The following is a 54,234-nucleotide window of genomic DNA, read 5'->3' on the forward strand; positions in this document are numbered from 1 at the left end:
CTTGCTATGAAGTTCATACAATCAAGGAACTTCATACATCGACTAAAATGACAATGGAATGGCTTGGTTAAAAGTTATTATTCAAAAGAAAGAAAGAACAGTAAAGTTAGTTGGTTTCATTTGTTTGCAAAAGCCACTTGGTTTGATATTTTATATAATGTAAAGACACTTACTCATACTCTCTGCTTTTACAATTTCATGTTAAAAAATTCAGGCTAAAAGCTCATTCACACCAAGAATGATAACTATACACATAACGATAACAATATTCAATGTTGGGTGGATTCTGATTGGCTGTCAATGTGTTTATCATTCATCAATTGGAAAACAATTGTTCTGAACGTGATTCAAATATTGTTTCTCTGTGTAGCTATCATTATAGCTTCAGAATGAATTAAAACATCATAGCTGTCATTATTGTTATAGTTATCATTTTTGGTGTGACCGGGGCTTAAACGGATAGTTCAACCATAAATTAAAATTTTGTTATTAATTACTCACCCTCATGTCCTTCCAAACCCGAACATAAATGAAAATATTGACTGACACAGAAACAGAAGAAATTGTTGAACAAAGTTGTTATTTTTGTTTTCTTTGCGCACAAAAAGTTACTTCATAACATTATGGTTCAACCATTGATGTCACATGGACTATTTTAATTATGTCCTTACTACCTTTCTGAGCCATAAAATGTTTCAGTTGCATTGCTGTCTATGCAGGCTCAGAAAGCTCTCGGATTTCATAAAAAAAATCTTAATTTGTGTTCCGAAGATAAACAAAGGTTTTACGGGTTTGGGGCAACATGAGGGTGAATAATTAATGACAGAATTGTAATTTTTTGGTAAACTATGCCTTTAACAAGCACTAGTTTTCTGAAGTGTTAAAGTCAGCATGGAACAAAAGTTGAAATCGCCTTTTCTTCCTTATTTTGACGTACATCTGAGTGAAATGGCTTCTCAAAGAAGAATAAATGTAGAGCAGGACTTGTTGTCCATTAGGATTTGATTGGATTGTTGTTGTCTGCTAATTACTGTGATGTCAGGTTGCTGGTCAGGATAGATTATTGGCCAGCTCTTGCGCCGTCGATGCACACGTCATCAGAGAAGAGATATTGTTGCAGGGGGAAAGAGGAAGTTATTGTTTTTGATTGAAGATTATGAGGGCACATTGATGTGCACAGATACAGTGCCTTGCGAAAATATTCATACCCCTTTGGGTTTTTTTCACATTTTGTTGTTGCTGTCTTATGTTAAACTGCTTTAAATTAATTTTTCCCCACATCAATCTACACTCCGTACACCACAGTGACAAAGCAAACATAAAATCGTCACATCTTTGTAAATGTATTAAAAATAAAAAACTGAAATAAGTGCATTGCATAAGTATTCATACCCTTAACTCAGTACTCAGTTAAAGCACCTTTACAACCTCAAATCTTTTTAGAATCAGAATCAGAATCAGAATCAGAATGAGCTTTATTGCCAGGTATGTTTGCACATACTAGGAATTTGTTTTTGTGACAGAGCTCCACAGTGCTACAGAAAGACAGTGACAAGACGATACATATTATAAAAAGAACAATATAGAGGTATACAAGACAGACAATGTGCAAAAATAGCAAAGACATTTGAATGGAGTAAGTATGTGCTTTAAATAAATAACGGAAAAATGAATAAAGAATGTATAGTGTTGTATGTTCCACGATCAAGTGTTCATGAGATGGATTGCCTGAGGAAAGAAACTGTTTCGGTGTCTGGTCGTTCTAGTGCTCAGTGCTCTGTAGCGCCGACCGGATGGTAACAGTTCAAAAAGTGAGTGTGCTGGATGTGAGGGGTCCAGAGTAATTTTGGCAGCCCTTTTTCGTACTCTGGATAAGTACAGATCTTGAAGGGTAGGGAGGGTTGTACCAATGATTCGCTCAGCAGTCCGGACTATCCGACGTAGTCTTCTGAGATCAGAATTTGTAGCTGAGCTGAACCAGATGGTAATTGAAGTGCAGAGGACGGATTCAATGATGGCAGAGTAAAACTGTTTCAGCAGTTCCTGTGGCAGGTTGAGTTTCCTCAGCTGGCGGAGGAAGTACAGCCTCTGCTGGGCCTTTTTCACAATGGAGTCTATGTGAATGTCCCACTTCAGGTCCTGAGAGATGGTATTTCCAAGGAACCTGAATGACTCCACTGTGTTTACAGTGCTGTTCATGATGGTGAGTGGGGGGAGAGCAGGGGGGGTTTTCCTGAAGTCTATGATCATCTCCACAGTTTTGAGCGTGTTGAGCTCCAGGTTGTTATGACTGCACCAGACAGCCAGCTCTTTTACCTCCTGTCTGTAAGCAGACTCGTCACCGTCCTGAATGAGGCCGATAAGTGTGGTGTCGTCTGCAAACTTCAGGAGCTTGACAGAGGGGTCTTTGGAGGTACAGTCATTTGTATACAGGGAGAAGAGCAGTGGGGAGAGGACACAACCCTGAGGGGCGCCAGTGCTGATAGTACGGGTGCTGGATGAGAATTTTCCCAGATAAAGCTGGGATGATTTTTTAGGTATGATGCGACAAGCTTTTGGCAATTATTTGCCATTCTTCTTCTGCTCTTCACCTCTCAAGCTCTATCAGGCTGGATGGGGCAGACACACATTTTCAGGTTTCTCCAGAAATGTTTGATTGGGTTCAGGCCCAGGCTCTGGCTGAGTCACTCAAGGACATTCACAGAGTTGTCTATAAGCCACTTTTGCTGTGTGCTTAGGGTCATTGTACTGGAAGGTGAGCCGTTTGCCCAGTCTGAGGTTCTGAATGCTCTGGGCTGGGTTTTCAGTCTTGAGTCTTGCCACACTGCCATAAAGCCAAGATCGGTGGAGTGTTGCAGTGATGTTTGTCCTTCTCTAGGATTCTTCTATCTCCGCATATGATCATGGAGCTCAACTAGAGTGACCATTAGCTTCTTGGTCACCAGTCTAACCAAAGCCCTTCTCCATCAATTGCTCAGCTCTAGGAAGAGTCCTGGTTGTTTTTTAGACTTCTTCCATCAAGGGTAACAGAGACCACATCTTTCTGTAAACCTTCAGTGCAGCAGAATGTTTTCTGTACTCTTCCCCAGATCTGTGGCTTGATGTAATCCTGTTTCTGAGCTCTACAGGCAGTTTTTTTTTTTTTTTTTTTTTTACCTCAGGGCTTGTTGTTTTTCTGATATGCATTATATAAGTGGTTAAACCTTTTTTATTAAGACGTGTGGCTTTCCAAATCATACACATTAAACTGAATTAGCCACAGGTTATCTTCACTCAAAGTTTAGTAACGTCTACAAGCAATACAAATGCTCCTGAGCTAAATTTCAACTGTCCTGGATAAGGGTATGAATACTTATGCAATGGAATCATTTGAAAAAAAAAATTAAGTACATTTGCAAAGATGTTAAAAAACTGGTTTCTGCTTTGCCATTATGGTGTATGGAGTGTAGAATGATGTGGGGAAAAAAGTAATTTAAAGTAGTTTAACATAAGGCAGCAACATAACAAAATATGAAAATAATTAAGGGGTATGAATACTTTTGCAAGACACTGTGAGTAATTTAAAATAAATTATGAAATGTTCTATAAAAATAAAAATTGTTTTGATTTTTTTTTTATTTGATATTAATGTTTGATGTTGATTTTAACTCTGTGGATAAACAGCAGAAATAGTATTTTGAAAATGGAGATTTCAGAAGCACGTACAAGTGAGCCTGCGTCACTTGGATTATTTCTATGCCTGTAGTGTGTAAACAACAGGATGATGTCACGCTATGATGCTGTACACAGTAATGTGCATGAAACTGAGTAGTAGATATTTCTCAATTATCTCAAAACAGATGTCTATGGACTTTCCATGTAACTCATATAACTAAAACCTAAGCATTTTACGTATATTTGGCTTATATTAACCTGGCAGATGTCTACATTTAGCCCAGATAAAACCATTCAGAATGGCAGCTGTCACCGGTCTCCCATATGATTGGCTGTAAGGATGTGATGGCGTTCCTTCTAAGCTCCTCCCACATGAGGTGACAGGATTAGAGGAATAAGTAGGGCCTGATTAGTTTTTAGCAGACTTGTGCAAAATGTCTCTGGAGAGACAAACAAAAACGCATGGAGTCTGACATACTACTGTGAGTAATATTTATTTATTTTTTGTTTTTTGACTATACATAAACTCTTTATATGTGATATAATGTGCTGGATTATGCCTCTGCATATGGCTGTATACTCATTAATGCCGTTTATGATCACATGCGATCGTACAGAGGAATACACTGAATATCATAGTGGTCTCCAAACATCTAAAACTTAGTTTTTTGGTCTTATAATCAGTGAACAGTCTGTATTTATAATTCACACTAACATGTTGATGTCCTGTATCAGAGAGTAACTGTAACTTACAGTTTTGGCATTGTTAATTATATGTAATGCATCAGTCGGAAAGTTTTATGATGTAGGAAAAAGTTATTTTACATTTTCAAACATTGAGAATACTGTTTGGAAATGAAGGGTCGGCTGCACCAGCGCATGCTGCTTGGATAAAGGGGTCAGGTGTTCAAAACGAGAACAGCGTAATTGATTTAGACTACTCTTTAAAGGCTTACAGGGCTGAACAGATGTACAGTGATGGACCAAGCACTAAGATTACAAACCTACATCTCAGACACCTGTAAATGTAATTAGACTACAGTGTGTCTGCACTGAATATGACCAGGTTATCTTCCCACTCAAAAGCTTATTCTGTTTGGTGGCTCAAAAACAAAGCCTAATCAGCTCTTTTGCAGTGTTTTGATCTCTTAAAGCAAAGAAAATAAAGGCTAAATGCTGAATAATGTTTGCTAATGCTGATTCTTAAATATGAAAAAAGGCTAGAGGTTTTGGTATATAACCTTTTTTATTTTTCACTAAAATACATTTTTAAAATGTGACCCTGGACCAAAAAAACATGGGTATATTTGTAGCAATAGCCAAAAATGCATTGTATAGGTCTTCATTTTTGAGTAGTAATATGCATGGCTAAGAACTTCATTTGGACAACTTTAAAGGCGATTTCTCAGTATTTTTTTTTTTCTTTTGTACCCTCTGATTCTTGTTTTTCAAGTAGTTGCATCTCAGCCAAATATTGTATTAATTAACAAACCAATGGAAAAGCTTATTTATTTATCTCAATTTCAAAAAATTGAGCCTTATGACTGGTTTTGTGGTCCAGGGTCACAAATATAAATAAAAAAAAAAAAAAAACAGCAAAGAAAAACTAAAATACATTTTTAAAATGTGACCCTGAACCAAAAAAAACAGTCTTAAGAAGCATGGTATATTTGTAGCAATAGCCAAAAATGCATTGTATCGGACAAATTTATTGATTTTTCTTAAAAATCATGTTCCATGAAGATATTTTGTACATTTCCTACCGTAAATATATCAACACTTAATTTATGATTAGCAATATGCATAGCTAAGAACTTCATTTGGACAACATTATAGGCGATTTCCCAATATTTAGATTTTTTTGTACTTTCAGATTCCTGATTTTCAAGTAGTTGTATCTCGGCCAAAATTATTATTTATTTAGCTTTCAGATGATGTATAAATCTCAATTTCAAAAAATTGACCCTTATGACTGGTTTTGTGATCCAGGGTCATGAATATAAATAAAATTACTAAAAAAAACAAAAAAAAAACAGATTCTATAATTTACCATACTGTTTAGTATTTCATTTTCAAGCACTGCAGGTATTATGAGGTGGGTGTGGGTGTCAGAAATTCAAGTAACTAACTAATGAATCCTTAATTCTAGGTTAATACCTGTGTGAGACACAACAGCTAAGGTTTACATGTATTCTAAGGCCAAGAGTACAAATGATGGAGTATCCCTGTTATCTGCTCTCAGGTACGAGTTAAGGAGACGATGGTGCTCTCCCTGGTGCTCTCCTCATCAGGTCAACATGTTCAACCTCATGAGCAATTGCTGCAGCTGGGTGTCCAAACTCCAGCAACCACTGAGGTACCTGTCAGCCAAGCAAATCCTGTTATTGCTGATCAAAAGAGGCCAGCCTATTATCAAATCATTACCACTGAAGTAACCTTGTTTTAAAATTTTCTAGGAAGATCACTGTTCTGGTGGTTGGTTTGGACAAGGCTGGAAAAACATCTTGTGTCAGAGGGATGTTGAGAGGTAATTTAGGTAATTTTAAGTAAAGATCATGTTCAATGAAGATATTTTGTAAATTTCCTACTGTAAATATATCAAAACGTAATTTTTTTTAAGAACTTCATTTAGACAACTTTAAAGGCGATTTTCTCAGTATTTTGATTTTTTGCACCCTCAGATTTCAGTTTTACAAATAGTTGTGTCTATTATTGATATTGTCATATCCTAACAAACTATACATCAATGGAGAGCTTATTTATCAGCTTTCAGAGAAATGGACCCTTATGAATAGTTTTGTGGTTCAGGGTTACATTTGTTAAACTGACTGCAGTCTGTTGAGTTTTAATGTTATGTCATTTTGTTCAGTGCCCCCTGGAGATGTAGGTCCCACTCATGGATGTGTCCGCACTGAACTAAGGCTGGAGAACTACTTGGTTAACATACTGGATATAGGAGGGGCTCCAGAGGTTCGGGGGTCCTGGAGAGAGCATTATGGTGAAGCTCACGGCATCATCTTTGTAGTGGATTCCAGTGACAGACAACGAATGAAAGAGGTCAAAGAAGCTCTGGTGGACTTACTGAAGCATCCAAGAGTAGCAGGAAAACCTCTTCTTGTGTAAGATACCCTGCTAAAAATAATAAATAATCTTTCTGATGAAATTATATCAGTTTATTATTACAAATCATATAATATTTGAAATATTTGTGACCCTGGACCACAAAACCTGTCTTAAGTAGCACAGGTATTTTTGTAGCAATAGGCAAAAAATACATTGATGGGTCAAATTTATAGATTTTTCTATTATGCCAAAAATCATTAGTATATTAAGTAAAGATTATGTTCCATGAAGATATTTTGTACATTTTCTACCGTAAATATATCAAAAACTAATTTTTCATTAGTAATATGCATTGCTAAGAACTTCATTTGGACAACTTTAAAGGCAATTTTCTCAATATTTAGATTTTTTTGCACACTCAGATTCCTGATTCTCAAATAGTTGTATAGAAAGCTTATTTATTCAGTTTTTCAATTGTGTAGAAATCTAAATAAAAAAAATACCTTTATGACTGGTTTTGTGGTCCAGTTTTAAATCAGTATTATAAAGGTACTGTACAAATAGCAGTACTAAACCATCTTCTGTGTGTTTAATAGGTGATAAGTAGAATTTTGCCTGCAATCTGTCTTATTTTGTCCATCTCAACAGGCTGGCAAATAAACAGGACAAAATGAATGCTCTTCTGGGAAATGAACTCATTGAAATTCTCTCCCTAGAGAGGCTGGTCAACCAAAGCCGGTCGCTTTGCCACATTGTGAGTACTGTGAAACAATAAACATTCTGACATATTCAAAACATATGATAAACCTCCAGGGCGTAGTAAGAGAACTGACAATATGTCCTATGTATTTTAAGCAGTTTGTTCTTAATCTACAGGAGCCATGTTCTGCCTCCATGGACCTGCGTCGCTGGTCAGACAGAAAGACCCTGCGAGGTCTCAGATGGCTACTGCGAGCCGTGTGCCTGGACTACCCTGACCTCTGTGCCCGTGTGATGAGAGATGGGAGGCGAGCATTAGGGCCAGAAGAAAAAGAAAGGAGAGGAAAAATAGAAAAGGGCCGGAACAAATCAAAAGAGGAAAAGTAAGGGCTGCATTTATATAAGATAATATGTATTTACACTACAGTTCAAATGTTTGGGGTCTGTGATATTTTTAAATGTTTATAAAAGTATTTTTTCTTACCAAGGCTGCATTTATTTGGTCAAAAATACAGTAAAACAGTAATATAATGAAATATTATTACAATTTATATATTAATATATATTTAAAATGTCATTTTTATGATGGCAAAGCTGAACTGTCAGCAGCCATACTTTACTGCAGTGCTCAAGACATTTCTTATTTTTAAAATGTTGAAAACAGTTGTGCTGCTTTTTACATTTTATATAAACTATTCTAAATGTTTTCAGGATTCTTTGATAAATATAAAGTTCCAAACAAAGTAGAGCATCTACACTACCAGTCAAAAGTTTTTGAACAGTAAGATTTTTAAAGTTTTTTAAAGAAGTCTCTTCTGCTCACCAAGCCTGCATTTATTTGAGTCAAAGTAAAAACAGTAAAATTTTAAAATATTTTTAATATTTAAACTGTTTTCTATTTGAATATATTTTAAAATGTAATTTATTCCTGTGATTTCAAAGCTGAATTTTTTGCATTATTACTCCAGTCTTCAGTCTCATGATCCTTAAAAGAATATTCTAATATGCAGATTTGCTGCTCAAAAACATTTATTATTATTATTATTATGTTGAAAACAGAATTGTTTCAGGTTTCTTCGATGAACAGAAGAATAAAAATCTTTTGTAACATTATAAATCATCACTTTTGATCAATTTAAAGCATCCTTTTGAATGGTGTAGTGTACAAAAGCTTTTTATTTCAGATAAATCCTCATCTTTTTATTCATCAAAGAATCCTGATAAAATTTACTGTTTCAAATATTGTTAATACTAATAATAAAAATGTTTCTTGAGAAACATATCAGCATATTAGAATGATTTCTGAAGGATCATGTGACACCAAAGACTAGAGTAATGATGTTAATTTAGCGTTGATCACAGGAATAAATTATATTTTAAAATATATTCAGATAGAGAACAGCTATTTTAAATAGTGAAACATTTTCACAATGTTACTGCTTTTACTGTATTTTGGATCAAATAAATGCAGGCTTGGTGAGCAGAGGAGACTTCTTTAAAAAACATAACAAATCTTACTGTTCAAAAACCTTTGACTGGTAGTGTATGTGAACTTGTGACATGTTTCCTGAATATCTGCAAATGTATTATGGTGTTTTCATGCTTTTATACTGCACCTTTAACAAATTATTATTCATTCTTTCTAAATAATAAGAAAAAAAAAATCGAACTGACCCAAACTGTTGAACAGTGTCAAATATATGCTAATTTGTGTACATATACGAGAATAAGATGTATGCAACTCATCTTGTCTTGCAGAACACGTACAAGCAAAACCGATATCCGTCAAGAACATCATAATGAAACTGTGAGGGAAAACGGGACTCTGCAACCAATCAAAAATATTCTAAATAAGGTTAAATATCTTCTTTATCATCAAATTTTTAACAAATACTGTTGTTTAATTGACTTCGCTTACTGATTTACCCTTTGGCATTGTAGGAACACTCTTTAAAAAAGAAATTAAGCAAAAAGAAGAAGGTGAAGGTTAAAATTAAGAAGGAAAGTACAAGCAGAGGAGTAAATGAAGAGGAGGTGGAGGAGACAGAAGGAAATGAAGCAGAACATGACCACAACAGCCAGAAAGATAAAGCAAGCAGTGCATTACTGCCTCCCAAACAAAGGAAATTGAAACGCAAAGTCAAAGTAAAAGAAGAGAACTCGGGTCTACCAGAGTCTCCCAACAGCGAAGTCTCCAAAGCCTCTAGAGGTATTGAAACTTAAGTGTCATTAAATCTATAAAAAAAAATGCATCCCATTCCCATCTCATGCTTTTAAACTATTTATTCACAGGAAAAGAAGACAGAAAGAAAAAAAAGAAGACAGTTAAAGTAAAAAGAAAGAACAAGATAAACACAGAGGAAGTTCCAGCAGCTTACGCACAGCCTGTTGATCTTTCTGCTACTTTCGGTAAGCATCAGTGATCTCTAAAACACTATTCGTTTCGATCATGGCTGCTCTTGGGGTAAATTTTGGCCTTGTGGGAGGAATTTTAAAACACAAAGCATATATAAGCTTTAAACAATAAAACAAACCAAAGCATTTGCTCAATACAGACAGCCCTGATCTGTAGTAATGTAGGAGACTAATTTAAAGCGTTTAATTTGCCTGTTTCCTAATAGACCTTTACCGAAAAGCAATTTTGGCTCTCAAAGCCCGACAGGAACATGGACAGGACATGGTTTCGGGATAGTCAAGAAACAGGATGAAGAAAAAGAAGACCTTTGAAGAAATGGATGACTTATGAATGTGCTGAACATATTACCCAAACCGAAGTCTGCTATCAATGTCTGCAAACAGAAGTTACTGTTTTCTAATGGCTAGACCGTCATTGTCAGGCAATTTTCATTAAAATATGTATACTTTGTATTGTAATTGTATTAAGAGATTATTGAGAAATAATTAAGAAAGAATTATACTGAAAATGGGACATCTATTCAAGAAGGTCTGTCCTGAAAGAAGCCTTCTTATGAAAATGATAGTGTCCCGAAAGATTTTTGTATTTGTAACTTACTCACATAAACCTAAGACAATATATGATGAATCAGGATGGTTTATCATGAAGTATATGCCATTCACTGTATTTGTCTTTGAACCCAAATGTGTTTTTACAGGTTTGAATAAGATGCCTACCTTTTTTGTGAAATTTTATTCATTTTTACCTTTAAAAAAATATATAAATCCATTTCTTTTTAGCCAATTTGTGCTTTTTATTGCTGTGTGATGGTTTTATATGGAGAAAAATTTGCATGATGGGATACCTATTGCTCAGAATGATTGTCCCTGATGTTTTTCAACCAAATAAATGAACAAAATCCTGATCAAAACATTGGGTTGTTGTAATATATTATAGAGTGTTTTCATGATGCGTCATAAAATCTATCATATTGGCGGCACTGAACGTAAATAATGTCACTGACCTATTTTGCTGATTATTGCTACTGAAAATGGTCAATTATTGTCATGTTTTAGGCTGTACTAATTGGTTGGACTGGAAAAAACATTTGGAATACTATAGACTGACAAAAGTTATAACAAATCATGGAGAAGAGTGCAAAAAACTGAGGAACAAAAGGCGTTTGTGGTTGGCCAACCTAAACCAGGATTTCCAGGACAAGAATCTTGACAACACTCGTGTTTGTTCTTATCATTTCCGGTCAGATATTAGGCTAATATCATATTGTATCTTTACCACCTATTAACTTTAGTTTGTCAAAATATTGCACCCTTTCCTACTTATTAAGTCCTTCTCTACACACATTTTTTCCATGGTTTACATCCGAGTATCGCCAATATGGCCACGCATCCAGGCAACTGACCAAATCGTGACGCAAGTGAAACCCCTCTGTTAAACAATTAATTTTAAATAAGAGCTTTTCTTAACCACTTCAAGCTGTGCTCTTGCTATCTAAAGGCTAACTAAAAATAAGGGAAAAATATAGCTGCAAGCAGCAATTACGGGGCCAAGCACTCAAAGCGGAAAATGAGGAGCTAAGAATGGCAGGAACAGCAGACCAACTGCAACAAGAAGTAAAAAGAAGCCATTTTAGGATGATTTTAGTCAAAACGACAGAAAAATGATGTAGGACGCCTACTGATATGATTTAATGGCTTATTAGGTTTGACCAACAGGTGGCGCTGTTATCAAATCGATGTGGTGTGTTTAGTGTGAGATGACAAACGTTCACACAAAGTTTGGTGTCATTATGTCAAAGTTTTCCAAAGATATAGCCTTAGAGTCATTTTCACATCAAGCCTAAAATTTATAGAGGTGCTGTACGAAAACGGTTTCAACTATCGACATGAAATCCATAACTTTTTGTCAGCACAGTCTGAAGATGATATGACTCGATTTTGGTGAAAATCGGACGAACGGTCTAGGACTAGTTCGAAAAAGTAGGTTTTCAACATAAATCAAAATGGCGGACAGGAAGTTTGGCCAACTGTGGCATAATTGGTATCTATGTTGTCGGCATGACCCAAGGAATATTTTAAGACCAGTTTCATTAAAATAGGCTAATGCTATCTACAGTTATTAGCATTTTTGATCATTTTAAAACTAATGGTTAATGAATGCTTCATTACTCTTGACCAATAGGTGGCGCTGCTACCAAATTTAGGTGGTGTAATCAGTGTGAGGTGGTAATGCCACATACCAAATTTGGTGCAAATATCTCAAAGCTTTGCAGAGATACAGCTTCCGATGCGCTTTGGCATCTTACTTGCAAATTCGTTGATGCGTTAAATGAAAACGGTTTCGAATATCGACACGAAATCCATAACTTTTTGTCAGCATGGTCTGAAGACGATCCGAGTCAAATTTGGTGAAAATCCGACTAACGGTCTAGGAGGAGTTCGAAAAAGTAGGTTTTCTACATTCATCAAAATGGCGAACAGGAAGTTAGGCCAATTTTGGCATAATTGGTATCAATGTTCTCGGCCTGACCCAAGGAATATTTTGAGATCACTTTTATTACAATAAGCCATTTTTTTCAGAAGTTATTAGCATTTTTCGAAATTTCGTTATAACTTTTGACCACAAGGTGGCGCTGGCCCCAAAATTGGTATGTACATTCAGGGCATGGTGCCGAACATTTTTGTAATTATTGTCGAAACGATACGTTAATCCGTTCTCAAGATACAGCATTTTAAAACTAAATTCAAAATGGCCGACACCCAAAATGGCTGACATGGGAAAATTGGATATTGTTCGACTCGGCATGCTCCTCCGAATCTAACAAGACCAGTTTTGAGATTTTTGGTCAAACCACTGAGAAGTTATAATCAAAAATAGCCATTTTTCATATCTCCTGACCACTAGGTGGCACTGTGACGAAACACTGCAGGTAGCCTCAGGTCATGCTTGTTATAACACACACCAAGTTTGGTCTCAATATTCCAAAGCGTTGCGGATATATGGCCTCACTTCCATTTTTGAACGCTTTTCGTAGAATTAATTAGCGCGTTATTCGAGAACGGTTTGTCCAATCAACTTGAATTCCATAACTTTTTGCCTGCATGGTCTGAAGATGATCTGAGCCAATTTTGGTGAAAATCAGACAAACCGTCTAGGACGAGTTCGAAAAAGTAGGTTTTATAAACAAAAAATTATAGAAAAAAAACTAATCCTTACGATTTTTGAAATTTGGTGTTCATTCGACTCGGCATGACCCAAGGATTCAGGGAAAATTGGAATTTTGATGTTGTGGCTTACGGTTCAAAAGTTATTAGCAAAAAGAAATTGAAAGTTTGGACAAGTGGTGGCGCTAGAGAGTTTGAGTTAGAGACTCCAAACTTGCTATGGTTCATGTTGGGACGGTCCTCTATCAGTGTGCCAAATTATACAACTTTCCCGCAAGCGGTTCTATGGGCTGCCATAGACTTGCGGCGGAAGAATAATAATAATAATAAGAATTCTAACGGTTTCAATAGGTGCCTTCGCACCTTCGGTGCTTGGCCCCTAAATATTTCGACCATTTGTATTTTAAAATTACAGGCTACACAGGTTAAATAGTTGTCTAAACTAACAGAATGCTTTTGTTAACACAGGATTTTGGACTCAGGGTTGCCAGGTTTGCACAATGGCCAATCAAAAAATAGCCCAAAAGTAGCCCAATGACCATATCCCAAATATCAAAATTTAGAATATGCAATTCTCATACCTAACATACATGTTTCACAGTCACTGTTTAAAACCAATATATTGTAGTGATCATAAACACAGCTCAGGGGCCCTTCTTCACAAAACTTCTACCGCAGTTTTATCACTGCTAGAATATAATATATTTCAGTACAAACATTTCATTTAAACAATTTATGCAACATGTCAAACCATTACCCCGCCACAACAGTTTGGGGTTAGTTTACCCAAAAAATACAAATTCTGTCATTAATTACTCACCCTCATGTTGTTCCAAACCAGTAAGACCTTCATTCATCTTCAGAACACAAATTAAGAGCTTTCTGACCTTCCATAGACAGCTAGGGTCTTTCCATGTTCGAGGTCCAGAAAGTAAGGGCATGTTAAAATAGCCTATGTGACATCAGTGGTTCAATCGTAATTTTAATAAGCTACAAGAATAATTTCTGTGTGCAAAAAACAAACAAAAATAACTTTATTTTAAAAATTCTCCTTTATGTCAACCCAGCGCCATTTTGGAGAAAATCACAACACTTTCACATGCTTCTCTCTGCATGTAAACAACACATGCGCTTGGTGCTGTTGAGGTAGAACCATAGTAGAACACGCGTGCGCCGAGCTTTGTTTACATTGTCACACAGACAATTTTAACTATGTCCTTACTACCTTTCTGGACCTTGCACGTGAAAGGACCCTTGCTGTCTATGGAGTGTCAGAAAGCTCTCTCAGAAATATCTTAATTTGTGTCTTATGGGTTTGGAACAGCATGAGGGTGAGTAATTAATGACAGCATTTTAATTTTTGGGTGAACTAATACTTTAAAAGTAGCCTAACATGTTGAGACTGAAACCGAACAATTCGCTGTTTCTTAACATCCTGCGCTCTCTTTGTAAGTTGCTGAGGCCCCCTTGTGTTGAAAAGCACTGTTTGCACTGCAGTTGGCTTTACGATATTGATTAACCGCAGCGCCCTCTAATGGTGCTCCCTAGCACTGAAGCGGAATGACATGCAGCCATATTTGACTGTATTCATCAAGCCCTTCCCCCCCTTCAGCATCTTCAGCAGGACAGTGAAGAAAGCTGGAGCGGGACAACGGATGCCAATCGAAAGGAGACTTTACCGAAGATGGCCTCGCCAAGAACAATAACCATTGTCGCCCTTTCCTTTGCACTGGGTCTCTTCTTCGTGTTCATGGGCACAATTAAACTCACACCAAGGTTAAGCAAAGATGCATACAGTGAAATGGTAAGTGATCGTCGCTTAGCAGCATCCATAATAGGCAAACGAAGCGTCAGCTGGAAGCAACCGGCTTTGTTTTAGGAGGGGGTGCGAAAGTAATTGGTTTTTTGCATTTTGTATAAAATGCCCGCTAGGGCTGTTGGTGCCTGTTTGTGTAATATCATTTTCTTTGCATTGGCTGTTGAGGTGAAGATAACTTAAACGTAATTTATTTATAATATATATAATCTAAGATATAAGAAATACATAAGTAGATTCTTGATTGTGAGACGAATTATGTTAAACAATTATACTGAAATTGGAGCAGCTGAACAGCGCATTCTGCACAGTGCACAGCCGCAACATTGTTTCATTACCGCATAAATAGGTCACAATGCGCGTCATCTGTATGATAAACAGAAGAAACGCTCTCAGGTATGTCGTAAGATGATTATTTCGTGATATCGTTCTAAAACAATCCTTTGAAGCAGCTCATGATAAAGCAATGGCGCCGCTTTCCAGCAAATTCTATCTTCCATCTGCAGGTGCAGCAGCTGCTGTGCTGATGACACAGACACAGACACGTTTTATTTATTTATTTATTTTTAATAAGATACAGTACAGTTTAATGCCGTACAGTAGGGTCAATATGACCATTAAAATAATGCAAAAAAATCTATTTGCACCTTACATGCGTTCTTATATGCATTCATGTGAAATATTCATGATTTCTTTGTAAATGTCACATTTGTCTTCTCTTTCCAGAAAAGAGCGTACAAGAGTTATGCAAAGGCCCTTCCAGCACTGAAAAAGATTGGCGTCTCTTCTGTACTTCTACGCAAGATTATTGGTACTCTTGAGGTGGGATGTGGAATTGTTCTAACCCTTGTGCCGGGGAGACCAAAAGACGTGGCCAACTTTATTCTGCTGCTGGTCATGCTGGCGGTGCTTTTCTTCCACCAGCTGGTTGGAGATCCTCTAAAACGTTATGCCCATGCCCTGGTATTTGGTATTTTGCTGACGTGTCGGCTGCTCATTGCTCGTCAGGGTGAGGACCGGCCTGAAAGGGAGGAGAGACGGGAAGAGCAGATTACTGCCCAGGAAAAGAACAAAGTCAAAGTTTCTTAGCTCCACAATTTCACAAAGAGCGCCTGGCAGCAGATCTGTTCCTCTGGATAGTAGAGAAGGTGCTTGGAAAAAAAAGACAGTCGTCCCAAAAGGTGATTTATGTCCCACAGCTACATATCGGCAGCCTGAAAACCAGATCTTATGTTACTTTTACCTCATGTCTCACTGGTAAAACGTCTTATTTAAAATACAAATATTCAATATGGACAATCACCATTGTGGCAACTGTTTTGGCTGTGGTTTTGCAACAGAAGATTAAACTACTGTTATTCCCTGCTGTATTTATTATTATTACTATTATTATTATTATTATTTTGGCCCTGCATTGAACAGTATCCTAGATTTCCCACTTTTAAGATTATACTGTGATACAGAAAACTTCAAATGTCAAGTTTTTGTGATGTTTTATTTACTTATGAACTACTGTTGATGAATACTATATAAAACCGGTTTTGTTTACATTAAGAGAAATGCTGTACATCATTTGTTAAAAGGTTAGAGTCAGATGGCAGAGGGTAGCTTTTCTGTTACAAACATAAAAAATGAAATAAGTTCTGCATATTATTAATCTTTCTGCATCTGATGTTTTTTAAGTTTACATATAACATTTCTTTTATCAAGTTTGGTTTTCTAGTTTGACTCTTGAAACCCACAGTCCAATAAAAAACGTATCCTTGGATTCTTATGGTTGCTTTTCTCCTTATCACATTTTTGATCTACTGTATTTTCTTTAGATCAGTTTGCTCCTTTACTGTTTCTGAAAACCCAGCACTGCTCATTTAAGGTGTTTTACTAATTTTACACACTCAGGTCAGGTTATGCATCACTACTAATAAACTGATGAGATGAATCAGGTGTGTTAAATAAGTGATGCATACAAAATGCACAGTGCTGGAGGGAGTAGAATTGAGAAACTTGTCTGATATGTTTGGATGTATACTGATAATTTTCTGTTTGTGAGTAAAAATACTTAACAGAGAATGTGACCTGTGTCTAAACCTTTACCAGAATGCCCAGCTAGTTCATGAACTGAATTGTGCATTGTTAGTTTACACAGAATGGGTCATATTACACCTTGACAGTGAGGGAAAACGATGTTTGTGCATGCAGATGCTGATAATAAAACCTCTATGCAGTTTATCATGGAGTTTGGTGACAGTATTAAAAAACATAACTTGTGATTTTTATGTCTTGTTTACTTTTTTGCTAAACAAATTTGAATAGGAATAGAATATGTTACCTTTAGCATATTCTTCTTGTCTAAAAACTGGTCAACCATATTTATGCTAATAATTCTTGCATCATATGACCACCTTATTCTTTAAGCCTATGGGTGAGACTTCTGGTTCATCAGCCCCTGCATAGGGAAATAATGAGAGAAATAATAACGTGCAGTAAACGGTAAAACTGCACTTCATAATTAAGATAATACATTAAATTAATATGGTAAGACACATTAATTTGCAATATCAAGCAGCAAAACGAGTTGTTTTGTACAGCTAAAAATAGCTGAATGCAGATGAGACCGGAAGCCAGACTCATAAAATTTACAAATGGCCATTAACACCAGCCATTTTGCCAAACATTGTTTCTCCCTTTTCTGAAAGACATTTATTTTCAATAAAAATGAAGGAGATGATCGAAAAGATGAAAATAAAGTATCAGGTAGGGTTAGGGTAGGTGTAGATAATTGCCACTATTTGCAATAAGTATTATGAGTAACAGTAAAAGTAGTATCCTCTATCACTACAGTTGAGGTCAAAAGTTTACATCCCCCTTTCAGAATCTGCAAAGTGTTAATTATTTTACCAAAGAGGGATCTTACAGAATGCTTGTTATTTTTTATTTAGTACTGACCTGAATAAGATATTTCACATAAAAGATGTTTACATATAGTCCACAAGAGAAAATAATAGTTGAATTAATAAAAATGACAAAAGTTTACATCCCCTTGATTCTTTATACTGTGTTGTTACCTGAATGATTCACAGCTGTGTTTTTAATTTAGTGATAGCTGTTCATGAGTCCCTTGTTTGTCCTGAACAATTAAACTGCCTGCTGTTCTTCAGAAAAATCCTTTAGGTCCCCAAATTTTTTTTGTGTATTTGAACACTTTCCTACACTGACTGTATGATTTTGAGATCCATCTTTTCACACTGAGGACAACTAAGGGACACATATGCAGCTATTACAGAAGGTTCAAATGCTCACTGAAAAACGATGCATTAAGAGCCGAGGGTGAAAACCTTTGAACAGAATGAGGATGTGTACATTTTTCTTACTTTGCCTAAATATGATATTTTTTCATTGAGTATTGTCCTTCAGAGGCCACAGAACACAGTTACCAGAAGACAAAATAGATGTAAAATAAAACTGATTTTCAAATTCAAAAAGTTTTTAACCCCCGGCTCTTAATGAATGGTTTTTCCTTTTGAAGCATCAGTTGTCTTCAGTGTGAAAAGATGGATCTCAAAATCATACAGTCATTGCCGGAAAGGGTTCAAATACACAAAAATGCTGGAAAACCAAGGAATTTGTGGGACCTGAAGGATTTTTCTGAAAAACAGCAGGCAGTTTAACTGTTTAGGACAAACAAGGGACTCATGAGCAACTATCACTAAACAAAAAAACACAGTTGTGGATCATTCAGGTAAGAATCAAGGGGATGTAAACCTTTGAACAGGGTCATTTTTATAAATGCAACTATTTTTTCCTCTTGTGTACTATATGTAAACATATTTTATGTGAAATATCTTATTCAGGTCAGTACTAAATAAACAATAACATGCATTTTGTATGATCCCTCTTATTTTGGTAAAATAATTAACATTTTGCAGATTCTGAAAGGGGGATAAACTGAATTTAACTGTATTTACACTTTTTTTAAAATTATTACACTTTTTATATATTATTTGCAAATAGCCGCTATCTATACTACTCAATATATTTAAGCTCAATGCAATGGAAATCAGTTTTACAAACAAAAATAAATATCCTCACAAAAAAATAATTTTCAATCCACCAAATATTTTTTTCAAGTGTAGTATTTAATTGTTATGTGTCATTGATCACATAACAATGTCCTTGTGCCTTTTTTCTTTTACAGTTCTTAGTTTTTAATCCCAACATATCTATTTATCAAATACAGTCAACTCAGTATCTCCTTTTTTTGTCTGATGTTCTGTTGGTGTTGTCATAGTGTATATTTTCAACCACGTTGGCGTTGCACACTCCAGTCCAATAGGTGGCGGACGCGCACTTTTCACGTTGGTTTGCCAAACACCGTAAAACATCACATGAAGTAAAGAGTGGCCCAGAAGGGATACCTCTACAACCGGAAACTAACAATGAAATTAATTTTTCTACCTATTAGATTGTGTTTTTTTAACGTCTACACCTACCCCAACCCTAAACTTAGCCCTTACTATAATAAAAAAAACAGTATTATTGTTGTACAGTGTGATAAAAAATAACGTTAGATTGATGTGCGCATGCCCAGTAGCGAATCATGTATCCCTTCTAGTCTTTACCCCAGTCAGTAGTGCCCTGAAGATGTATACATAATTTAAAAGCTGAATAAAAAAGCTTTCCACTGATGTATGGTTTGTTAGGATAATATTTGGCCGAGATACAACTATTTGAATACTGAGAAAATCGATGATTTTGATCCATACAATGTATTTCTGGCTATTGCTAGCCTACATATAACCCTGACTTTCTTTTTTTTGTCCAGGGTCACATATTGATAATAAAAATAATTTCTAATCTCAAAACAACCTTTTGCCACATGCCGTTATAAATATTATCCGTATAAAATATCTTGGAACTTCCCGTGGTATTTTATTTGCGGGTGCATTTAATTTGTGAATATTTCAAACTGTACACAATTGTTTATCTTTCAACACATTAACCATGGTAAATGCAAAATACAGATTTAATGAAAAAAAAAAATCAATTCTGAAACACAATCATATATTAATATTATATTTTGTGTTGCAGCTGCAGTGGAGGCAGTACAGGAAGTGATGCAGTGCGCATGTCCAAACGGTCGCGGCAGATTTGGCGTTTGGTTTGAATGGGTGACTACTACAGCGACGAAGATAAACACGCGTGAGATAACAAATCATATTATGTAGCGAAAAAATGGCCGATTTATCTAACCTGACGGGGTTAGCCTCTGAACCGTCCGGAGAAATAGACTCTTCCGTCTCTTCTGCGAGCAACAGAAGTTTGCGTTTGGCAGAAAAGAAAGAAAAGAGAAAAGGCGAGGCGGATCCCTTTGGTCTCGCGGTGAAGTATTTGTCTCAGGGTAAGTGCAGCGTCAAACATTATAGAAACGTATTCCAAAACAATTTTAGATAGTAACAGTTTAATATTAGTAACGTTTATTAAGTTATTTATTTAAGTCATTGTTTTTTTAGTAACTCGTCTCTGGGCGACTTCAGGACTGTTACGTCTTTTGTTTATATGTGTTGGGGTGTCGTCATCAGATATGTATCACATCTAAGTGTCATAATATCTGTTTACATGTATTTTTGTATGTTACAGTTGAAGCTGGCACAGTAGTCAGAGGGAATGATGAGCTGGAGAGGAATATTGTTGTGGTGGAGACAGTGGCTCTCAGTAAAGGTCTTCCTCCTGACGTCATCACAGTGCTACTGGACCTGGCTTTAAGCCTCAATGCAGGTAACATAAGTAGGGGATGCACAGACTTCTTCACTGTATATAAAATGAGAAACATTGTAGCAGTGAGATCACAATCAAACATGGTTGCTCATCCAATAGTGGTTTGTGGCACAGATGATTAAATTAAGTTTATCCAACAGGAACTGCGAACTGTGCCAGGATGCTGAAGTTTCTCATACCTGCTACAGTGGTGCCACAGGAGGCCATTGTGAAGGGGGTGTCATGGCTATGTGTAGGGAAGATGCCAATGAATGCACAGGTAAGAGCTGTTGATTGATTATACCTGGTCTTTGGAGAAATTGCTGTCATTTACTTTTGCTTTATATGTCTGAAAGTTAAAGTTGGAAATTAAAATGAATCTATTTTCTAAATGCATGTTATAGGTTTTATTGTGAAAGATATGTCTGTTTCCTTTTAGAATTTAGAATTTTTTACCTTATTTATTCTTTTTATATAAATGAGGTCTTTTTTTATTTAATTATTTAAATGTTAATCATAACATCACAACTCAGTCTTATGGTGGAATGATGGACTTCTTTCTGGTTTAAATATGGACTTTGAAAATTGTTTAGTTTGCTTAAACCTATCCCTTCATGTTTGCATTTGTCTAAATCCATTTTTGAGTGCATCACCCACATTTCATAATCCAACAGAGGGTTTGCACTAGGGATGCACCGATACGAATCGGCCGATCATGCTTGCGCGTTTTGTCAGTGAAGCCGGTTCTGTAATCAGCGGTAAATGCCATCAGGTGCGTGATTTCACGTTGAGCCGTATATACTACACACAGCCGTTGTTTACCGACGAGCTGTGCAAATCAATGTTCATTATCAGTGTGAATGTGCGCAGCTCGTCAGTGAACAACGGCTGTGTGTAGTGTATATACGGCTCAACGTGAAATCACGCACCTGATGGCATTTACCGCTGATTACAGAACCGGCTTTACTGACAAAACGCGCAAGAATCATCGGCCGATAAGTATCGGTGCATCCCTAGTTTGCACTTACGTCATGATTTGGTCAGTTACCCGGATGCGCGGCCATATTGTAATGTACTGCTGAATATTAATATTAAATATTATGAATAAGTTGTGCTGTCTAAACCATGGAAAAAACGTGGAAGCTGCTAAATCATATAGAGAAGCACTTTGTGAGCAGGGAAGGGTGCAATATTTTGACAAACTAAAGTTAATAGGTGGTAAAGATACAATATAATGTATTAGCCTAATATTCCACCTATCTGACCAGAAATGATAAGAACAAACACGAATGTTGTCAAGGTTCTTGCCTTGGAAATCCTGGTTCAATCTGGCCAACCACAAATGCCTTTTGTTACTCAGACAGTTTTTTGCACTCTTCTCCTTGATTTGTTAAAACTTTTGGCAGTCTATAGTACTCCAAATGTTTTTTCCCGATCCGACCGATTAGTACAGTCCAAAACATGACAGTAATCAACCATTTTCAGCAGCAGTAATCAGCAAAATATCCACCAATATAATCGATTGATGAAAGAAACAAGTCTCTGTCTTGTATTTTTTTTTTTTTTTTTTTTTTTTTTGATAATACATTATATTCTTAATGTATGCCATAATGTGGAAGAACAAAATCTGTCACTGTTTCATTGCAAATTTAAACATTTGGTTAGCTCTCTTAGTAACATGTTGTCTTTTTAGGTTCTCTTTGTCCGCTGGGTGCTCACTGTTTTTGACCTGATTGACTGCAAGGACAACTTGAGATCCATTTATGGCTTCATTTTCAGTTTTGTGATGGAAGAAAATTTGGTTAGTTGTGCTTTGCAAATGTTTTTTTTTAATGTAGAATATGTCCATGTTTTAAGTCCACTGACATATGTCTTCTTGTTGCATAAAATATTAAGCTTTTCATGTTAATTTACTTGAGTTTTTTTTTCTTCCAGTGTCCTTTCATTTGCCACTTGTTGTACCTTTTAACCATGCGGGAACATGGTGAGTTGTTGACTAAGTGGTTTACATTTTTTTTTTTTTGTGAATACATGATGTTATTTGCTTGTTATTCTGAATTTTTTTTTTTTTTTTCCATTTTCATAGTTCACCCGTACAGAGTCAGGAAACTTTTGGATATTCAGGCCAAAATGGTAAAGACTCTAACAACCTCAATATCCGTTATTGTAATTGTAGGTTAACTGTAGTGGTAGAGAATAGGGCTGCACGATATTGGGAAAAAATTACATTGCAATATATTTTTTTCTTGCGATATATATTGTGATGTTTACAAATTCATTTATGTTCATCAGGTTGGTTTGAACTGCTTAAAAATCAAATGATAATTCAAGAATAATTGGGGTAATTTTGTAAGCATTTTCAAAGAATAAAAAAATGTAAAAGTACAGTATAATCAAAACGCTGAAATAAAATACTTTTTAAAGCTTATTTTGGGTAGTTTCATAAACAGTTTGACTCAACTTATTCACTGTCAATTCAGGCAAATCAAGGCTCTAATATTCAAATTAATAATGAATGTTGCTTTTACCCTGATGAAAGGGAAATCAGCTTCTTCCTTTCACGAAAAACATTAAAAGCTTAGCCAAGATGGAGGAACAGCTGATCATAGCTGTTACAGGGATAACATTTTTTAGCAGCAGAGCTACTGCAAGCAATTTTTAGTTTTGGAAATCCATTTATCTTTGTTTATTTATCTTTGCTGAAACTTCCGCGTCTTTAGGAGAGCTTAGCAACGGCAGACGCCACACTGCCACTCAAGTTACAGAGCGCTTTGGAAAGTAGGAGAAAGTGGCGCGCCTAGCGTTTTCCACGCGTTTTTAGGCGCGACGTGTGAACGGTCCCTTAAATTCGTAGTGTTTCCGCGAGTTGTGGCAACAACTGCCAGGCACTCCTGACAAAGCACCTGTTTTTGGTCAGCAGCATCCTTTTTGTATCCAAAATACTTCCTTATGACCAAATCTTTTCGCGACCAAATCTTCCATTTCGGCACTTTTCTCCCATCCCGCGCTCATTTCGCCATGCACACGCAGAGACTGCATGCATGAAGTAGGTGAAGCAACGTGTGCATTGTAGTTTTTAAAGAACCTTTAAACATGAGTTAATTACTTTATTTTAGACAAATATAGATCCGTGAATAGAAAGTTTAGAAATATAGAAAGTACATTTTTAAATCAGACACACACAAAAAATTTTTTGCCCTTCATCGAGACTGCCACGATGTGACTATCGCGCATGCGTACATCGCGATGACGATGCTGAAACGATCTATCGTGCAGCCCTAGTAGAGAATGTTATATTTAATTGGATACGTTTTATATGACAAGCACTTTGTGTTTCTCTTCTTTTTCCTATTAGGGCAGACAACCATTTCTTACACAACTTCTAGCACTCTACAAAGTGTTCCGCCCAGACCTAGTGACTCTCTCTCTTCCATCAAGAGTGAGGGTTAGTGTATTCGTTATAGTTACAGTTTTTTTTTTCCAGCAAAGCTTTGTTCTTTTGCCAGGTGTTTCAGACTCTTAAACAGCATTTTTTGTCTTCTTCAGACAGGATTCAAGAATCACAACTCGACCTGGAAAGTGGCATTGAGTGCTGTGCAGAGGAAAAACAAGGGTGCCGTTTTAGCTGACCAGAGCCTTAGCTTGGATGTGAAAGAGAAGCCATCCTCCAGAAAGAGGGTAAGATGTCATCTGTGTAATACAGTTAAGAGCTTTACAAAACACTTGCTTGTCAATTCAGAGCTGTAATACACATCACAACTTTTAAAAGGATAGTTTCCCACATAATTAAAATTCTGTCATTAATTATAACCCTCATGTTGTTTCAACCCTGTAAGAGCTTGTTTTATTGTCGGAACACCAATTAAAATATTTTTGATGAAATTGTAAACGCATCAAAGACTGACACGAATAACTTTGAATAAAGTTATTTTTGTTTTCTTTGCACACATAAATTATTCTTGTAGCTTCATAAAATTAAGGTTAAACCACTGATGTCACATTATTTTAATTATGTCCTTACTACCTTTCTGGGCCTTGAATGTGGTAGTTGCATTGCTGTCTATCCAGGGTCAGAAAGCTCTTGGATTTTATTAAAAATATCTTACTTTGTGTTCTGAAGATGAACGAAGGTCTTTGGGTTTTGAACAACATAAGGGTGATTAATTAATGACAGATTTTTCATTTTTGGGTGAAATATCCTTTTAACAGATTTTAAAACTCTAGGACTTGCCTAAAAGCTGGGGATCATACACTAAGTGATGCAGACAGCATTACAGGCTACCAGACTTTCAGATTGTTTTAAACACAATGAAGCTTGTTGCCAGGAGACCCATGACAAATCAAAACGTCTGAGATCACATACTTGCTTGTAGACACTATATTTAGTTTAGTTTACCTTTATACAAAAAATAATGAACTTATTTAACAAGGATGCTTTAAAGTGACCAAAAGTGATGATAAAACATTTATAAGGTTACAAAAGATTACTATTTCAGATAAATGCTGTTCTTCTGAAGTTTCTATTCATCAAAAAAAAAAAAAAAGAAAAAAATTGTGCTGTTTTTAACAATAATAAGAATAATAGTAGTAATAATAATAATAAATGTTTTTTGAGCAGCAAATCAGAATATTAGAATATTTCTGAAGGATGTCTAGGAGGCCCAGGCTGTGACTGGAGTAATGATGCTAAAAATTCAGCTGTGAAATTACAGAAATAAATTACTTTTTAAAATGTATTTAAATAGAACAGTTACTTTAAATAGTAATTTTTTTTTAATTTTAGTGTTATTGCTATGCTTTGGATTGAATAAATGCAGGCTTGATGAGCAGAAGAGACTTCTAACTTCTTAAAAAACATTAAAAATCTTAGAGTTCAAAAACTTTTGACTGGTTGTATATGTTATGTATATGAGTAGTATAAATTAAATTTCCTCAGGAGAGAATCTTCAGAATCTCACTGGAAATAGTAGGGCATCCTGGTACTTTTCGCCTACTGGTTTATGATACTATAAATTTGAACATACTACTCTTTTCACATAGTTTTTTGCTACTGTTTGTGGAGCAATTGATGGATTTCTTTTTTTTTTTAACCAAAATTGGTAATTCCGTGTTTTTTTTTTTTTTATTGGTTACGCCTGTCTGGTTTGCCACAATTAATTACCGGCCCACCTGGCCCAATTGTTTTAAAAAGGTTGGAAATTGGCCAGATCAGCCATTTTTTAAATAACTTTTATTCCGCCACCTATTGGTTGTAGGTGGTCACATGAGACATATCAAACTTGTTTCCATTGCACCTGTCATATTATGGAAATCACCCAAAGTTCATTGGTTCGCTTAAGTTCAATGGTACAGTCTAACGGAAATCCCCTGTACTACCCAATGAAGGCCACCTTAAGACTGTTAAGACATTTCACTAATGGAATAATCATCAGATTGATCAGTCTATTGATTACTTTTATAACCATACATCATATTTTGAGTAAATACTATTGCAATACTACTACATATTATGGAAGTAGGCATATTCAGATTTCAGATGCAGTGTATATGGAATAAATTTGGCACTAGTTGATTTTTGGCAACTAGTGTTGACTCGTCCAGATTGGAAATTCGGGTGGAAAACTGGCCTTATGTATTCCAGTCTTAAAGGTAATTTGTTCTGAATTTATATGAATGAGGGACAGAAAAGAAAATGTATAGAAGTCTTGAATTTTAATCTATAATCTGAATGTGTCTAATGTCCATAGAAACTACATCACCTAGCAGTCCCTCCCTTGAGCTCGGCATTCGACAGCAACTCCAATAAAAAGGTCTTCCGCCTGCAGGAGCTCCGTTCCTTCAAAGAGCTGCTGGAGAACATTCACAATATAGAGGTAGTGCACATGTCTCTTTCTTTTGCTAACAATATGTTTTCTATAGAATGAATTGTTATTTGGGTCCAGTGGTCTTAGACATTGAGATCAGGTTAAAAACTTTGCCTTTGTCTTTTTTCCTAGCAATAAAATGGGGTATTGATTTCTTTGCTCTTTAAATACAAAATGCGGTATTACATAATCATTACATCACGTGTAAACCAAAACAGATCTGCACTACTGTGGTTTGGCCATTTGGTGGAGCTAAGCTTTCACAAGATTCTGCCATCTCATTACTGCAGAATCTTTCACAGTAGTCAAGCTTCTCAGACATAAAATTAAATCTTAGACTCGTTTAATGTTCACCAACACTGTTGCTTCAGTAACTACTCAACAATATATTACTCTCAACTGACAAGTTATAAAATATTTATAGTTTGAGGTCTATTTGACGCAACCACTGACCTGATAAAGCTTATTAAATCTCTTTTAAAGGTATGCAGATGTTCATTCTGCTTCACAAAATGAATATCATCAGTGTTCCTGCACCACTTTTTAGGGTGATTTTGCAGTCTGCAACAAGAAAGGATTGAGAAAGAAGCTGGTGGAATCATGTGGGGGAAAAAAAAAACAGTTCAATTGTGTCCATGGGGAAAGATCATTGATTCTTTCTCACTGTGGCAACCCCATCATTAGAATCGGTCGTTTCGCAGATGAATGATACATTTGCTTGTTAATTACAGAAAGACTCAGCCATGTCCGTTGTCAATCTGTCACTTAGTTTTATTTATTTATTATTTGTGGAAGACCCATATTGTGAGGCAGCTGTTTGTAGACTGACACAAATTACAGTTTTCGAAAAGAGTGAGAATATAGAATGGTGGAATGTGTTTCATCTAAACTGTCGTACTAAACTGTCAGTTTCCTTAGAGGTCTCAAAGGAGCCAGAAGTATGACTGAATTGGTTTATTTGCCTCCAGCTGTTTTGACAGCTCCTGGTTATGATATACTGTCTTTGTTGTGCAGATGCACGTTGTATAGCATATTGCTAATGTTGAAGTCATAACTTGTTTTCAGCTGCCTGCCCAGATGGGTTCGCTTCTGGGATCAGCTCTGGCTCTGCACTACCTGGACTGTGTACAGGATGAATCTGCCTTCCTGCGCCTTAACTTTTGGCTTGGACACTCGTTGCAAGAGGGTAAGTTTTTATGTTATAATACCAAACCTTTTTAGGCTTATCTAAAGTCCCTCCCTGCCTTTATAGTTCCCATTTAAATTTCAGTTTCTTGTGTGTTTTGGGCAGAGTTTTTACTGTGTCCTGTGGATGGGAATTCTGACAACACTTCTGAAGCCTGTCGCTTCCTGAGCACCATACTCTTCTCACAGCAGTTCCTGCAGGTATGACCATGCAACAGAAGACAAGTATTACCCAATAGGAAATTAACCAGGGCAGCCTCAAGGTTGGTTGTTTAATATCAGAAACATGTGGCAGTTTATTCTGCAAACCGCAGGACATCTATCAATCATTTTCCTGCCATGTTTTCTTTCTCTTCTGCGTTCCTGAATGATTTCCCCACTTGTAAAATCCCATGTTGACAGGGTTTGTATTTTTACATTGTTTTTAGGAGGGATTCTCCAGCACGGAGAGTTTTCTTTATAAGTTCCTGAGTGTGTGGGACGGCTGTCTGCTCCGTCCACAGATCCTGGATCTTCTCAGTGACATCCCCTTGATGCCAAGCTTCTGTGAGTGTCCCAATTACCTCTGCTGAAACCAGAGGATTTCAAGAAAATCTCTGCATTTGCTGATTTAGTGTTTTCCTGTGTGTGTGTGAGAAACGTCCTTTCCACTAATGATAATGGAATTTCTAGATTCGTTTACTGATCAGATTTCATATTTCATTGTCTTGAGCATTTTATTGGTCAGTGCAGAATTAATAATGCAAGTAAAACTGTAACTTAAAGGATTAGTTCATTTCCAGAACAAAAATGTACAGATATTTTACTCGCCCCCTTATTATCCGAGATGTTCATGTCTTCCTTTCTTTAGTCATAAAGAAATTGTTTTTTGAGAAAAACATTTCAGAAACTTTCTTCGTATAGTGTACTTCTGTGGTGCCCTGAGTTTGAACTTCCAAAATGCAGTTTAAATGCAGCTTCAAAGGGCTCTAAAAGAGCTATCTAGTGAAATGATTGGTTATTGTCTAAAAAAATTACAGTTTATACACTTTTTAACCACAAATCTTGTCTAGCTCTGCGATGCACATGCATACTCTGTGCACTCTGGTTCAAGACAAGTTAGGGTTATGTCAAAAACTCTCGTCTTATTTTCTCCTCCAACTTCAGAATCGCCCTACATCGCTGTTTTACCTTTTTGTAAAGGGCGTTTGACCTTCTTTGCATGTTCACTTTGTAAACACTGGGTCGGTACTTCTGCAGCAATGTAGAACAATATTAAAGTTGGAGGAAATAATGAAATGGGAGTTTTTTAGGTTAAAAAGTATATCGATTGTAAAAAAATTTTTTTTGAAAATAACCAATTGTTTCATTACATAAGACCCTTCTTCCTCCCTTTCTGTAAATATTTGCTCTTGAAATTAACTAATCCTTTAATGTTTCTTTTCTCTGTCCATAGACATGCATAAACTTCTCTTTGAGCCACTGAAGCAACTTTATTTTACCTCCACGGTATTTTTCAAGGTTTGTATGTTATTCTTGTTGTTTGTCCTCATTTCTATTGGTTTGCATCAAGCACGAGCATGACCACGTGAGCCAGATTGTCATTGGATGCAAACAGTTCAGACATAAGTGAATTACACTTTCTACACAAAGCTGTGCCATCTTCACACTTCTTGTGATGTTATTTGAGTGGTGTTGTGATTAAGCTCACAGCATTTGAAAGCAGGGTTTTTTTTTTCTTTTTTTTTTTTTTCTCTCGCCCTTATCTGAATGTGCCATTTCACATTGTCCTCCTTCAGTGTAGTGTCATCGAGTGTCTGAATAGCATGCTGGTGAAGTGGCTGACTTGGCATTCCGTCAGCGCATCGGAGGGCGGTTTGGACATCAGTCTTAACAGCAACAGCACCATGTGAGTAGACCAAAAATGTGGAATTAAAAATTAATTTTGCATTTAGTTATTTGGTCTCATTTAGCATAATTTATTAGTCATCAACTAATTTTCAAAAGCAACTTAAAAAATAAACAGTTTATTTTTGCTGATTTAGCCAAGGCCATGTAGGCGAAGAAAATGCTACTAAAGGATTAGTTCACTTTCAGAATAACAGTTTCCTGATCAGTTACTCACCCCTATGCCATTCTAGAAATTAAGGTTTTTGAGGAAAACATTCCAGGATTTTTCTCCATATAGTGGACTTCAGTGGTGGCCAATGGGTTAAAGGTCCAAATTGCAGCTTCAGTGCAGCTTCAAAGGGCTCGACGCGATCCTAGCTGAGTAATAAGAGTTTTATCTAGTAAAACGATTGGTCGTTTTCAAAAAAAAAAAAAAAAAAAAAGGAAAATGTATATACTTTTTAACCACTAATGCTTGTCAAGCACTAGCTGTGCGTCTTTAGGCATTGCGTATTCACATTGGAAAAGTCATGGGCTGGTCGGTTCTTCGTCTGTGTACATCAGTTGCTCCATCTTCAAAATCATTCAACATTGTTTTACCTTTTTTTGTAAAAGGCGTTTAACTTGCTTTGCACATTCGCTTTGTGAACACATATAATGTGTGAGGTCAAGCTAGTGCAAGATGAGCATTTTTTTTTAATTACCATTTGTTTTGCAAGATAAGACCCTTATTTCTCAGCTGCAATTGTATTGAGCCCTTTGAAGCTGCATTAAAAATGCAATTTGGACCTTGAACCCGTTGGCCACCATTGAAGTGCACTACATGGAGAAAATCCTGGATCTTAACCTTAATTTGGAATAATATAATAAAGCCAAAAATGTTTCAATTCATATAGTCCAATCAAATCCTAATAAAATCCCATCATCATTTCCTGCTAAATATTCTTGGAAACAGAATTTAAGTAAGTTGCAAAATGCTGTTGTCTTTAATGTGACTTGCACTTTAGCAAGTCCTCTGAGAGTTTTTAATGACTCGGTCAAAAACTCAGTGTCTTGGAAAACGTTGCAGAAATAATTTGAAGAAATGGGACCACACTTCAATGATTGTACTGTTAAAAGTCTTGCCTGAGGTTTACCACTGTGGATTTCTCTATTTTTTATATTTAAAAGAGATCAATGAAGTGCTCTGGTGGTCGGGCTCGTTTACCCTAAAAGTGTTCTGTGGAACGGTGTGTAATGAAGTGCGGTGGATTTTTCCCCTCGCATGTCGTGTATTGCTTCTCTCTCGCTGCTGATTTGGTTATTTTTTTTATTACATTACTGAAGTGCACAGCTGAAGGAGAAATTATGATCAAGGGCAAAACCTTTTTTGACTACGCCGGTGTGCCATGCATCAATGCGATACACCCATTATTCCCTTTTTCGCTTTGGGTCTCTGTGCTGTGCAAATTGTGTGGGTGCCAAGCATAGCACAAAGACACATCTGGTGTGTACTAGGTGTGATTTAAAGCTGATTTATTGTTCTCTTTTGGAGAAATATTGTTCGCTCTGCAAGGGAAAACTCGTTTTTCACATGTTACTTTGTGTATGCTTTCAAAAAAGTGACTGAAAAGAATAATGGACTCCCCTTCCTAGGACTATGACCTTGTCTGGCTTCATGGACTCAGTTATGGAGCTGGTTCGCTTTGTGGGACTGCTGGCATCTGAGGGACTCCGTCTGGAGAACTGCCATCTTCTTCTGCTCAACCAGACACTTGCTTTCTATGAGACGGTACACTCAGCTATGATTAACTTAATTAACATGATGTTCTTGGCAAAGTGACATCAACTGAAGTTCCAGTCTAAGATTTATGTGATGATTTTCGTCTAGTTAGATTTAGTGCAACAAATACTGCTGTGTGCTAATGCAGACATTTCTTTCTTGTCATGTCTAGGTGTGTGACATGTTTTTAAAGTACAGTTTGCCTCTGGTCATCATGCCCCCGGCTGGGGTTTTCTACCCGGCTCTCTTTGCCACGGACTCTATCAGCGTGGATCGGCTTGGCTACATCATGTACAGGTACTATATGTGAGCTATAATAAGCTTTATGGGTCATTTTATAACTCATATTTTCTGGTTGAGTTGTCTAGCCATGCTAGATTAGAGCCATCTTCTGAAACGTTTGGTTGAGTAAGCTGGGTGCCTGTTTGTCGCATGTGCAGTGGCACACCTGTGTGCTGCTGGCTGAACTGAGGGCAACAGCCTGAACCTTCAAATGCGTTACATTGCCATGGTATGATGCCTGTAAGCAATAGATGAAATGAAGTATGAAGATCCTTTTATGTGCTTCGGCACGCAAACCTTTCAGTGCTGCTGTGACGGCCTTAAAGGGATAGGTTTTCTCAAAAATCAAACATTTTTATTTGCCATTATGCCATATGAAACTAATGTTTAAAGTGATAGTTCACCCAAAAATGAAAACTGTCATTAATTACCCCAGTGTCGTTTCAAAGCCGTAAGAACTTTGTTCATTCTTAGAACACAAATTAAGATATTTTTGATGAAATCCGAGAGCTTTTTAGCCCTGCATAGACAGCAATGCAACTGAAATGTTCCCAGACCCAGAAACATAGTAAAACAGTACTTGTGACATTAGTGGTTCAACCGGAGTTTTACGAAGCTACAAGAATACTTTTTGTGCATAACGAAAACAAAATTAACAACTTTATTCAACAATTCTTCTCCTCCAAACCACAACGCATGCAGAGGTACTCAATAATGGCAGAAGACGTGATTTAAAGGAGAAGAATTGTCAAATTAAGTCATTATTTTTGTTTTCTTTGTCACATCGACTATTTTAAGGATGTTCCTTACCACCTTTCTGGGCCTGGGAACATTTCAATCGCATTGCTGTCTATGCAGGGTCAGAAAGCTCTCGGATTTCATCAAAAATATCTTAATTTGTGTTCTGAAGAGGAATAAAGGTCTTATGGGTTTGGAACATCATTGTGGTGACTAATTAATGACAGAATTTACATTTTTGGATGAACTATCCTTTTAATATGCAAGCATATCTAAGCTACTGTTTTCCATACAATAAAAGTTGACAGACTTTATAGTGCCAAGCTCCAAAAAAAAAGACACAAAAGCCATATGAGACCTTGTGAGGAACAACTGTGTTAGGAACAGGCCAATTTTTTTTGCCCACTTGCTTGCTAGGCTTTCACTTTAAGCGTATTACTATCATTGGCTTAAAATGCTGAGGGAAGAGTTAAATCTGAAAATTCGTATTCTCAAATGTTTACAAGCCAAAATATTCATATGCGACCCTGGACCACAAAACCATTCATAAGGGTAAATTTTTTTAAATTAAGATTTAAACATCACATGAAAGCTGTGGTTTGTTAGGACAATATTTGGCTGGGATACAACTATTTGAAAATCTGGAATAAAAAAAATATTTAGAATATTCCCTTTGTTGTCCAAATGAAGTTCTTAGCAGTGCATATTAGTAATCAAAAATTACGTTTTAGTACATTTATGGTAGAAAATTTACAAAATATCTTCATGAAACATGATTTTTACTTAATATCCTAATGATTTTTGGCATAAAAGAAAAATCAATTTTGATCCATACAATTTATTGAAGGCTATTGCTACAAATATACCCATGCTACTTATGACTGGTTTTGTGGTCTAGGGTCACATATTCTTTTTGAAATCAACACAGATCTACCAACATTAATTTCCCTCAATCTAATTCCCTCAAATGTCTCTGTCTCAAAATATAGTAGTTTAAAAGTAGTATTCTTCTTCTTCTGCATCATTGCTGAATGCAAGTTTTAATTTACTGACCCCAAGCTTGTAGTTTACATTTAATTTAAACTTTTTCATGTCTTTTTTTTTTTTTTTTTTTAATAGAGCAAATAATTCTAGCATTATGTGTTAACTATATTAATAAAATCCTGTTGTTGTATCCTTTTCCCAGGTACCGGAAGAATCTGACCTTGGCTAAGAAACAAGAGCAGCAGAGAGAGGTAATGAGGAGACCGTGTCATAAAATGAACACAGGGCAAATCACTGTGTGTATGCAAGAGGTTTTGTGTCTGAATAATTTACTCATAATGGGTAAATTAAAAGGACCTTCAAGCTGTGCTTTTAAGAATTTACAATGAAGCTCTTGGAGGCTATTGCTGTAATCTTCACCTTACCTGCTGGGGATGAACGAAGAATGAAGTCTTCTTGATTGAATCCCAGTGAGACAAAGCATGGCACTGGTATTGCTGTGAACAAAATCGCTAAATAATTCGATCACTTTTATCATTTAAAATATATAGGCAAAGGTTTTTATTAACTCTCACTGTGATTCTTGTCTCACTCTGTAACCCATTAGATCCATTTAATGGCTTCAAGTTGTTGTTATACCCACAAGCACAAGGTGTTGACTTATTTAATTTCATGTTTAATATTTTCTCACCTTACAGCAAACATTCCACATTAGCAGAAACACATACAAAGAGTTTAATCGAAACCTTCAAGCCATGGTGAACTCTATGTGGAACTCCTGGTGGTGCATCCCTGGTTCAGACATCGAGATTGACAAGGATCTTATCACTCTGAGTAAAGTGGCAGAACCCTGGTGTCGTTTCGACCTCATCCACCACCCGGCGCTTTTCAGCTATGCCATTGAATTTCATCAGAGGGTGAGTGAGATGTTCTCACACTAGTGATGTTTAAAAGCACAAGAATTGTGTAATAGTACAGTGATGCTTGACTGTCATCTCATTTGGGGTGAAGGAAAGGACTCAGCTGCGCAAGCTAATTAGATGATTATATTACCTCAAGTGTAAAGCCTTGTGTCACTACTGGGGGCAGCGCAGCCTCCTCTTTTCACTAATAACTTTAGGATTGGACAAGGAGATAAATGTGGTATTAATGCATCTTTTATAGAGGATCCATTAATACAGAACCACATTTTATTATTCATGGAAGCTGTGTGAGACTGGAGTTTTCATCATCTTTAATAATACAAGTACCTTTTTTGGTCCGACTGCAACATTCACCAGTGTAGTACTGAGATTTAGACCAAAGGGAGAACAATGAATATTTATGTGTTCTCTTTATCAGTGTTGGCCGGAAAGGAAAAACGTGGATCTCGGTTCCATAAAGGTAGTAACGTTATATCATCTCCTTTTTATTAAAAATGACTTATTTCAGATCAGCATGAGAGTATGTTTTTATATATGTTTGTCACATCCTCTTGCAATATTCCACACGGTAACTCTTCTTTTCATGTTTGCAGAACGGGAAGTACTGGAACTGGTATATGGAGTTTCTGTTTAATCAAGGCTTTGATGGCCTCAACAACTTTATTCAGACCAACACTGGGCACAGCTCCACGTCGAGTAGTCAAGATGACAGGCAGCCCAAGAGTCAGCCTTGATGCTGGCAGGAAATCCAGGTGTCAGGGGTGTTCATAAAACATGTATATATTTTATAGTCATCCTCTGTAAGAGGGCAGAAAGGAACCACTTGCGTAACTGTAAATACTAAATGTACATTACAAGCCCTTTTGTTACTTTAAAGTCTTTTCTAGTGTTGTGTAAATTTTAACCCTTTTTTGCTTTTTATCTTTTGTGCAGAGAAAAAAAAACTAAAACAATGTGATAAAGCCTTTATATTTGAAACACAAAAACAGATGACTGCTGTGACAGCCTTCTAAAATACAAAATCCCATTATTTATAACGATTTAAAACTGATGATCAAAGATTGCTGAATAGTCTTGTTGATTATTCTTGTAAACCCAAATGCAGCTATGTATATTTGCTCGGATTGACATTAAAATAAATCCTTTGTTTTCAGATCCAGCGTGAGGTAAAGCAGTGTGGTGCAGGCTTTTGCCTTTTTTTTTTTTTTTTTTTTTTTTTTTTGTGAATGATTCACTGTATCCACCTTTTTTTTTTTTTTTTTTTTTTAAAGGAGTAGTTCACTTTCAGAACAAAAATTTCCAGATAATGTACTCAACCCCTTGTCATCCTAGATGTTCATGTCTTTCTTTCTTCAGTCGTAAAAAAATAGTTTTTTGAGGAAAACATTTCAGGATTTCTCTCCATATAATGGACTTCTATGGTGCCCCCAAGTTTGAACTTCCAAAATGCAGTTTAAATGCAGCTTCAAAGGGCTCTAAATGATCCCAGCTGAGAAAGAAGGGTCATATCTAGCGAAACGATCGGTTATTTTCTAAAAAACTATTACAATTTATATACTTTTTCATCTCTACACAGAGTACACACAGAGCTAGACAATACGAGCATATGAGGTTAAAAAGTATATAAATTGTCTTTTTTTTTTTTTAGAAAACAACCGATCGTTTTGCTAGATAAGACCCTTCTTTCCTCGGCTGTGATTGTTTAGAGCCATTTGAAGCTACATTTTGGAAGTTCAAACTCGAGGGCACCATAGAAGTCCATTATATAGACAGAAATCCTGAGATGTTTACCTCAAACATAATTTCCTTACGACTGAAGAAAGAAAGACATGAACATCTTGGATGACAAGTGGGTGAGTACATTATCTGTAAATTTTTGTTCTGAAAGTGAACTACTCCTTTAAGTAAGCCTATGGGTGAGACTTCCGGTTCATTGGCCACTATAGGGAAATACATGCGAAATAATGAGAAGAATAACAACGTGCAGTAAACAGTAAAACTGTTTGCAATACAAACCACAGGGTTTGTACAAGGTGCTTAAAGTGCTTGAAGTACTTGAATTTGACTTTTTGAAATGTATGGCCTGGAAAACCCTTGAAAATAGCAATATTCCAGAAGAGGTACTTGAAAAGTGCTTGAATTATTGAAAGACAATGACAATCTATATAATAAGTGTTTCATTTTTTTTTTATATAAGCACTAGGGCTGTCCCCGAATAGTCGAAGATTCGATGCATCGATATGCGGAGCCTGATTCGACCACCGATCTCACAGTCGAATCTTCGCGGGTGAAACAAGCATCATACCATTTTGCCAATATGGGGGTGCTCAATGTCTAATTGCACACAGAACTACTGGTTTTGTACGGTTATATTAAGTTATATACAGCCTTTGATTATGATAATGCAGTAAAAACAAAAGTGAAAAGAAAGAAGCGTTCAATAAATATTTTTAACGTGTTTGTGAATAAATCCAACCACCCCTGTGACTAATTTAATTTTCACTTTCCCTGATGCATGACGAGATGAGGACCATCTTGACGGCAGGGATGGCGGCGATCACACCGAACGCGTTTTTGCAGTTGGAGGCGCCTCTTTTTAATGGTTTTCTGTTGGCAGTGAGCGTTCTGCACGCTGTTTATGCGCCCCCGGCGCCTCGCGTTTTCGCCGCCTGCTGCGCCTCGCGTTTTGCAGGAGCGCTCTGAGCGCCTGAAGTTGAAAAAAAAAAATCAACTCTGAGCGGAAAAACGCCCAACGTCATTCGCGTTCTTTTCCATTGTCCAATCGAATGAATGGAGAGGCGGGCCTTCTGTTGTGATGGCGAAAGTTTACCGTTGCTTAAAAAGTCCGGAGACTCCAAGAAATGGAGGAGAAACCTTTGGTGTCTATCGTGAGTAACCCGGAGCTGTATTATTTAGGGTTTCTGCTAATATGTCAGTTTACTTAACAGCAAAAAACTAAGATTTTAGAGCGCTCGCGCTATAATCCTTTGATTTGACTGACAGGACAGCTGTTTTGGTCGTTGCTTAGCAACATAAAAAAACCGCAGCACACTGCTCTTTCATTAAAAGTCACCAAAAAAGGCAGTGCTGTGCGCCTCGCGTTTTTAGAACTAAAAGACGCGTTCTGTGTTTTTATTTAAACCTAAATAAGTTTGTCTGTCAGTTGGCAGGCAGTTTTGGTCGCTTATAAAATAAAATAAAAATAGTTTTACCCTCCTGCTGACTATAGTGTCGTGCCCCTCCCAACCCATTCACACACGCACATAGGCCTAGATGATTCGACTATCGGTCGACTATAGAAAGATTCGAAAATTCTGATTCGACTATGAAAATTCATAGTCGGGGACAGCCCTAATAAGCACATAGCTTTTCACACAATTCAAAACTTGGAACAATGAATACTTTTTGTTTCAGTTATCATAAATGTCAAAACTAGCAAGCTAAGCCAGTAGTAGTACTGAAAATGTCATGTAAACATGGCTGAAGATGCGAAAAGAGGAACAGATTAACCAAATCAATTGAGCCATTTGCTGGATCTGTTCCAAATGATTCAAACTAGCAATTTCAGTCATTATTTTTTTTAAATGATTAACTAGCAAAAGCCAAAATGATTCACAAACCCATTCCAATATAAATTCAAATTATTTGCGATACGCAAACTTCCAATTCTGATCTGAAACGATGGTTCGTGAATCATTATTCAGATGGGGACTTCGGAGCGTGGGCCGCGGATCATTTGATTTAAAAAACGGAACGTTGGAGCTTGTTGGTGAATCTTTTGCTTTAGATTGGAACCTAGGAGCGCGGATCGTGAGTCATTGGATTCAGATCACACTTCGGTGCAGGTTTGCAAATCATTCGATTCAGTTCGGGACTTTGGAGTGTATATGGAGAATCAGATCCAGCGCTCTGAGTCCTGATCTGAAATGATGGTTCGTAAATCATTATTCTGTGGTGCATTTCCCAAAAGCAACTAGGTCACAAGTTCTGTCGTTACCAATAGAGTGCAATGGAACTAACGACCATAGTTAGCTAACGATGCTTTTGAGAAAAAGCACTCCCAATCGGGACTTTGTAGCGTGGATCGCAAATGTTTTGATTTCAAACGGAATGTTGGAGCAGGTTTGTAAATCTTTTGCTTTAGATCGGAACCTAGGAACTAATTCATTTGATTCAGATTGGACTTCGGTGCAAGTTCGCGAATCGTTTGAATCAGTTTGGGACTTCGGAGCACATATGGCGAATCATTTGTTTCAGATCAAGATTTAGGAGCGATTTTGTGAATCTTTTAAAAAAAACAGTTGAAAAACATCAAACACTGTACAGTACAGTTATTAAAAACAAAACAAAGAAAAAAGACACAAAGAAAAATACTTTAAATACTTTAATACTTTAAAATGTAGTAATACTTTGCATGTGCTTTAATTTATTTTTGCCATTTTGTTTTATTAGTATATTTTTGTTTATCCATTTATCTTTTTTTGAAAATCAAAGTAGTAGTGCTGGAAAAGTCCTTGAAAGTCTTGGAATTTCATTTTACAGTATCTGTACAAACCCTGAAACCACTGTGCTCATAATTAGGTTATGCTCAAAACATAATAAGGTAATATGTTAAAATAATATAAGACAGGCATTTTGTAATAGCAAGAAGCAAAACCAGCTATTTTGTACAACTAAACATAGCTAGAAGCAGATGAGACCGGAAGCCACACCCATAAAATTTACAAATGGTCGTGTCCGCTCTGTGGATATTAAACCAGACTTAACTGGGGACCTGCTAATTTGCAAAGATGTAGAGCTTTTGTGTGATGTTCGACTCAAAGTATAATTGTGTTATTTTTAAAACGCCTGGCTGTATTGATAAATCTATCATTTAAAATATGAATTGTTTAAAATGGCTATATATTGAATTTGGCATTCATAATAAGCCATTTTAATAGGTTGGTTTGCTCAAGTAGATTTAATGTGATTTTAATGCAAATGACAAACATGCCTCTCACTGAATTAAACCCTAAAGACTGCTCCTTAAAAAATCAATAAAACCCGCTGATTTTCCACAGAAACACTGTAAGCATCCCCTAGGTAACTTGGTCCAAGTGCATCCAAGGAAACCTCAGCATCAAGGCAGTGTGAGCAAAGCTCTACGGCTTTACGTTTTACAGCCCGTCTCATAAACGTGAGCGCCTTCAACTCAGCGTGACACATCTTCGTGTTTATGACGGGCTCTGGAGATGTTTCGCGACGATGTGTCCCTTCTCTGGTTCGTGCTATTTTCAGCGCGACGGCGTCACGATGCCGTCCAGCAAACTTCGTCTGGAGTGAATGAAGAATACGCGCACACCTCCGGGATTACAGCTCAGGCGTTATCATGAATTGAGGCAGGTGCAGAACTTCAAACGATGAATTCTACAAGCGCAAAACTACGCGATCTACCTTGCTCAGCTCATGTCCTTGTTCATCTATGAGAGATTATTCGTTCATCGCCGACTGCTCGATCATCACTTCTCCACTCTCATCCCGCAGCTTTCCGCTTTTCATCTGAGCGTCCGTGGAAAACGGAAATCTGAAGTGCTCCACTTTCGCAGTTTCTCACCTTTCGGAGAAAAAGGTAGGACTTTAATTGCTGTACTTGACAAGCGTGTGGCAATGCTTAAAACGGTTACATTGACGCAAAGCCTTTAGTTTCAGTTTAGAGACCCGAAATAAATTAAGCTTGTGATGTCCGTTATTATTAATGCAAACCCCTCGATCGGTGGCATATAGAAAGATCTGATGTGAACTGCCTTTCTCGTTGTACTATTTGACACGTGAAGCCAGTGTAGCAGATCTTGTGGTTTATCATCTTGTCCGATGCTCTATTGAGAAAAATATCTTGCAAGTGTCGCTTATGACAGTCATCTGCCGGTGACTTTATGAGCTGATTTAAGCGTGTCTATGTAACCTGTGGGAAGGGTAATCGTAAAGAATTAAGGGTTCTAATTCAGATTTGTATTGATTTCTGTTTCACTAGCCGTCCTTTTAGTTCTTTTGAGGAAGAAATATTCGTGAGGGGGAAAGAAATGCAATTCCTATTGCCCTTAGCAGTCGGTTGGCATATGATATCATTTCAGATTTCAGCAGAACAGGTCTAACTTCTCAGGAAAAAATACAATTCTTGCAAAGGTGTTTTTTAAAAAGAAAATTGCAATCCAATATTTGGAAGGAACTTAAATGAAAGACAGTTTTGCCATTTTTAATAAAATAACTCGTGTATTTTCAATTTGATCTATCGACTTAAACCACAACATTATAGTCTTTATTATGATAATTTATAATGAGTCCGATTATTTAAGTAACCACTGATTGATTCATAATGGTTTTCGATTTGCTAAAACGAACCTGGTTATAAGAGTGATTCAGGTATCAGACTAGACACAGCAATCGATTCACTAAAAGAACCGACTCATATTATCTCGGGCATACTCGGCTATAGCCTATAACAGTAACAAAACTCGTGCAACATAGTCTTTTATGATTTTCTTTAAATGATTCATTAATTAAGTAACCACTCTGAATGATTAATAATAATTCAGGTATCGGGTTAGACACCGCAATCGATTCACTAAAAGAACCGACTCGTACGTTTCATTCTTTCTGGCATAGGCCTATTGTAACAGTTTCGATTGAATCTATAGACTTTAAAGTACAATACAGTAGTCTTTATTATGATTTAAGTATTTTTGGCAAATGATTCAGATTAATTAAGCCTAAATAACCGCTCTGATTAATTCATTATGGTTTTCTGATTTGCTAAAAAGAACCTGGTTATAGGAGTCATTCACAGCAATCGATTCACTAAAAGAACCGACTCATAAAATAGATTCTTTCGGGCCTATTATAAAGGGGTTTTGTGATTAGATCTATAGACTCTAAAGTACAAATAGGTCTAGTCTTTATTATGATATAAGTACTTTTTGTGTGAATGAGTCAGATTAAGTAAACACTCTGATTTATAATGGTTTTCTGATTTCCTAAAACGAACCTGGTTTTAAAAGTAATCGGACTAGACCGCAATCGATTCACTAAAAGAATCGATTCACTAACAGTAACAAAACTCGTATATTGTTTATTAAAACTATAGACTTTAAAGTACAACATAATAGTCTTTAATCTGACTCATTCACACAAAAAGTACTTATATCATAATAAAGATTATTATGTTGGACTAAATCTATAATTTTAATAATAAATATACAAGTTTTGTTGGTGTTATAGCCTAATATGCCTGAAAAAATGAATCTTATGAGTCGGTTCTTTAGTGAATCGATTGTTTTGTCTAGTCCGATACCTGAATGACTTTTAGCAAATCAGAAAACGAATCAATCTGAGTGGTTACTAAATTAATGGAAGTATTAATAAATACTGAAATCATAATTATTATGTAGGCTAACCAGTCTTAAGGATTCATAATGGTTTTCTGATTTGCTAAAATGAACCTGGTTATTGATTAAATCTATCTACAAGTACAACATAGTAGTCTTGGTTATGATTTAAGAATTTATTTTACTTTGTATGAGTCAGAATAATGAAGTAACCGCTCTGATTGATTCATAATGGTTTTCTGATTTGCTAAAAAGTACCTGGTTATAAGAGTCATTCAGGTACCGGACTAGACACTGCAATCGATTCACTTAAAGAACCGACTCATAAGATTCATTTGTTCGGGCTGGCGCATGCGATTCGTTCATTTGGAAATCAGACAGCACTGGTTGGCACGGTATGTTTTTGATTCCTCCAAAAAAGAACCTGTTAATAGAAATCATTCCTTCTTGAATAAGTTTTAAAAAACAACACAGTTCACAAACTTTTGATGATTTTTTTGGTTTCTCACCGCCACTGGAAATGTTTCTAGCTGTCTTTTGCGGTGTAATTATTAGAATTCAATCAAATTCCCCTCCTCTCTTCTTTCCAGGCAGACTTTGCTTCACATTTTAAAAATGAAATGTATTTGGGTTTTGACATTTGTCTCCGAATCACGTTCATAAATTTTCAATGTTGTGGCACAGTGGTGTAATATGAGGTTGAAGCTTCTTTAAAAGCACTATTGTGACTCATTCTTTGTTCTTTGAAACGCTGACAGCCTTTGGAGCTGGTGGCAGTTCATGCTGAACAGCCACAAAAAGAGGAAAAGTAATAAGTGTCTATCCCTGCTTGAGTGTTAGATAGACACTGATCCTGCTGAAATGATCAAGAGTCATCAGTCTTGAGTTATCAGCTCATCCTCTTTGTTATTCACATGAGTCATTCAAAGTGTATGCCACTGTCACAGTCCTCCCCTGTCCTTTTTGCTTTCTAAATCATGTAAGTTCATCCTTTCCCTTGCTGTTACTATTTCTTTCATGTTCAGAGTTACAGAACATAGAAAACCTAGAAATATCAGTGTATTTAAATCTGATTTCTAGGCTTGGGTAAGCAACATCAAAGTCATGGAAGAGTTTTGCTATAGTGAATGTGCAGTTGAAGTCAAAAGTTTACATAGACCTTGCAGAATTTGCAAAATGTTAACTATTTTATCAAAAAGAAGAGGGATAATACAAAATACATGTTATTTTTTATTTAGTACTGGCCCGAATAAGATGTTGCACGTAAAAGACATTTACAAATAGTCCATAAGAGAAAATAATAGTTGAATTTATAAAATGACCCTGTTCAAAAGTTTGCATACACTTGATTCTTAATACTGTGTTCTTATCTGAATGATCCACAACAGTGTTTTTTGTTTAGTGATAGTTGTTCATGAATTCCTTGTTTGTCCTGAACAGTTAAACTGCCTGCTGTTCTTCAGAAAAGTCTTTCAGGTCCCACAAATTAGTTGGTTTTTCAGCATTTTTGTGTATTTGAACCCTTTCCAACAATGACTGTATGATTTTGAGATCCATCTTTTTACACTGAGGACAACTGAGGGACTCGTATGCAACTATTACAGAAGTTTTAAACGCTCACTGATGCTCCAGAAGGGAAAACATGCATTAAGAGCCGGGGGTGAAAACTTTTTGAATTTGAAGATCAGGGTAAATTTATTTTGACTTCTGGGAAACATGTAACCATCTTCTGTAGCTTCTGAAGGGCAGTACTAAATGAAAAAAAAAAAAAGGATATTTAGGCAAAATAAGAAAAATGTACACATCTTCATTCCGTTCAAAAGTTTACACCCCCCTGCTCTTAATGGATCGTTTTTCCTTCTGGAGCATAAGTGAGCGTTTGAACCTTCTGTAATAGTTGCATACAAGTCCCTCCATTGTCGTCAGTGTGAACAGATGGATCTCAAAATCATACAGTTATTGTTAGAAAGGGTTCAAATACACAAGGTTTGTGGGACCTGAAGGACTTTTCTGAAGAACAGCAGGCAGCTTAACTGTTCAGAAAAAACAAGGGACTCATGAACAACTATCAATAAAAACACAGCTGTGGATCATTCAGGTAACAACAGTATTAAGAATCAAGCGTATATAAACTTTTGAACAGGGTCATTTTTATATATTTAACTATTATATTCTCTTGTGAACTATATGTAAACATCTTATATGTGAAATATCTTATTCAGGTCAGTACTAAATAAAAAATAACATGCATTTTGTATGATACCACGTATTTTCACAAGTAAATAAGATTTTTTTTGTTCGAGTCTTTAATTCTAAGGATTGGTGCCTGACTTCAAATTGAAATCCTCTGGCAATCTCCATAAAAGGTTTTGAAATGCTAGTGGAAATTCTGTCTCAGACGACACGAACCATGAATTTTCAATCATTTAGTGTAATCTGAAAATACATTTACCCAATCATTCAACATTTATTCCTTTGTCACAATCCTCTTCCTTTGTTCTTCCCCAGATCACGCATGTCCATTCCCTCGCTCGCAGTCGTCATTGTGAATACATGATGAACAGCAAGTATTGTGAGATGACACAGTTTTGGATGCACTTTGAAATGTCTTCTGACAAGAACATTTATTGGTGCAGTGCGTGCCACTACACCTCTGAATTGTAACTCATTTTCTTGGTGATTTGTTTTCCTTCCGCACATCATCAGCATGTACTTTTGGACTACATTATTTATTTGCTCAGACGGCGCTTTGTACACACAGAACTACCAGGGGAAGTTTACCTTGTTTTTTTGTTTTGCCTCACTTAGAGGAGTGATCTAAAAATGTCAGGAGTTGTGGCGACACAGATTCGGCAGGAGAAAAACATTTCAGAGTTCGGTTTGAAGGTTCCGCGTTCCGTAATTCAATACGTTTTAAATAAACTAGATTTGCATTTCCTGAAGGAATTTCCCAATGCTTGCAAAGCAAAAAAAGAATAGAGTTGCAAACAAGTTATGGGACTTGGACAAACACCTGACTGGAATGTATGATGAGTATCTATACAGTGCCTTGCCAAGACTGAGGTAAACAAATCTGTCTGGTTTCTTCTAGTCCTGCGAGTTCCTCAGGTACGGATCGTATTATGTTGGTTATATAATTCTGTAATCTTGTTTATCTCCAGTCTGGCTTTTGATGTTTTTGCCGGCGATCCCACGGCCTCAGTTTGCCTTGGTTGTGATAGGATATATGAAGCGGTAGTCAAGGGAAATGGCAAATGCGGCTCTGAGCCCTTAGAGTTGAAAAGCGGAGTCACGTCCTCGGTCATCACAATCACTCTTGACTGGCAGCAGCATCACCGGTGGCCTCATCCCCAACTATGCTGGAATAAAGCATTTTAGTGCCATCTCGGTAATGGAACGTGTCGGCAGAGTTGTGCCTTTGATGAGCGTCTTTCTGCGCTTTCCCCTGGCCTTGAGACACATCCTGCTCTCTGGTAGTGAAAAACAGGCCAATCACCCCTATGTTCCTTTCCATCATCCATGCGCTGAGTTGAAAGAAAGGATGAGCAGACAGAAAGAGGCGCAAAGAATGAGGATAGAAAAGCAATTTGCTAACTCCATAAATCCCGCCACATAGGGTACCTGACCCTAGAGATAGAAGCAGGAGGCCATTATTTAAACTCGGGTAACCAATGCTCTCCTATTAACATTGAAAGGCCTGGTGTCTGCTGGTTGTCTGCAGTGGCACATTTATGCGTTTTATTTACTGCCTTGTACCGCATGGCCTCATGCGCAGGGTTTCCGAAAACCAGCTCAGACTGAAACTCAGAAGGCGCCCTTAATGTGGATTGATAAGGGGACGCTATGTTCGCCTCCACCGGTTGCAGCAGGATGTTAAATTGCAGAGGGGATGCCCAAAGCCTGTTCTCTATTATTTGAAATGGTTATGTGTGTGTGCGTTTGTTGGTTGGGGGTGGAAAGAGATGCAAAACAAAAAATAAAGCACGTTTTGTGGGGGTGGTGTGTTGCAGTGGGTAGCGCTCTGGGCTGCTGACCAGAAGCATGTTGAATCGAGCCCTGTGTGGTGCCTGCCATGAGTTATCACCATTGTACCTTTCAAGAACACTGTAATTCACTTTGGATAAAAGCATCTGCTAATTAACTATTTGTTTTTAATTCCCTTTATTTATTTAATTGAAAAAAAAAAAGTAAGATGTTAAGTCTCTTAGGCTCACCAAGGCTGCAATTATTTGTGGATAGCAAAAAAAAGATATATAGTTCAGCCAAAAATGAAAGTTACCCCATAATTTACTCACCCTCAAGTCTTCTTAGATGTACAGTTGAAGTCAGAAGTTTACATACACCTTGCAGAATAAGAGGGATCATACAAAATGCATGTTATTTTTTATTTAGTGCTGACCTGAAGAAGATATTTTACAAAAGATGTTTACATATAGTCCATAAGAGAAAATAATAGTTGAATTTATGAAAATGATCCTGTTTAAAAGTTCACTCTTGATTCCTAATACTGTGTTGTTACCTGAATGATCCACACACTGTAAAAAGTTTTTACCAGATTCAACTTAAAAACATAAGTTCAGCAGCTGCCTTAAAATTGTAAGTTAAATCAGCTTAAAACTACAAGTCATTTTAACTTATTAGACTTAAAATGAATTGATTTAACTTGTGAGTTAAAATGATTTAAGTTGATTTAACTTGAAATTTTAAGGCAGCTGCTGAACTTAGGTTTTTAAGTTGAATCTGGTGAAAACTTTTCACAGTGCAGCTGTGTTTTTCTTTGTTTAGTGATAGTTGTTCATGAGTCTCTTGTTTGTCCTGAACAGTTAAATTGCCTGCTGTTCTTCAAAAAGTCCCACAAAATTCAGCATTCAGCATTTTTGTGAATTTGAACCCTTTCCAACAATGACTGTACTCTGAGATCCATCTTTTCACAGTGACGACTCAAACACTTACTGACGCTCCAGAAGGAAAAATGATGCATTAGGGCCAGGGGTGTAAACTTTTGAACAGAAAGAAAATGTGTAGATTTTTCTTGCCTAAATATATCTCTTTTTTTCTTTAAGTACTGCCCTTCAGAAGCTACAGAAGATACATGTTTCCCAGAAGACAAAATAAGGAAAATTGACCTTCAAATTCAAAAGTTTCCACCCCCTGCCTCTTAAAGCAAAATCATGTTTCCTTCTGAAGCATCAGTGAGCATTTAAATCTTCTGTAATAGTTGCATATGAGAAAAATAGTTGGAAATGAAAAATAGATCTCAAAATCATAGTCATTGTTGGAAAGAGTTCAAATACACTAAAATGCAGAAAAACCAAAGAATTTGTGGGGCCTGAAGGATTTTTCAAGAACAGCTGGCAGTTTAACTGTTCAAGACAAACAAGGGACCCATGAACAACTATCACTAAACAAAGAAAAACACAGCTGTGGATCTTTTAAGTATAAGAATCAAGTGTATGTAAACTTTTGAACGGCATCATATATAAATTCAGCAATTATTTTCTCTTGTGGACTATATGTAAACGTCTTTCATGTGAAATATCTCATTCAGGTCCGTACTAAATAAAAAATAACATGCATTTTGTATGATCCCTCTTATTTTGGTAAAATTTGGCAGATTCTACAAGATGTATATAAAATTTTGACTTAAACTGTATATACCTTCTTTCAGATGAACAGCATCTGAGTTATATCAAAAAATGTTTTTTTTTTTTTTCAAGCTTTATCACATAGTGAATGGGTGTTGAGATTTTGAAGCAACTAAGTCCATCATCGTAAAAAGTGCTCCACATGGCTCCAGGAGGTTAATAAAGGCCTTCTGAAGTAAATCGATGCATTTTTGTAAATCTCTAGCTTCTGCTAACAGTCTTATGCGCATTCATGAGAAAGTGGGCGTTCCAGCGGATGACGCAGGATGTAGGCGTGGCGTAAGCTCCAGTGAAAATACGCTAGTCTTGCAAGAAACAAGTTTGTTTACAGCAAAGGAAATCCAGTCTTCCCTTGGTTTGTAACAAAATCCTCTGACATTTTTCTTTACGAATCCTTGCTTTGTACTTCTAATTAGTGACCAGTGTTATTTTGCTCTCTCCTCTGCCCTTTTTAGTTGTCTACATCCTACATCATCCGCTGGAATGCCACTGTCTCATAAACACACATAAGACAGTTAGCGAAAGTTGGGATTAAAGCTTTTAAAGCTTAAAGTATGGATATTTTCATACACAAATGAATTGATTCACTTCAGAAGGCTTTTATTAACCTTCCAGAGCCATGTGGAGTACTTTTTGTGATTGAAAGATGCACTTCATTCTGCTTCAAAATCTCAACACCCATTTACTGCCATTATAAAAACTTTGGAAGAGCCAGGACTTGCTTTAAACCCCAATTGTATTCATCTAAAAAAGTCCTAGGATGGCTTGAGGGTGAGTAAATCATGGGGTAATTTTCAGTTTTGGGTAAAATAATTCTTCTAATTCTAGTCTGAAAAATCTAATGGCAGTCTTTTTTTCTAAAGAACCCGAATTTAGTTACTTGTGACGCAATGTCTGAGCAGCTCATTTCCACAACCAGAAAGTGAATGATGACTATAGCTGACAAACAGGATTTTTCATTTACATTACATTTACATTTAATCATTTAGCAGATGCTTTTATCCAAAGTGACTTACAAATGAGAAGCAATCTAACTAACAAATGAGCAACAATATATAAATGCTGTGACAAGTTCCACTTAGTCTAACAATACACATACCGCAGCAAGATGTTTTATTTATAATAATGAATAAAATGTAGATGGAAAAGAAATAGAATAGATAAAGCCATTGAGTAGTTAATGGTGAGTAAATAATCTCAAAAAGACTATAGTAGTACTTCCAGAAAAAGCAGATGTTTTGATGTCCCTTGAAAACAAAGTGTTGTTTTTTCCTTCAAATGTAAGAAGGACCTTCAATGAACTTTAAGGACAAAGTTGAATAAAGGGTGAGTAAGTGTTCGATCGGGTGACTGCGCTTGAATCCTGGTCACTCTTTCTTGTTTATCTGCCCCCTTGTTTATGGAGTGAGACACCACTGTCTGTTTTACAGATGTGTGCGCTGAAAAGATATCAGGCATCCAGCAAAGTCTATCAGCCTGACGCTTCTGTGTCTGAGTGAGAAACGGCAGTATTTCTTCATCCCTGTCATCCGCAGGAACACTGATGAATGTACCTTTGCTCTGCTGTTTTGTCAGACATGCTGACACGCCGTGGGAGATTAGACGAGAATGCAGTGTAACCTCCTTAAATAAATATTTATAGTTTCTCATTTTTTTTTAAACACTGACAAAGGACAGATGGAATATGGAACAGATAGTAGTAACCGGGTCCGTGACTATTCATGATGAAGATGCTGACTCAGGTGTTGTTGGCAGTTGTGTTTTGGCTGAACTTTTAATTGCTCAATTACATTAAAATTTAAAGCGTAATGAGTAGACAGTTTTTGGGCTGCAATCTGGCTATAATTTCTCCAGTTCATTTCTTCAGTTTCTCCAGTTCAGTACAAAGAACACTGTCTAGGGAGTCAAAATTGTTCCAGTACACTGAAAACATCCCAAAATGCACTATAAAAATGCAAGAATTGGCTACTCATTAAATTTCCTTACCTACAACGTTGTGATGTCTTCAGTCTTTAAATGATTTTGCTTACAAACAAAAGCATATTTCATAATGGAAATGTTATTCTATTATTATTTATATATTATTATACCATTTAATAACACTTTACATTAGCCATTTTAATTTAACCTTTTATTTTTTTAATTTTGATTGAAATTAACTTTCTAATTTTTAAAAAATAGTTTTACATACACTACTAGGCTAAAGTTTTTGAACTCTAAGGTTTTTGATGTTTTTTTTTTTAAAGCAGCCTCTTCTGCTCATCAATAATAATATAATAATAAATGTTTCTTGAGCAGCAAATCAGCATATTAGAATGATTTCTGAAGGATCATAAGACACTGAAGACTGGAGTAATGATGCTGAATAAATACAGGAATAAATTACATTTTAAAATATATTCAAATAGAAAGCAATTATTTTAAATATTTAAAATATTTCACAATATTACTGCTTTTACTGTATTTTGGATCAAATAAACGCAGGCTAAAAACAATTTGGACGTATAACAGAGTATTTCTGTGCCAAATACACACTACCGGGTTTCTTACAAGTTTTGGAAAGTTTTTTTTCGATCATGGCTCTTCATGACGTCCTGTAGGGTGGAACTCCTTGTATGGGCATTTCTTCCGGAACAGCGCGCCCGCGCACACATAGACCAGAGAGAGCGCAAGAGCGCGCCGCCGCGCCCATCAACGCGCTTGGCGCTTCTTTCGGCTGCGCGGGACACACTCGGGAAGAATGCCTCTAAAGAAGTGTTATTTTGGTTGAAAGGCAAAAATAACATTGCTCAGCTTCCCGAAGAACCCAGCATTACGTGAACAGTAGATGCAGTTTGTTTTTCCGGGGCTGAAACGGAGTTTTGCATGTGTGTTTGCTGACGAACTTTTTATAAACAAGGCCCAGTTCGACGCTGGATTTACACATCGTTTGATACTGAAAGATGGAGCGGTCCCAGCTATAAAAGATCCCGTTCATGATTCAGAACTGCAGCTGGTAAGTGAAACACCATCAAATGTATGTGTTTTGTTGGCAGTCGGCGAGCGAGTGCTCGTCAATCTTTAGCTCCGCCCACGGCGCGCCTCCGGGAGTTCGGCTGTTCTCGGAGAGAATCGTAAAGCTGTATCTTTCTTTTGTAAATATGATTAAAACGAAAAACTTTTTGAAGATATGAAGGATACAGTAATACTCTATAGGTACTTTACTTTTAGTTAACAATAGCAACTCCAGCCGTATACCAGCTATGTTTTAATCTGCAGGTAATTTGTCAATTCGTGGGGAGTTTGATTGACAGGCGATCTGACTAATCATAACGACGTATCTGCCATTTTGTCCGACAAACCAGACAGGAGAGTAGATTAACATTGGTGGATTTGAACTTGAAAAATTATGTGTATTGACTTCTTTCAGTGGTTGAAACATACTGTTTATGATACTGTCTGATGTTCATTCATGTTATTTTTATTTTTTTATAACTAGTAAAGAGGAAGAGATAATTGGTTCATGTCCCGCTTGAACTGAGATGCTGCAGCGATCTGTCATGACATGTTAAAGAACCACAAAATTGTATTTGTTAAAGGAACACTCCACTTTTTTTGGAAATAGGCTCATTCTCCAACTCTTCCCGAGTTAATAAGTTGAGTTTTACCGTTTTGAAATCCATTCAGCCGTTCTCCTGTTCTGGCGATATCACTTTTAGCATAGCTTAGCATAGATCATTGAATCCTATGAGACCAATAGCATCGCGTTCAAAAATGACCAACAAGTTTCAATATTTGTTCTATTTAAAACTTGACTCTTCTGTAGTTATATTGTGTACTAAGACCGGTGGAAATGCAAAGTTTCACTTTTCTAGGCTGATAAGATTAGGAGCTACACTCCCATTCCGGCGTAATAGTCAAGGAAGTTTGCTGCCATAATAAGGCTGAAGCAGGAGCAGTAATACCACACAGCCAGGGCTCGAAATTAACTTTTTTACTTGGTAGCACTGGTGCTCCCAACTTTAAAAAGTTAGGAGCATCCCCAAAAATTTAGGAGCACCCAATTTCTTTTTAGTTATGCGCCGATCTTGATTCTTCATGGCCGATTCTGATTAACAGCTTTTGATAGCCCAAAAATTAATTTAACTAGCCCAAATTAAAAAAGACATTTTTTTTAAATATAGAAAATCAGATAGAAGTCTAAATGTCAATCAAAAATGTTTTCAATACACAAATATAAACAAATATCAAGGAAGGAATTTTATTTCACCATTTAGTGTCGCTGCAGCATTTTAAAATATCAATTTAAGGCAATTTATGACCCCTTTTTTTTTTAAAGAGCTGGGGTTGGACAATGTACGGTAGAATATTAAGCCATAAAATGACATGATTTATAATTCAGATACAGACACAAAAAAAAAATCTAATAAAATGGCATTTCAACCTTTATACCATTAAAAGGGATAAATCAAGTTTATAATTTCTTATATTTATATAAGATATATAACATTAGTATTACTTAATTGTTTAGATTTTTAAAAGGCACATTAAATTCTTTCACATTTACACATGGATCGATAATTGCAATAATTTGACCATAAACAGTTGAAAAAATGTATTAGAAATAAAAATTAATGTTTGTCACGAGGGGGCGCTTTACGAGCGCTGAAATAATACGGTTTCCATGGTAACAGCTGTACACAAACCAGCCTTAACGCAGTTTTATCAGACATGAATTGACAATGCAAACGACACGTTTCTGAGGACAGTCGGTTCCCTTCAGATACATTCATATAAAGACATCCGTGCCGCGTTTTGACTTTGAAACGTACAGCTTGCATATTTATTCAATGACATCATTGCCTTTTTGAAGATTTATCCAGCCCTATCGCGATCGACTTTCCGTCTCTTAAACTTATACGTTAATCAAGACTTTTCTTACACCATTTTACATGTTTATAACTTTTTATGGCCTTGCATTTAATACAAATAAATTGAGGAGTTTTAAGGACCTGCAGAAGTCCTCTAACTGTTACTTCACGATAGTACGTCTGACAGTCCGGTGAAACATTCTGGTAGCCTTACTGGAAACACAAGAGCCCAGGGACGTCGGGCTAGCGATTTTACGAGCCCTGCCGGCTAATATCTCAAATCTGCATTTAAGGTAATAATGTGAAGATTAACTTAAATAGTTATGTAATGTTGGAGAAATCGGCGAAACCGTCACTGTATCAGCTCACAGCAGTCTGTGCAGTAAGGATAGCGACAGTTTTGAAATCGAGTCGCACCACACTCATTTCTCTCACTCGCACAAATGCTTCCAAATATAATTTGAGGTCGCACAGGTTAATTTTTGGTCGCATATGCGACCAAAATGGTCGCAATTTCGAGCCCTGACAGCACATGTGCAAATGCTAAACTAGCTGGGAACTCATTTCTGATAATACTCCGCCTGCTTTGACCATATTACGGCAGCAAACTTCCTTGACTATTACGCCAGAATGGAAGTGTAGTTCCTAATCTTATCAGCCTAGAAACTCGCAGCTTTGCATTTCCACCGGTCTTAGTACACAATAGGGTGACCACCCGTCCCGCGTAGCGCGTGCGCGCACAGCGTTTGAAGCCCAATTCATGCGTCCCGCAAATTGAGACCATGTCACGCATAATCAATGCTTGCTCAAAAAAAAAAAAAAGTTGGTCACTCTATATCCTCGAGCCCCAGGCAGCCAAACGAACATTACTTGACAGTTCAGCACGCTACTGTTGCATCATCCACCCCTCACTTGAACTGCTGACTAGGGCTGCGTTTCCCAAACGCATCGTAAGCTTAAGTACATCGTAGACCCATTGAAACCAATGGAGCTATGATCAACTTAAGCTTACGATGCTTTTGGGAAACGCAGCCCAGGTTGTTGTCAACTTTTTCGTTGTTGTCATGACAGCGCTCTCACGTGCATACCAGACACACTGGGAAGGCACTTTTAGATGCGTGCTTTTCAATTTGAAAAATGGAGAAAGAGACTTGCTGCGTCCCAATTCGCATACTATCCATATTCGAAAATAGAATTAGTATGTCCCAAATCATAGTATGTTAAAAAAAGTATTCCAAAGTTTCGCGGATGGTCTACTACTTAACTTCAGAATTCGAAGTGCTCTAACTCTAACTGCTACAACACATTGCGCGGTGAATGAGGATTCGGTTAGAACTACAAACATGCATAAAAAGTGATAAAAAAACTACAAACATGGCGGATATGCGCGACCAACAGACAGGCAGAAAAAGGGGTTTAAGTGATAAATAATCAATGTGTAACCTAATAGAAAACATGTTTTTAATGTTATCCATGGTATATTTCATGTGCAGCAATTTTTTGTCACCTTTGCAAAACGTCCTTCTCAATCGGACATGGAGGGGAATTGTGAGTTGAGACTTTTTTTTGTGGTGTTGAGCAACTACAATTCCTGTTAATCCTATAATTTTATATTCTAATTTATTTAAAGTGAATAAATTGTAATGAAAAATAAATAAAATTCAATAGCTAAAGTAAATCGTAAGTGGAAGTGCATCTGATTGTTCAAAATATTATGAATCTTTATTTAGAAAAAAATACACATTGGTTGGCCTATTCATGAGCATACATCAGCAATTACACATGTTTAGGGGAATAGTACGTTGGCCTCTGAGAGGCCAACGCGCTAGCAATAGGGCATTATTAATATACCATTTAAGGTGAAAAATGTGACAACAAATAAAGAAAACATCTTCATCAGTTTGACAACACAGGCGCTGGGGGCACCGCCGCGCCAGGCAGTGTCCCACATTGTCCCTTAGAAACATACCCCTTGTCCCCCCTTGAGCTTATTAGCAGGTGGTCACCCTAGTACACAATATAACTACAGAAGAGTCAAGTTTTAAATACAACAAATATGGAAACTCGTTGGTCATTTTTGAACACGATGCTATTGGTCTAATAGGATTCAATGATCTATGCTAAGCTATGCTAAAAGTGATATCGCCAGAACAGGAGAACGGCTGAATGGATTTCAAAACGGTAAAACTCAACTTATTAACTCGG

General features: G+C 36.6%; 3 protein-coding genes across 4 annotated transcripts; all 3 read left to right on the forward strand.

Moving 5' to 3' along the window:
* The first annotated feature begins 4,045 nt into the window (after nucleotides 1–4,045).
* On the forward strand, nucleotides 4,046–10,729 carry arl13a (ADP-ribosylation factor-like 13A). 2 transcript variants are annotated; one of them, XM_073821090.1, is made up of 10 exons: nucleotides 4,046–4,136; nucleotides 5,897–6,010; nucleotides 6,111–6,190; nucleotides 6,524–6,773; nucleotides 7,366–7,471; nucleotides 7,594–7,799; nucleotides 9,175–9,271; nucleotides 9,358–9,625; nucleotides 9,709–9,825; nucleotides 10,038–10,729. In XM_073821090.1, the coding sequence occupies exons 1-10, from the start codon at nucleotides 4,117–4,119 to the stop codon at nucleotides 10,106–10,108; spliced, it is 1,329 nt and encodes a 442-aa protein (XP_073677191.1). In that variant the 5' UTR covers nucleotides 4,046–4,116; the 3' UTR covers nucleotides 10,109–10,729. The 2 variants fall into 2 exon arrangements, with proteins under 2 accessions (XP_073677191.1, XP_073677192.1); XM_073821091.1 differs by having other exon boundaries at nucleotides 6,111–6,181.
* A 3,835-nt stretch (nucleotides 10,730–14,564) lies between these two features.
* On the forward strand, nucleotides 14,565–17,082 carry tmem35 (transmembrane protein 35). Its single transcript, XM_073820989.1, has 2 exons — nucleotides 14,565–14,800; nucleotides 15,539–17,082. Exons 1-2 carry the CDS (start codon nucleotides 14,681–14,683, stop codon nucleotides 15,899–15,901), a joined length of 483 nt encoding a protein of 160 aa, XP_073677090.1. The 5' UTR covers nucleotides 14,565–14,680; the 3' UTR covers nucleotides 15,902–17,082.
* A 2,898-nt stretch (nucleotides 17,083–19,980) lies between these two features.
* On the forward strand, nucleotides 19,981–35,306 carry cenpi (centromere protein I). Its single transcript, XM_073820916.1, has 20 exons — nucleotides 19,981–20,210; nucleotides 20,450–20,587; nucleotides 20,728–20,846; nucleotides 22,260–22,367; nucleotides 22,502–22,550; nucleotides 22,653–22,699; nucleotides 23,922–24,011; nucleotides 24,113–24,244; nucleotides 26,314–26,439; nucleotides 27,496–27,616; nucleotides 27,722–27,816; nucleotides 28,044–28,161; nucleotides 29,051–29,115; nucleotides 29,394–29,503; nucleotides 31,120–31,255; nucleotides 31,419–31,543; nucleotides 33,453–33,501; nucleotides 33,949–34,167; nucleotides 34,592–34,633; nucleotides 34,767–35,306. The coding sequence occupies exons 1-20, from the start codon at nucleotides 20,045–20,047 to the stop codon at nucleotides 34,905–34,907; spliced, it is 2,196 nt and encodes a 731-aa protein (XP_073677017.1). The 5' UTR covers nucleotides 19,981–20,044; the 3' UTR covers nucleotides 34,908–35,306.
* The last annotated feature ends 18,928 nt before the right edge of the window (nucleotides 35,307–54,234 follow it).

The sequence above is a fragment of the Garra rufa genome, chromosome 16, assembly GCF_049309525.1.
Source record: "Garra rufa chromosome 16, GarRuf1.0, whole genome shotgun sequence".
Lineage (NCBI taxonomy): Eukaryota > Metazoa > Chordata > Actinopteri > Cypriniformes > Cyprinidae > Garra > Garra rufa.

Bases quoted from the DNA above. Each gene is read 5' to 3' on its own strand.
- arl13a (XM_073821090.1), top strand. From the start codon at position 4,117: ATGGAGTCTGACATACTACT. The intron at 6,774-7,365 runs GTAAGATACCCT...CCATCTCAACAG, and splicing joins GCAGGAAAACCTCTTCTTGT to GCTGGCAAATAAACAGGACA. The intron at 7,472-7,593 runs GTGAGTACTGTG...CTTAATCTACAG, and splicing joins GCCGGTCGCTTTGCCACATT to GAGCCATGTTCTGCCTCCAT.
- tmem35 (XM_073820989.1), top strand. From the start codon at position 14,681: ATGGCCTCGCCAAGAACAATAACCATTGTCGCCCTTTCCTTTGCACTG. The intron at 14,801-15,538 runs GTAAGTGATCGT...TTCTCTTTCCAG, and splicing joins AAGATGCATACAGTGAAATG to AAAAGAGCGTACAAGAGTTA.
- cenpi (XM_073820916.1), top strand. From the start codon at position 20,045: ATGGCCGATTTATCTAACCTGACGGGGTTAGCCTCTGAACCGTCCGGA. The intron at 22,700-23,921 runs GTAAAGACTCTA...TTTTCCTATTAG, and splicing joins TGGATATTCAGGCCAAAATG to GGCAGACAACCATTTCTTAC. The intron at 29,504-31,119 runs GTGAGTAGACCA...TCCCCTTCCTAG, and splicing joins CTTAACAGCAACAGCACCAT to GACTATGACCTTGTCTGGCT.